Source organism: Acanthochromis polyacanthus, chromosome 1 (genome assembly GCF_021347895.1).
Source record: "Acanthochromis polyacanthus isolate Apoly-LR-REF ecotype Palm Island chromosome 1, KAUST_Apoly_ChrSc, whole genome shotgun sequence".
NCBI lineage: Eukaryota > Metazoa > Chordata > Actinopteri > Pomacentridae > Acanthochromis > Acanthochromis polyacanthus.
The window spans coordinates 67,102,294-67,174,382 of NC_067113.1; the positions used below are offsets into that span (position 1 = coordinate 67,102,294).

General features: G+C 42.0%; 1 protein-coding gene and 1 long non-coding RNA gene across 2 annotated transcripts; one reads left to right on the plus strand and one right to left on the minus strand.

Annotated features, from left to right (window-relative positions):
* Positions 1–10,183: 10,183 nt before the first annotated feature.
* Positions 10,184–13,710, plus strand: mgst1.1 (microsomal glutathione S-transferase 1.1). Its single transcript, XM_022219581.2, has 4 exons — positions 10,184–10,275; positions 10,871–11,014; positions 11,110–11,201; positions 11,613–13,710. Exons 2-4 carry the CDS (start codon positions 10,889–10,891, stop codon positions 11,857–11,859), a joined length of 465 nt encoding a protein of 154 aa, XP_022075273.1. The 5' UTR covers positions 10,184–10,275; positions 10,871–10,888; the 3' UTR covers positions 11,860–13,710.
* Positions 13,711–42,967: 29,257 nt separating this feature from the next.
* LOC127535849 (uncharacterized) lies at positions 42,968–44,097 on the minus strand. The gene is made up of 2 exons (XR_007944726.1): positions 44,003–44,097; positions 42,968–43,308 (listed from the first exon to the last, which is right to left on the minus strand). It is a non-coding gene; the product is annotated as an uncharacterized LOC127535849 (long non-coding RNA).
* Between the last annotated feature and the right edge of the window lie 27,992 nt (positions 44,098–72,089).

Here is a 72,089-nt window from a genome sequence, read left to right on the forward strand (position 1 = left end):
AATGCGTATGTGTGAAAGCACCCTTAGCTTTCATATGAGCCATTTCTAAAACTAATGGATTAATTACAAGTCAGGTTATAAGCTGTTGTTTCTACAAAATGAATAAGTGACAAGACTTTTGTCAGGGACTGTATAAGAGTTTAATTTAAGAGCTGCTATCTGGCCATTTCCATGGTTTTCTTGATAATGACCAAAATCCCTTCAGTTCTTACAATAATAGCTATGGCATTGTTCTGCCAAAAACAGTGCTTTTCGGAATTGAATGTTTTCTATTCTGTCTGATTTAGTCACATGATACACATAGGAGGTAGTACTTGATTGCATAACCATTGTTTTTAATGGCTGCAGCTATGCGTCTTGGCATGCTCTCCACCACCTTCTGGCATTGTTCTGCTGTCACAGCAGCCCATTCCTGTTGCACAAATTCCAACAAATTTACTTTGTTTTTGAGCTTGTGGTTCTCCATTTTACATTTGATGACTTTCCACAAGTTTTCAATTGGATTTAGATCCAGTGATTGACCAGGCCAAGGCATGGTTCTAATGTTTTGGTTCTCCATCCAGGCTTTAACTGACCTTCCTGTGTGACAAGGGTCATTGTCTTGTTGGAAAATCCAGTCATTGGAGGCAGGAAAGAGTTCTCCAGATGATGAAAGAAGACTGTTTTCAAGAGTAGCCCTGTACATGACCTGGTTCATTTGTCCTGCTCCACCCAGACTGAAACAACTCCAGATGGTCACTGATCCACCTCCATGTTTTACTGTAGGGACAGCCCTGACTCACCTACTTCTGTGGGGGTCGATGTCGCCTCACCTGGTGCTGTTCCCCAGGGGGTTGATGCTGCTTCCCCAGTTCACGTCTCTGAGAGGGTCGATGTCGTCATTCTATTTCCCGAGAGGGTCTGCAGTGGCCTCCCTTGCTTCAGAGGGGCTCTGCCTTCACTGTCCCAATTGCCTGAGGGGTTCACCTCCTCCATCACCTGCCTACAGCCCGACTACCCAACAGATTCCGTCGCATTGGCCAGTCTTCCTGTTTTTTTGGACTCTTTTAGTTTTTCTGCCCTGCTTCTGGGCCACCCTCCCGGACTGTGCTTTCCTGTGTTTGGACTCTTTAGTTTGATCAGTTCCCCCTCTTTGACTGCGCTTTCTGGTTCTTGGACTCTTTAGTATTGATTTGCCTCAAGGCTGCTTCCAGACTGTTCTAGACACCTTCTGTTGTTTTTTTGGTTTCAGTTTCATTCCTGTTTTAAATAAACCCTTTCAACCATCACCAGTCTCTGCCTAAAATTGCTTGGGCTGTGTGAAAAGTTAGGATTTAATTATTGGATATTTGTGGGTGGTAGCTGAGACTATTAAAGCATAGCCCTATGCCATGCAATGATAAATGAAAGGCAATGGAATGGTCAAAGTTGTGCAGATGTAGTGATTGATTCACAATGTTGAGTCTTGCTTTAAGTAACTTGCAAAAATCTACTGCAACAAAACTACTTTAAAAGTTGCCAGTAGCAGAGTGAACATAATCATTTTTGCTTCCTATATTCTTAACTAACAAGAAAAAAAAAGCAGAAAAGAATCCTTTAATCCACTCTTGCAAAATTTACATTATTTGTAGTGCATTTGGAAAGAAAAATTACAAAGCAGCGTATTAAACCTGGACAGTTTTAGTTTGTGATAGAGATGTTTCTTTTCTTGCTGTATTCGCTGTTTTTAAATTTTAGAATGCAATGAAAACAAACCTGGCTATCAAGCAACTATATATGTGGAATGGATAAATGTCCATAAAGAAGATGACTGTGTAGCATGTGTGAATACTGTAGGGGCACAGAAGAGCACTGTAACATACTCCCATACAGTTTCAGGGAGCTTAGCAGTAGTGCAGACAGTAGTAATCACAAGCCCCTTTTCTGTCAAACTGTTCATGACTCAAGTCCACCCCACACACTTAGCACAGTTTATTACTCAGGCAGAAATAAACCATTACAGCTGCGCCAAGCTCACCACAACACTCCTTTAGTGGTCGAAAAGTGTTACAGCTGACATCCTCTCCACATCTGTCTCCTCTTCAGATCATCTGTGCGGTTTATTTGTTCTTCAGAGATCTTCTGATGTAGGTAATAAAACCCAGTATTTGAGCATTCTTTCTTATCTTTAACTTTGATCATGTCCCAGCAACCTGATCCATTCTCAGTCAGACTCCATTGTTGACGATCAAATGGGCTGAGGTAGATAAAATCAGAGTGCCCTTTAATGTCAGTGTTCTTTTAATCACTTTTCACTGTGACTTCCATCTGCATTTAGCTAATTCGAATAATCAGCCATCAAATCCAACCTTAGACTGACATAAGCCATCAAAGCCATCTTAGCTCCACCCATTATCTTGGTCCTTTGGCATCAACTCCGAAAACTCAAGTCAAAATCTAAACAAAACTGTGCATCTAAAGTACCCCACTACTGCAATTTGAAGTTTGATTCTCAATCTTCTTTTTTTGGTTAATAAAGTTACTGTTGCTTAGTTGTTGCTTTATTGTGTTGCTATCCTGTTAAAAGAATGGCTTTCTGTGCACGATGTTCTGAACTTTTTTTTTATCACGCAAATAATCCGTTATAGATTACCAATAAAAGATTTGTGCCAAATTGTTTCTTGATGTTTTGGTTTAATTTTTCCAATGAACATTGGTCGCAACTGTATATCAGCTACAAATATTATGCCTATAGATGTTAACAAAGTTTCATTTGTGCTGCTGAGGTGTGGTGGTATTAATGTAGATGTGTTACAAATTTACAGCCTACTTCTCTCTGTTAGTTGGAGAATGTCAGAGTGTAGCTCCGCTGAGAGCTCCCACATATCAAATGAAGATATTCACCGAACCAGAAAGACACGGAGACTGTAACTTTTTACTTGCAAGGGTAACAGCACAGTGTAACAAGACACATTAGTGCGAGCTACAAAGACTGCTCCCATACGAAGTTTATTTTATACAAAAGCAGAAACGAAAACATAGCATAAGATAAGAAATAGCTCGAGTTACACAAGGGGGTGTGCTAAGCTGTAAGAGTGGAAATATACTGACTAGAGGAGCAAGATGTGTGTGTGTGGGTATGTAATGAAGATTATTCTATAAAGACACTATATACAATCAGTTAATGCCCTACGGCTTGATTATGATAAATATATTCTCAAATTCAACTCTAACATTCCCTCCTGTTTATCATGATCAAGAAGTGTAAAGCTCAGTTAACAACATCTTGTAAAAACATATTCTGCTGTCACGTCATTAAACTACACTTCAACATCATCATTCTCATCATTAGAGTCACATTGTGGTTCTTCCATTTCAAGTGCAGCATAAGCAATAATAGAAGTAGTTATCATTTTAGAAATTATGGATCTCAAACATGGTAAAATGCAGGTAGCAAAAATGCAAAATAGTAACAAAATACATATACTTATAATTACAGACCTTTTAATAGTCTGAAAAATACCACCAGATGTAAACCAAGAGGTAAAATCCCAGCCTGGAAAAATACCTTTGTCTTGGTTTCTTAAATGTCTATTTTAATCTCATCCAATTTCTGTCTGATTAAAGTGTAATTGCCTTTGTGATCAGGGATGTATGTACAACAATGGTCATTAACAACTTCACAAACTCCTCCTTGTGCTGCTAAAAGAAGGTCTAAAGCTATTCTGTTTTGGAGTGTCATTTGCTTGATAGCCTTAAGTTCAGGATCGTTTTCTAGCTGATCAGTTATGTCGATTAGTGCGTTAGTGAGATTATTGAGAGAAAACCAAAGTTTATTTACACTTGCGGATAATCTTGATGTACCATATGAAGGAACTAAAGACATAAGAAAACGTTTTGGTTTACTGAAAGCAGGTTGTTGTTCTTCTTTAGTTTCACGGCTTTGGATTCGGTGTGTGTGTATATATGTCCTGTTCTCTAATTGTTGGGATCCAGCCATTTTTCCTCATGAATAATACAATTTGGAAACCAGTATGACATGTTACCAGTGAAATGCTTTAGCATTCTGAGTGTGCTTTCACCGAATATACACATTGTTTCTGATTTATTAAGTCCTACAGGAGTGAAAATGGTCTGATGTGTAGCATGATGAGGTAATTGTGAGCACACGTAGCAATTGGTGACATTATTCTGTTGTGCTGTAAAATTCATAGCTTTATACCAGAAGTTCTGTTCCCAAGTCGCTGCCATGGAGTGTTCATGGGTCCTTTTAGTCCTGTGAGTTCCTGTAGAGGAGAGAGAGAGGAAGAGGAACCACAGGAGTGACAAAGTCACCCCTGCGACTAGCAGAAGTCGCCAGAGAGCCATTCTAAAGTCGGGCGCGGATTAGTTGGGTTCTTCACCGGATTGAGACGTCAGCACCCTATTGTGCTACTGACCCCTTTGTATCGGACTTCCACCGCTACCCCGTCGGTTGATCTGGCTCGGCTTCCAGTTGTATCAGCTTACAGTGCGATTGGTGGATCCACGAAGGCCGTTCAGCAATTTTTATTGCCGTGGGTGTCGTCAGCAGTATTTGATACGGCCCTTCCCACCGAGGCGACTTCCAATTCTTTCTCCTCAGGACTCTGATCAGGACCCAGTCTCCAGGCTGGAGCTTCTGTGTAGACAAAGGAGAAGAACACTCTGGCAGATTATTGGAACTCTGAACTTCTCTCGTTTTTCATCCAATCTGCTAAAGTTACTTCTCTCTCACTATGATTCAGTGGATTATTGTTTTGTGGAAGTAGAAAAGGTCTCCCATCCACTATCTCAAAAGGTGTTATTGTTGTGTCTCCTGTAGGCGTAATTCTCATCCACAATTTAACCAAGGATAAACAATCTGGCCAAGGCCTCTTGGTTTCTTCCATAGTTTTGGCTAGCCTGTTCTTTATTGTCTGATTCGTATGTTCTACAAGGCCGGCGGATTGTGGATGATATGCGCAGTGATTTTTTAGTGAAAAACCCAATGCCTGTGAGCAATGTGTCACAATTGCATTTACAAATGTGTACCATTGTCTGATCTAATTATGGCGGGAATACCATAAGTTGGAAAGTAATGGTTGCAGAGAGCTTTTGCTACAGTTATGGCTGTTATCTTTGGTTGGGTATATTTCAACCCATTTTGAAAACACATCTACAACCACTAAACAATACTTTAGTCCTTTTGATGCTGTTAGCTCAATAAAGCCCATATGAATTGTGTGGAAGGGGTGTTGTGCTGGAGGAAATTGCCCTCTCTTTGGTCTCATATTTCCTTGCGGATTGTTCGTACAACAAATTAAACAATTCCTACAGTATTCCTTGGCAAAGACAGAAAAGTTTACAGAGAAAAACTGTCTCTGTACCATGCATACCATCCCTCCTGTTGAGACATGGGTGAGACCATGGCTCACGAGGGCGGCTGTGGGGAACAGAGAACGCGGAAGAACGGGCGTATTATGAATATGATAAAGGCCATTTTGCAAAACAGCTCCACGTCTGAGCCAAGAAGCTTGTTCAGCCGTGGGAGCAGTGTTTTGTGCGACCGCCAAGATGTTTAGGTTTACTGAGAGGAAAAGGTCATTCTCAGAACATTGTGTGCCAAATGAAGCTTGTTTCGCAGCAACATCTGCAAGGTTATTACCCCGTGTTATGGCGGAGTCGTCCTTTAGGTGAGACTTACATTTACACAGCGCCAATTTAGCAGGAAACTGAATCGCTAAGAGAAGATTTTCCGACAGAGAGGCATGTGCAAGAGGTTTCCCACCAGAGGTTTTCATGCCCCTGTTATTCTAAATTCGAGCGAAATGGTGGACAGAAGAATACACATATTGACTGTCTGTGTAAATGTTAAGTGATTTCCCTTCAAACATCTTACAAGCGTTAATGACTGCTAGAAGTTCAGCCGTCTGTGCAGAATACGTGTGTGGCAGGCGTTCTGCTTTTAGGACCGTAGTTACTGGTGTTATTGCATAACCTACACAATTATTATTATTATTATTATTATTACAGGGCTAAGTTCAGATTTTTAAAAGCTTCCTCAGCCTGTACAGTCCAAATAATCTCATCTGTTAACGACATTTCCTTGCCATATATCAAATCCTGCAGTGGTTGTGATAACACTGCCTAATCTGGAACCCAGGATCTGCAAAAATTACAAAGTCCTAAAAATGACATCATTTGTTGTTTTGTTCGCGGCTTTGGAGCATTTTGGATTGCAGTTTTTCTGTCAGTGAGGAAAGACTTCCCATGTTTTGAAAGATTATGGCCCAAATACACCACCTGCGGAGCCCACAACTGAAGTTTGTTTAATGAAACCTTATGACCTGTTTCATGTAAGTGTCGTAACACTGCCATCGTTGTCTGTTTACAGTGTTCCTGCGTGTCTGCAGCCACAAGAATATCAACATACAACAGAATTTGGCTGTGTTCTGGAATTTGAAATGTTGACATGGAGCACCTGAGAGCCTGAGTGTATATGTGGGGGCTTTCCGTAAAACCTTGTGGTAATCGTGTATAGGTGTACTGTGTACTTTCAAATGTAAACCCGAACCAGTGTTGCGAGTTTGAATGTAGTGGTACAGAGAAAAAAGCATTACTTAAATCTATAACTGAAAACCACTTTTTATCTGAAGTTACTTCATTTGATAATGTATTTGGGTTTGGAACATCAGGTGTAGTTTTCTGTACAGCATCAGTCACCGCTCTCAAGTCTTGAACCATCCTCCATTTTCCTGTATGTGCTTTTTGAACAGGGAAAATGGGTGTATTACAAACGCACTTTTCCGTATTCACAATAATTCCTGATTTTTCCATATCTGCAATAACAGGTCCTATACCTTCTATCGCTGATTGCTTCAGAGGATATTGAGAAATTTGTGGTCGACATGGAGTGGCTGCTTGTACTTTAACAGGTGGAAAATGTTTTATCAGTCCTACATCTGTAGGGCTGTTGGACCAGAGATCACTGGGCAGGTTTTTTTTTTTCAAATTCTGGGTAATCCTCTATGGACAAACAAATTAATGATCAGGTTTCTTTTCCATTCAAATGTGTGGAGGGTGTGGTGTTTACACACCACCCAAGAGGCTGTTTCATGAACCGCAAAAGTTGTAGTAATTTGGGTGTTCAGCTCTATTACTCTGGTTTTCAGGTCTGCACTCTCATGGGATAGAGTTTTTTCCTTTTTCCGTCCGTTAAGAAATATGCAACCACATCTATATATTAATATCTTTATATATGCACCATAATACATTTATACTTTATTACATCTATGCTTTATCAACATGAAATTTTATTTTAGCTTGATCTGTTGAACCGTGTGATAATTGTTCCTGTGGTCTTAATACTGCAAACAGACTGAAGTGTTTGAAATGTATCAGGCTGAGCTGCATTCCAGAGATAAAAAGAACCTTGAAGCAAAAGCAGCTGAAAAGAAACCATTTTTAGCACTGAGTTTTCATTGTGGTACGAATTAACAGCAAGAATACAGTCTTGGTCTTACAGGAACAATTATCTCACACACCTCATAACAGCTCGTTAGTGAAAAATCCCAAATCTCGAAACATATGAACAACTGAAAATTAGATTCCTATTTCACTGACCCTATCGCAGGTGTCTATAATCAATGTTACAAAGCAAATCTGACCATAAAGAAAGAGGTCATTTATCTGGTGCTTCAGCTGACGCGGCGCCTTCGGCCTCTGATGCACCAGGCCATCGTTGTTGTCTTTGTGTTTTTGTACACTATCTTATCACCTTCTGCTCTGGCTGCACAGGCCTCAGTTTTTTTATTTGTTGCTGTATTTCTTTTTTTCCTCTTTGTGCTTCTTCCAGCCATATTTCTGCGTAATGAAGCTGTTTTTCAGTTTCCTTTTGATTTCTTTTATCAGTTTGTTGTTTTGCAGTTAATTCTGTAAATAGCTCTGTGCAGCCTCCTACTATTAATTTGCTATTAAATTCATATTTCTTTTCCCAATCTGACAAGAATTGTATCGAATCTGGATGCTTCTGTTCTGTTCTGCTTATTTTGCATCGCCTTATAGTGAATTTTTTTTCCTGATTATTTCCCATTTTTGTTTTGTTTTGTTCAAAATTATTTTTATTTAAAATTTGTGAAAAACAATGTGTCATATGCCAAAATTCAGCCCTTGGAAAACAAGCTCCTCGGCCAGCTCTATTAGCTAGTCCGGTTTTCCACTGGGGGTCCAATATCAGGACTAAAGGTCGTTTTAGAGTTTTCACAAAGTCCTCCTAAATCTTAATGACTGTTCACACTCAGTGATTTACTTCAACTGACAACAGCCGTACGTTCACACCGATAGGTTTCAGGCTGTCCGCTGCTTCAATCACTGACCAGTCCTTTCACACTCACAGTTTTACACATGCACACATTTTGTAAGTTCTGGCTTCTCTTAGCTCAGGACTTCACTTTCCTAAAGCGCTTTGTTCGGATGCCGTCAACCTGGAACCCCGCAGAACCCGGACAGGGTTTTAACCGGCCGACGTGGAATTCAACCACGGAGGGCTTTCGTCCCCAAACCTAGTTTCAGGGGGCTGTGCACAGACTTCGGTCTCCCTCGAACAGCTCCTTAGGTTCCCAGGTGTATTGGCATCCTTTCTGCGCTTTTTTTTTCACTCTTTATCTGAAGGATTTCAGTTTTTATTTTAATATGGAGTTCTAAGATGTCTCTCTCATCTAATTTGCCTGAGAAAGTATGTTTCTTTCTCCGTCTTTTTTGACTTATTTTTCCTGATTCTTCCACATGTCCTTCCATAAATTTCTCATCGCCTTCTAATACGCTTTGTTTTTGTCCCATAGCTGCTTGTTGTTGAGTTCTCTGGCATGAGACAACGGGAGGACACTAACACATCCTTCTACTGCAGATAAGCTGCAGCGGTGTTAGTTTTTATGAGTCTAGCTCGCCCTTAATCCCCTTGTCACCAGTACGTCGTCAACAACAAGGAAAATAATAAATCAGAAATTCAGCAAGGTATTCTAGACCTTATAATGTGCTTGAAGTTCTCAATCACTCTTCACATTCACACCGTGTACACCTTGCCGACGGAATCTCTTTCGTCATGTCGGCGGAATCTATTTTATCATGCCTTACGGCGGAATCTTCACACTCACACCTGTGTACACCTTGCCGGCGGAATCTTCTATTTTATCATGCTAGCGGAATCTCTTTCTCACCCGTGGTTCTGATCGGTGTCACTTCCTGGATCGGATCCTTGGATTCACACCCAGCGCCGAGGGACCGCTTTTCCTTTCACCGACCTGGCCACGAATTCACGTCCCAGGATTTTCAGATCTCGCTGCTTGGCGACGATCGCTGTCGACAGACTTCGGTGTCGGCTCTCCTCGACGTCGGGAAGGAATCCTCGGATCCGGCTCGAAGGACCAAGTTATATGTCAGAGTGTAGCTCCGCTGAGAGCTCCCACATATCAAATGAAGATATTCACCGAACCAGAAAGACACGGAGACTGTAACTTTTTACTTGCAAGGGTAACAGCACAGTGTAACAAGACACATTAGTGCGAGCTACAAAGACTGCTCCCATACGAAGTTTATTTTATACAAAAGCAGAAACGAAAACATAGCATAAGATAAGAAATAGCTCGAGTTACACAAGGGGGTGTGCTAAGCTGTAAGAGTGGAAATATACTGACTAGAGGAGCAAGATGTGTGTGTGTGGGTATGTAATGAAGATTATTCTATAAAGACACTATATACAATCAGTTAATGCCCTACGGCTTGATTATGATAAATATATTCTCAAATTCAACTCTAACAGAGAACCTTTAGATAAGACACAGTGACTCTAATATCTTTACATTTAGTCTTTGTATTATCTGTAACCTCCTAAAACCTGAGCTTTGGTTGGGCTTGCATTTCAGATTTCTTCTAATTATTTAGGATAATGAGAAATCAATAAATATAAAAATCAGATAGTATCTAATATGTGATTATTATTATTATTATTATTATGAGAAATACACTCTTAAAAAAAGGCCACATAAGTGGACGCCAGGTCTTAAGAGGTTAAAATCCATGTCACATAATATTGAGACATGAACTTTGCTTCAAATCTAGTTCACATATGAGTTATGTCCATTTCTACTTTAAAATAGTTGGAATGTGGAAGTAAATGTGCAGCAACAGTGACAGTGATGCCAGGACTCCTCCTCCAGTGCTCCTCCTCCAGGGCTCCTCCTGCTGATTACATAATCACTCTTTGACAACACTGCACTTTGGACTGGCTTTTCTTGTTCACGGTGACTTTGCAGAAAGAAGGTGAGAGCAACTTACTGCATGCATTACTACACTACACAAACTGAGCAGAACGCTTTATATTATTTTGTCAGACATTTAACTTTATCTTTATCAGTCTATTTTATGATGACAATTCAGGTACATTTTTGCATGTTTACATGACTAACTTTATGCTGAGTCATAATGTGGAAGGAAATTGTGGGTGCTCTATGCCAAGGGAGTTATTACTCTTCATTGTAGTTTTATTTTCTTTGTTGAGATGTTCCCTATAAACATATGGATGTGGAGGGTGTTCAGTTGGGCCTCCATTGACTCCACTTTAGCTCAACTCCTCTAATGTAGCAGCAGTAATTACTGAGGAAATGCTTTAGCTTATACTATATGTAAATTGTATATTTAATAGTGGTGGAGTGATGACATATTAAACACTTAGCGTGGTGTTAAATATGAATGATCAAAAGTTTGTAGGCAGATTGCAGTTAATCTTTCTTTAAATTCCTGATTGTAATAAGTATGTTGTAGCTAGTTTGTAAGATACAATGCAACACAAATATATCACCATGTTCTTTTATCAAAAGTTTTACTGCATTACATTTGTACACTTGTTTTTCTCCAGTGATTTCTGACAGTCAGAATGTCATCCCTGGGCAGCATGAAGGACAACCAAGTCCTTTTGGCATTTTCTACATATGCCATCATTGCCATTTTGAAGATGATGCTCATGTCATTTTTGACCAGTTACTTTCGCATGACAAGAAAGGTACATTTATCACTAAACAGCTATCTTACACTGAAGGACTTGATTATATCTATGTGACAGTTTTCAATCTGACCCACTCTCTGATGTCTCTTTAGGCGTTTGCAAACCTGGAAGACACCAAGTTGGTTGTCCCAACAGAAGACAAGAAATTTGTCGTTGCAAATCCTGATGTGGAACGAGTCCGCAGGTACAAATAACACCTGATGTCTACGATCAAACAGGAATTAATAACAACTACAGACAAACAATTAAAAAAAAAATCACTCTAAGTATATGTTTAAGCTCTGATCTTTGAGAGGGCTATCAAAGAATAAAGTTTAAGGACTCTTTGACAGCTTTATGAACATTAAATCTACATACAAATGAAATCGCATATACATAAACAACAAAAATATCACACAGAAAGGGCTTAGGGTGGCTGTGGCTAAAAATGGCATAAATGTAATGAGCAGAGTATCAATAAGTGACAGGTTTTAGTGTCTGCGTTGTACACCCTGTGTATGACTGATGTTACAAGCTACACAGCTGTGAATTCATACAGCTGATGCCACACTAAGCATGACTTAAGTGCTCTGCCTTGTGGATTTTTGTCCTCTAGGTGTCACCAAAATGACCTGGAGAATGTTATTCCCTTTGTCTTGGTTGGCCTGCTCTACACTCTAACTGGACCTGACCTTTCAACTGCTTTGCTTCACTTCCGCGTCTTTGTCGGCTCTCGGATCTTCCATACTATTGCCTACATTGGCTGTCTGCCTCAGCCCAGCAGGGCTCTGTGTTTTACGGTGGGCGTGCTGGTGACCTTCTCAATGGCTTGGACGGTGCTCAGCACAGCTCTCTTTTCTTAGAGAACATTACAACAACAACACTAGACCATGACTACACATTAATCAATTCTTAGATTAATTTGCATGAATTCTGCTTTTACATTTTTTTCTGAAAAACAATGACTTTATTCACTATAACATTCTTTATATTCATAGACAAGGTTAACTCCAAGATCAATCATCATTCCTTTTTTATGTGAAACATTAACAAATTCAAAAAAAAAATTTTCATTTTATTTGGTCCAGTGACCATTTCTGGATGAGGAGGAGGATCTGAATAAGAACACTATGCATGTAGCCTAGCCACGCCAGACAACCCATAGCAACGAATTTAATTCTCTGCCAGGGTCGGTCTAGTTATCCTCGGTAAGCCTCGAGGTTGGATGCTCCTAAAACTGGCCGACGAATCACCATGAAGTGTAGAGTCGGAAGGCGGGCGTAACTAAGTGACGACAGAGGCGCGACGATTCTGACAGAAACAACCGGAAACAACCATAGAAACAAGGATAGACAAGAAGATGGCTGCGCACAATAAACAGTTATCTTTCGACTCGGCTTTGGCCACAGCCCTTAAAGATTTGAATAATCTTTCTGTTAACATGTCTGTAATATACTTGAGCTTCACCAATTGACTGCATAAATAAGGCTTCACTGAACTCCTGCATCCTCTGATTTCCGGAGCTCGAGGAACTACATCAGCCTATTCGTTGCACTGATTGGTTGTATACCTACCTAATTGCTGCAGAGTGACTTGAAAGACAACCTTTTAGCCCGCCTCCCTCCCTGTCGAGAGTTCCTAGACCCTTGCGTCTTCAGACCTGGGTCTAGCGCGGCTAGGCAACTATGCATGCACATTCATTAACAAATTGTCAATGAGGTAGCCACACCCTGCTTTATTGTCTGCTTTACTGTAAATGGGACCATGATTTAAAAAATCTGCAAAATGCTGTATTGAAGAAAACATGAAACTAGTCACTGAGATCATAAACGGTTGAAGAAAATGTTTACTGATGTAAAATAAATAAATAACTAGAAAAGCACTCAGAGTGCAGACCTCCGCCAAGGATAGAGAGGAAAACAGGAAACTCATGCAGCAAAGGATCATGAGCTGGAATCAAACCTGCGTCTCTGACACAGTTCTGTTTACAAATCACCGTCTTAACCAGTTGAGCTATCTGGACACCTTGCTCCAATTTGGTGGTAACGTATGATGTTTTTTTGTCATATTTTGGACCACATTCTAAAACATACTAAAAAATTCAAAGTGATCCAGAATCCAGGATCCTTTCCGGATTGCCACCAAAATTAAATCAGCTCTTCCTCTTACCATAGTCTACATCCCCTCAAAATTTCATCTTAATCTGCCCAGGCGTTTTTGAGTTATCTTGCTAACAGACAGACAGACAGACACACAAACGCCTGGTGTCACATAACCTCCTTGGCGGAGGTAATAAAAAATAGGTTAATTGTCTGAGACTTCTGTACAGTCCCACTTTTTGTAACCAGAGGTGTCACCCCCTGGTGGCCTTGCTGGTCATAGCAAAAAGGCAAGGTTAATGCACTTTCACATTAACAACAAGCTTTGGTTATTCTCTCTTGGGAACAAGTTTATTATTAATGTCATGAACTGCACCTGTGGTTGCTTTGTTAAGAATATCTGTGCAGATCTGGAACTGTTTAGTTAAAATCCACAGCAAAAATGACAGAGAGAAATCAAGTGAGCTCAGACTTTTCATTTCTTTCTTTTTTTCTTTTTTTTTTACGATTGTGGAATATTTTATTTGATAAGTGTATTTCAACCGCCTTTCTTTAAACAAATGTAATGTGCTTTGATGTTTTGCTATCTAAATAAATGAAATTCTTGAATTTTAACTGAGGCTTTAGTGTCCAAATTTTTTACTGATAGGCTGCTACAAAGTGCGATTTTAACAATTTTATAAGTTCACAGCTTACTACACCATATGGCATGAATCTAATGATCTTTAGCCACAACATGAAGTTTGCTGTGTGCAGATTAACAATGAAAACGCAGCTGAATCTCAGCCACGATGCACGTGAGTCAACGTGAATGCGCAATAAACATGCGCTGTCCATCTATGAAAAACAAAGAACCAAAGCATAAATGGAGTACCTACAATCACAGGGAAACTAGCAGGGGCGGCTGGTCAATAGAGGGCGCTAGGGTGCCGCCCCCCCAGTGTCTCACATCATGTAGAGTCACAGCCCTTCCTTTAATAAAACATTTTTAAAATTACATTTACATATATATCCTACGTTTTTAACAAGCAAAATGGATAATAGAGCCTGTAGAGAGTTACTAAAATGTATAATTTGTAATAAAAAGTCAGATTAGAAACGTCCGAGGTTGTCTACAATTACTAGTAGTGGAGATTAATCCGTCTGGGGTGCACTCATCTTTCCCCATTGACTCTCGTTATAACTTTGACATGCGCAGTTCGTTCCTCTTTAATATAAGAGACAGGAGACAGTGGGGTGCAGGCTGACCGCGCTCATCTTCAGCAACACAGAGTTCAGGAGTTGCAATGGTGCTGTGGCTCTGTACCAGCTCTTCATGAGCAACAATCTTCAGGGGCCTGTTTCACGAAGCAGGTTCAAGAAACTCTGAGTTTCTTCCGCAACTCTGAGTTGATCTACTCTGAGATAGAAACTCTGAGTTTTCGGTTTCACAACGGCTGATTTGAGTTGGGTTAATTAACTCGGAGTAGTTTGACCCAGAGTTAAGCGCATGCACCGCAACTCTGAAAAGACAGCATCAATAGAACCCCGATTCGACGAGTCACCATGGAAACGGGGAAGCGAAAGGCTGTGTTTTTGAACTGGAAGTTTTTAACGCGCTCATATGGCGAGTTTGAAGACGTTTTTAGAAAGAACTGCAACACCGCTGCAGCTGCAAAAGAGAGGGAGACGGCGTGGAGAACACTGCTGCCCGGATCAGTGCGTCAGTTTAAATGTAGTCCTTTGTAATCGTAATAATATTACAGGGAATAACTGTCTGAATGGTAGCCTAGTAAGTTATTTCATTTAGGTGAAATGTCGCGGGGGAGAAGCGCACGGGGCAGCAGCTTAAGATGAAATATAAAAACATTGTTCAAACAGGTCAGACCTCGGCATTATCTCATGGAGGTACTTCATGTTGATCATGTTTTACATTGTAAAGTAGCCTAAATATTAAGTGGCTGTTTGACTGTGCAGTTGTTTTATTCACACATAGCCTAAATGTCTGCATCCATATCATGTTCTGTTCAGTAATTGAACCTATTTAAACTAACATAGACTTCTGCTCAGCCAACAGAAAGAAAGCAGATGTCTGTAAAACGGTGGTATAAAAGGTCATGGATGCATACATATATATATATATATATTTGATTATTATATATATATATATATATATGATTATTTAGTTCTCTTTTGTGTCTTTTTTTGTCTTTTGGCCCCTTCACACCACAAAAGACCTTGTAACTGTAAGTAGGCAATACTCCAAAGATTTATCCAAATGGTAGTTTAAGTTTTATACAGAGGTATGTCACTGATAGTTCTCTTCCCATTCAGATTTTGGGTGGAATATAGAGTGTGACATTTAGCCTACACTGAAGTGTTGCACATTCTCATCTTTTTTTAACAGAGCATGGCTGGACAGCAGCAGGATGGTTCCTCTACTTCCACTGCAGTGAGATGGATGTTCAGGAAACACCAGAGCTTCATTCTGTGGAATTCATGTGCAACTGTATAATTTAATGTCCTCTATGTATTCCCAGTTATCAGTAAAACAGATTTACAAACTGCATTTGCTGAGAAAAATCCAAAAAACAGATTAGGAAGGCAGATCTGGAAATTGAAATACTGGAGCACAAGTTAGAGGTGGTGATGGTCACAGGTGAATTATGTTAACTATTGGAACATGAAATGAACTATATTTTATTTGTAGGAAATAAAGAAGACCAAATGAAATGTGCATCATGTCTTTATTTGCTGTGGTGGTGATGATGGAGACTTAAACTCTAAAGTGATTATTGCATACGGTGTCTCTGACTGCTCTGCTGTCCTGGATAGCTGCAGGTGGATGGGCTCATCATCTGGGTCTTCAGTTTGTAGGGCAGGGTGTTGCTCTCCTCTAATAGTGGTAATATTATGAAGAACAACACATGCCACAGTAATATCACAGGCCCTCTCAGGGGTCACCCTGAGGAGATGTAGGCTCTGGAAACGGGCTTTCAGCAGGCCTATGGTCATCTCCACCCGGGCTCTGGTCCTGCAGTGAGTCCGGTTGAAGTTCTGCTGGGGGCCTGGTTCAGGGTCAGGGTATGAGGTCATCAGCCTGGGTTGGCATGGTAACTCCTGTCACCCAGCAGAAGGCCATCAAACTCTCCTGTAATGTATAGTGGATACATTAGAGTATATTAAAGGAGGGCGACAAGAGAATTCTATTGTGAAAATCTTTAGGCTGCTGACCACGCTGCAGTCTGTTGCTCAGGTTAGACTCTCCATAAATCCTGGAGTCATGAACAGACCCAGGTCACGTGGCCTCCACATTAGAAATGATGTATGCAGCATCACATATGATCTGGACAGTGCAGAGAATGACAGATGTTGAACTATGATGCAGTCTTTAACATTTAGAAACAGTAGTCAGTCTACCTGTAGCCTACCTGCACATTTATGCTGTGAATGGACTTCCTGTTCATGATGTGATGGAGCTGTGATGGGGATGTGTGTGCATCTATGCAGCTAATCACAGTGGGAAATCCTAAAAGAAATTCAATGACTAATCTCAGTCTGAGGCTGCAGCACAATGTCATTAACAGAATATGATTTAAAATGAATTTAACAGATCTCTACATCATTCACCTGCAATCCTGTGGAATCCCCCTTGATGCTGTGACAGGTTTGTGTCCACAATGATGAGTTAAAGCCGTTTCAGGGCCAGGAAAACTTTTCTGACTGTCCTGCATACAGTTGTCTTACTGTAGTGCTCTGCATCTCCGACATTATATAAAAACTTCCATTTGCAAAGAACCGCAGCGCAACACACAATATCTGCTGGATGTGAGAGCATGACTACGGCTGGTAATGTAAATGTAAGGACGGATTAGGTTGTTTATGTAGATTATGGACTTGAAACGATTACGAAACGGTACCGCTCAAACCGATAACTGTCCGGAAATGCGAGAACATTTATGCTCGGTCTGATAACAATCTACCGACAAATATTTAATTATCTGTGCAGTAATGCTGCTCCTTTATCCACTGGATCGTTAATAAAAGCTGTTCTACGCCAAAACTTGCTCGCTTACTGACTGAATGAATGAGGAAATGAAACAGCGTGTGTGGCTGAAAGAGGGCGGAGACGGAGAGAAACTCGAGGTTTTCTCAGATAAACCTGCTGCCGACCAGGTTCAACTCATAGAGTCTGTTACTGCGGTAACTGACCGAGAGTTTAAGTTACCCCTCTTTGTGAAACAGGCTAGAGTTACCCCTCTGTCTCAGGGTTAAGTTACCTCACTTCGTGAAACGGAAAACTCTGTTTCCCTCATTTCAGGGTTAAGAAACTCAGAGTTTTCAGTGAACCTGCTTCATGAAACAGGCCCCAGGACACCTTCTCAGAGACTGTGTCTCTCCTGTGTGTCTCTCCTGAAGATCCTCATCACGACTCCAATGACAACAGCTGAATCTGAGAGGTGCTTCTCAACACTAAAAAGAATCAAGACCTTCCTCAGGAACATGATGTCGCAGGATCGTCTTAATGCACTGGCCATGCTCTCTATGGAAAAGAAAGTTGTCAGGGAGACCCCAGATTTTAACCACAGAGTCATTGAGAAATTTGCATGTCTCAAAGACAGAAGAGCAAAACTTACATACAAAAAATAACAAAGATGTAGAGGTGCTGGCTTTAATCTCTAAAATGTGAGGATTTACTTTTTTAATAATGTAAATAGAAATGTTAGTTGACACAAGTGGCACTTTAGACTGAAAGCCTGTTGATTTTCATATGTTCTGAAATCTGAGGAATTACTGTTTTTCTTTATTTTCATTGTAAATATTTAATGTTAGTTGACAGAAGCACTTTGGGCTCAAAGCCTAAGATAAGATAAGATAGGTTTTATTTGTCACATGCACAGTTATACATAGTATAATGCCTAATGTTTCAGTATTTTTTTTTCAGACAAAGTGACAAATTTTTATTGCTTTGATCTTAAATATGCAGATTTGCTGTTTTCTCATTGTCATGTAAGGTTGTTAATGTAAAAGTTAGCTCACAGAAGCACTGTCTGCTTTTAGCCTTATAGTTAGGTTTTTGTTTTTAACAAAATGTCCAATGTTTGTTGGTTTCACAGGTATGGATTTGTTTTTGTTTATTTGAGTATGTAAATATAAATATGTTGTTCCAAAGATTTTGCTGGACAGAAGAAGTACTTGGCACTCTTTGAAGCTGGAAAAATGAATTGTTTCTTTTTTTTTACTTTTGAAGTAAAAAATAGATTTACATATTTATACATTCTTCATTTAATTATAGAAAAGGAGATTTTAAGGGTTTGTGTGTACCAATTACACCTTATCTGGAGCAAATCATATCAAACACTGGGGAGATCAATTCAAATTCACTAGCTGGAAACATTTACGTGCAATTAATTGTCTGTTTGACTCAGCAGTAGTGCTCAGGTGTACCCTCGTAGTGGTGCATAGTAATAGCACATCAAATGGCTGTGAACATAATTTACATCAATTCTTGTATTCTGGTGTTGCCAACTCTGCTATTTGGTTTGGTAAATTAAGTGCGCCTCCCCAAGAGAAAAATTCACCAGCCGCCACTGGAAACTAGTCAAACATGATTTAATTTTTATTGATTTAATAACATACACACGTGGACAAAATTGTTGGTACCCCTCAGTTAAAGAAGGAAAAACCCACAATTCTCACTGAAATCACTTGAAACTCACAAAAGTAACAATAAATAAAAATTTATTGAAAATTAAATAATCAAAATCAGCCATCACTTTTGAATTGTTGATTAACATAATTATTTAAAAAAACAAACTAATGAAATAGGGCTGGACAAAAATGATGGTACCCATAACTTAATATTTTGTTGCACAACCTTTTGAGGCAATCACTGCAATTAAACGATTTCTGTATTTGTCAATGAGCGTTCTGCAGCTGTCAACAGGTATTTTGGCCCACTCCTCATGAGCAAACAGCTCCAGTTGTCTCAGGTTTGATGGGTGTCTTCTCCAAATGGCATGTTTCAGCTCCTTCCACATATGTTCAATGGGATTCAGATCTGGGCTCATAGAAGGCCACTTTAGAATAGTCCAACGCTTTTCTCTCAGCCATTCTTGGGTGTTTTTGGCTGTGTGTTTTGGATCGTTGTCCTGTTGGAAGACCCATGACCTGCGACTGAGACCAAGCTTTCTGACACTAGGCAGCACATTTCTCTCCAGAATGCCTTGATAGTCTTCAGATTTCATCGTACCTTGCACACTTTCAAGACACCCTGTGCCAGATGCAGCAAAGCAGCCCCAAAACATTACTGAGCCTCCTCCATGTTTCACCGCAGGGACAGTGTTCTTTTCTTCGTATGCTTGGTTTTTGAGTCTATGAACATAGAGTTGATGTGCCTTACCAAAAAGCTCCAGTTTGGTCTCATCTGTCCAAAGGACATTCTCCCAGAAGCTTTGTGGCTTGTCAACATGCATTTTTGCAAATTCCAGTCTCGCTTTTTTATGAGTTTTTTTCAGCAGTGGTGTCCTCCTTGGTCGTCTCCCATGAAGTCCACTTTGGCTCAAACAACGACAAATGGTGCGATCTGACACTGATGTACCTTGGCCTTGGAGTTCACCTTTAATTTCTTTGGAGGTTGCTCTGGGCTCTTTGGATACAATTCCAACGATCCGTCTCTTCAATTTGTCATCAATTTTCCTCTTGCGCCCACGTCCAGGGAGGTTGGCTACTGTCCCGTGGGTCTTGAACTTCTGAATAATATGAGCCACTGTTGTCACAGGAACTTCAAGCTGTTTAGAGATGGTCTTATAGCCTTTACCTTTAAGATGTTTGTCTATAATTTTTTTTCGGATGTCCTGGGACAATTCTCTCCTTCGCTTTCTGTTGTCCATGTTCAGTGTGGTACACACCTTTTCACCAAACAGCAGGGTGACTACTTGTCTCCCTTTAAATAGGCAGACTGACTGATTATGAGTTTGGAAACACCTGTGATGTCAATTAAATGACACACCTGAGTTAATCATGTCACTCTGGTCAAATAGTTTTCAATCTTTTATAGAGGTACCATCATTTTTGTCCAGGCCTGTTTCATTAGTTTGTTTTTTTTAATAATTATGTTAATCAACAATTCAAAAGTAATGGCTGTTTTTGATTATTTAATTTTCAATAAATTTTTATTTATTGTTACTTTTGTGAGTTTCAAGTGATTTCAGTGAGAATTGTGGGTTTTTCCTTCTTTAACTGAGGGGTACCAACAATTTTGTCCACGTGTGTAAACTAAGTGCCGTGGCCACTATTCACAGTGGTGTTTATGTGTGTTTTTGCTAGTCGCTAACGTTAGGTTACTAACCTGGGAGCTTCAATTCCACCGCTATATCCTTCCATGCTTCGTCCGTTTTGGCCCGGTTGTATTACGACCTGGAAGATAAGACCTCCAGCCTCAAAAAGGCTTCTGCTGCCACAACTCTGCTAGGCTGTCTTTTTAGTTTGAATCCCACATACTTGTTTTGATATTTTTTGTCATTGTCACTGCAAATCATCTATTTGGATTTAGCGCCAGTGTCATGCTGATCAGTACGTCATTTCATCCTGCATTTCTATTGGTTAGTTGGTTGATGTAGGTTGCAGCAGCAGTCACACTGTGAGATGATCACCTCAAATTTCTGACACTGTCAGAATTTTATGGCAGCTTGTCTTTGGTCACTATGACAATGGCCGTCCTTGAACTGTCTCACGGTTCAACATAGGACACCAATTTAAAGCCAAGACCAAAGATATCGCAACGATTCTCTCACCTTTGTTATCTTTGATCTGGGTCGGCCGGAAATCGCACAACCATCAGGCCATCAGGAAGTCAAGTCCCGCTCAGATTTGTTGTGTCATATGAGTGTTCACTGCAGTCTCAATCTAGATTTAAGAGAGGGCTGCATAGATTAAATTGTTAAATATAGCTGGATGTAATAAAGAAAGCTAATCAAAATGATTTATCAGTCCAGTGTGCGACAATTACGTCGGACCATCCGTCGGTCAAATCCGATTTGTGTACCAAAAGTCCGGTAAAACTTACTACATTACTGGTCTCATGTCCGGTGTAATTTTTTTCCTGTAACCACGAAATTCCACATAATGCGATCGCGCCGCGCCGCGCAACGGAACGAAGAGCCACTGTCTTGCTGCGCAGCAAGCGCCGTCCGGATGGGGAGGGCTGCTCCTCAGAGAGGCTCTCGTGTGAACAGCGATATCACGCGATAAAAAGGCATGATATAAACAGAAAATAAATAAACCACACCTCATTTCGCTTCTACAAGGTCGCTCTGCTTGACCCAGCCACATTGCTCTGTGATTTATAGTACTTCTAGCATGGTTGAGTACATGATTTATGTTTTGATCTCAAATGAGTGCTTTTCTTTATCCAATAGTTAATTTTGTATGGTTTATTCTATATAAAAATGGTAATTTCTCTTCGCTCATGGTTTCATACACACCTGCAAACATAATTAATAAAGTAGAAATTTGTATAACAATTATTAAAATTAAATTATACATCAACTTTTGGTACATTTGTGCATAAAATATTTGGTCCAGTAAAAACTGTTTCGGTCCAGTAAAAAATTACTGTTTACTGGTCCACGGTCCAGTAATAAATTGTGCCCATTCGCGCAGACTGCAGTCATTCAGATTTATATTGATGGAACACCAGGAACAGATGATAGAGGTGAACCTCATTGCAATCTGGTCTCTGAGTTTATACTCATGTAGCACACCTCACAAACCACCATTCCATCGATCCAGATTTTGGCTGGGCAAACTGTCTGGCCAATGGCATCACTGTCATCATTAGTTAGGGACCAGCGATGCCTTGAGAGTTTCTTTTGGGTGACTTACCTGCTCATATGGGATTTGCAGAAAAGGTTGCATGGAGTAGTGGTTAGCACTTTCGCCTTGCAGCAAGAAGATCCCCGGTTCAAATCCCGGCCTGGGCCAGGAATCTTTCTGCATGGAGTTTGCATGTTCTCCCTGTGCATGTGTGGGTTTTCTCTGGGTACTCCGGCTTCCTCCCACAGTCCAAAAATATGCTGAGGTTATTTGATTACTCTAAATTGCCCGTAGGTGTGAATGTGAGTGTGATTGTTTGTCTGTATATGCGACTGACAGACTGGCGACCTGTCCAGGGTGTCCCCTGCCTTTGCCTGAGTCAGCTGGATAGGCTGCAGCACCCCCTGCGACCCTAGTGAGGATAAAGCGGTGTATAGAGGATGGATGGATGGATGGGTTGCATAAGCACAGTTCTAGCACAAGTGCCTGACCAGTTGACAGGTATTGTGGGACACCACATTGCAACATCTCCACAAACTCACCATATTTCTGCTCCTACTTATGATTGAGTTACGTTTGGACGTCTCGAGGATTGGTGGTGGTGGTGGTGGGGATTTGTCCTGTCATGTTGATCATGTTTATCATGACCTTACATTTGTGTGACGCTTCCCATGTAAACAGTACGTGTCCCATTCTGTCAGAAAGAAGCATTCATATTGTTTATGGAGGTCAAGTTAAAATGGGGGAATTGTAGTCTTGTTAGTGATGTAGCTTCAATGATTACAACTGCACATTTTAGAAAATAAAATTATAGCATGGGCTAGACATGTGACTAAGGCATTCAGCTAGACATAGAGGTTCTTCAAACCCAGGACTGCTCAAATTTAAGCACTGTTCATGAATGAATGGTGTGGGGACAGCATATAGAGATGGCTGCGGCTGCTACACCTGTCGCTACACCTATCTCCGCAGCAAGAACCAAAGAAGGCTCAGAACTCGCCCAGGCTTATAAAACAATAGCTCGCCTCAAGGAAGACATCCGTAATTTATCCGCCGAACTCAAAGCCAAATCTTCACTACTTACCTCCTTTATGGACGCTGCCTCCAATCAGAGCCGGCAGATCAGCTCCTTCCAAGAGACGCTACTTTGGGACCCGGCCAGCTCTCGCCCTGCGTTCTGCTCCACACTACACACCGATCCATCCTGGTCTGAGGTTGTGATGCAGGGCAGGGTGAAAAACCTCGGCCGCCATGCCACCCCGGTCCGCATCGCTCTCTCCAACCGCTTCGAGGCCCTGCAGCAGCCCACCGAACATCTGGCTGCTAGCCCAGACAAGATCCCCATCGACACCGAAGCAACGGATATCCTGACCCCGACGCTGACTGTTGATGGGGCGGCCTCCTCTTCCATCTCCTGGTCATCACTGGATGCGGATGCGAAGACATCTCCCCCGCCGGCGTGTGGCAGCCCCCAGGGGCGGCCGTGCGGCGATGGGTCCATCCCGCAGCCGCGGCAGCTTCGCGGAGCCCGGAGACTCTCTGATGAGCAAGACCACCGGCTGGCCTCCACCGCTCCTCCTCCACGGCTCAGACTCCTGAGAGAGGCAGTCCGCCGTCGTCGATCTTTGGGGTTTACCGGCGACTCTGGCAGTGGACGGCGAGAATTGAAGACCATCTCAGCGCCGTGTCTAGCCTCGAACACTTCGCCACAAGTTGGAACCGGACCGGAACAACACGCAGCGACCCGCCTCACTCCCACCAGCTCAGCTCCAGCTACAAACCCCTCTCTTTACCCTCACAGCCCACCGTCGCGTCCATCTCCCCCTCCGCTGTTTCCCCCGACCACCGCCATTATTGGAGATTCCATTATCAATGGCATCCGCTTTTTTAATGCCACAACTTATTGTTTTCCCGGCGCCACAGTGTCTGACATTGCCAAGAAAATCCCGTCCCTTCTGTCTTCACTTCCGCCTTCTATCTACCGTATCATTCAATGACACAGTGCGCCATCAGTCGGAGCAGACCAAAAAGAACTTTCAAAACCTTCTGTTAGCCGTTAAACACACTGGGACGACCGTTTTTATTAGTGGACCCCTGCCGACTGTCCTTCCCCATGACGAGCGGTTCAGCCGCCTCCTGAGTTTAAACACCTGGGCTAAATCATTCTGCGGTGGCAGCAACATTCATTTTATTGACAATTTTAACATATTCTGGAAAAGACCTGAGTAATTTAACAGTGATGGTGTCCATCTGAACAGGTCTGGCAAATCTCTCCTCACATCCCATTTCCAGTACTGTGTTCACACCTCCAGCTGACTATTGTTTACATCCTCCTGGTCTTCTTCACGCCCCCCCATATCACCTGTCAGCCATAGTGCCCCCGTCCGTCCGACCTCGGTTCTATGCCCCACCTTCACTCATTGCAGAGCTACCCACCACTCCCTGTCCAATGAAACTATAACTAACTTTCCTATCTCTACCATCATCTGTAACAGACCCCCTTGTCCTCCCATTCTCAGAAAGTGTAACCCCACCAACCTCAGCCTCGTTCCCCGGGTATCTACACCACCTTCCAAACACCACCCTCTCAAAGTGGCCTCATTTAACACCCGCTCGCTTAACAACAAAAGCCTCCTCCTCTCAGAATTCATCACTGATAATAGACTGGACCTCATTGGCCTGACTGAGACCTGGCATCGACCCTCGGATTTCTTCTCCCTCAACCAAGCCACCCCATCTGGATATAAGTATCTGGACCAACCCCGTACGGAAGGACAGGGGGGTGGCATTGCTCTCATCTTCAAAAAGCACATCCAGACCCCCCCCCTTTGAATACATCGCCATGAAAATCCCAGGTCCACCTACACTCATCATCTTAGTCCTTTATCGCCCTCCCAAACCCAATCCCTCATTCCTCCAGGATTTTACAGATCTACTTCTGCAATTTAACATCAACTCAACCTCCATTCTCCTACTTGGTGACCTCAACCTCCACCTTCATGACCCCACCTCCCGTACTGCTCAAGAGTTTCTGGACATACTGCACCACTTTAACTTCACCCAGCACATTAACTTCCCTACACATAAGCACGACCACACTCTCGACCCTGTCTGCTCTACAAATATAAACATCACCAACATCTCCAGCTTATGTACAACTTACATATCTCTGATCACCTCGCTATTTCCATGGACATCCACATTCCCCACCCCACTCCAAAATGGACAAGGTCAATTTCCTTCCGCAAACTCAACACCATCTCTCCTGCACTTTTTGCATGCTACCTGGTGGATTCCCTTACCATCTCCCCCCCCTCCATTTCTGCCAACACTGCAGACCTTGTCGATTACTACAACACCACCCTCTCCACCTGCCTCGATACAATTGCACCCGTCCATAACAGAACTGTTTCCTTTAAACGCCCCTCCCCCTGGTATACCCCTGATCTCCGTGCCATGAAGAGGAAAAAACGCCAGCTCGAACATCTTCATAAAAAAACCGGCCTCACCGTCCATCTCCACGCCCTCATCGACCATACACACCTCTACAGAGATGCCCTGAACACCGCCCGGACTTCCTATTACTCCCGCATCATCCACAACTGCTCTGGAAATCCAAGATCACTTTTCTCAACCGTAAACCGCCTGCTCAAACCCCCCGACTACACCTCCTCGTCTTTTACCACAAACAAATGTAACTCCTTCCTCGCCCACTTCCAAAATAAGATCAGTTCTATCTATAGTTCTCTCCCACCATCCTCTGCCCCCATCTCACCTTCCCTCACCGTCCCCAACTCACTAACCCCGGCCCTCCGTTGTTTCTCCCCCGTCTCTCCTGGTGACATCCATAACCTCCTTAAAACAATGAAGTCTCCATCCAGTATCCTGGATCCCGTTCCATCTAACCTTATCAAATATTGTCTCCCCTCCATCTCCCCCCTCATCTCAACTATCATCAACTCCTCCTTCAATTCTGGTTCCGTCCCAACCTCCCTCAAACTAGCTGCTATCACACCCATTTTGAAGAAATCTGGCATGGATCCCAATACTCCCAACAACTTCCACCCTATCTCTAACCTGCCATTCCTCTCCAAAATCCTTGAACGTGCCGTCGCCTCCCAACTCACAGCTTTTCTCCAAACCAACAACCTGTTCGAACTGTTTCAGTCCGGCTTCTGCAAAAAACACAGCACTGAGACCGCCCTATTAAAAATCACAAATGACCTTCTGCTCTCCTCTGACTCTGGCCAACTCACAATCCTCATCCTCCTCGACCTGTCAGCAGCTTTCGACACCATAAATCACTCCATCCTCCTCACCCGCTTGTCCTCAGATCTCAATATCACTGGAATGGCACTATCCTGGATCAAATCCTACCTTTCAGAACGTCATCAATTCATCCACATCAGTCATTGCTCCTCCTCTACCGCTCCACTCCTCTATGGTGTTCCCCAGGGTTCGGTGCTTGGCCCCCTCCTCTTCTCCCTCTACCTTCTCCCCTTGGGTAACATCATCAGACATAATGGACTTCAATATCACTGCTACGCCGATGACATCCAGATATACATCTCCACCTTCTCCATAACCCCCTCCACTCTGGCCACTGTCACCTCCTGCCTCCATGAAATAAAATCCTGGTTTGACCAAAATTTTCTAAAACTCAACAGTGCCAAATCTGATCTCATTATTATTGGCCCAAAATCCCTCACCAGCTCCACCACCAGCATCTCTATCCCCATCGACCACTCCCACATCTCCCCCTCATCCCTCGTCTGTAACCTTGGTGTCCATCTTGACCCAAACCTCACCTACGACCACCATATCTCACAGCTTGTCCATTCCACCTTCCTCCAGCTCAAAAACATTGCACGGCTCCGTCCCTTCCTCACCACCTCTGCTGCTGAAACCCTGATTCATGCTTTTATTACCACCAGACTCGACTACTGCAATAGCCTTCTTCACGGACTTCCTTCAACCACCCTCAGCAAACTTCAACGCATTCAGAACTCTGCTGCCCGTCTCCTCACCCGCACCCGCCCTTTTGATCACATCACCCCTGTTCTCCGTCAACTCCACTGGCTCCCTGTCACCTACCGCATCCAGTACAAGATCCTCCTCCTCACCTTCAAGTCCCTTCATAATCTGGCCCCATCCTATCTCTCTGATCTCCTCGTCCCCTACATCCCCAGTTGTCCCCTCCGCTCAGCTGAAGCCCACCTCCTCTCATGCCCCTCCACAACCAAGCATTGAACCCGGGGGGACCGGGCCTTCTCTGTTGCTGCCCCCACCCTTTGGAACTCACTCCCCATCTCTGTCCGTGCTTGCCCCAACATCACCAGCTTCAAGTCCACCCTCAAAACCCATCTGTTCAGACTTGCTTTTACCTCAACTTTTTAATCTTAGTACGATCACAACTTTATATTGTTTTATATCTTATTTCCATATTGTTTTATATCGTATTTCCCTACTGTTTGTTTTATCCTGTATTCTGTGTCTCTGATTATGTTTAACTATCTCTGTAAAGTGTCTTTGAGTTTTTAAAAAGCGCTATATTAATAAAATGCATTATTATTATTATTATTATTTCTTTCCGAGCCTGTATACACCAGGTATGTCCTGTTAGTGTCCAATTTGGCAGCATTATTGACCCACTTGCACCACTTGTTATCTGCTATGTGTATGTACTTTGTTTCATTTACCAGATGAGGATGTTCCTTTACATAGGAGAGGCTCACTAAATGACAAGAATGAGGATGAAACATGTTCCAAACTCACAGCCCCCCACACCAATAAAACATCACCATCTCATGTGTTTGGTTTCTTCTTAAAAGCTACAGCTATTACTCTGGTCAGTCTAAGTCTCTGTGTCAGGTTGGATGCTTCAATGAGTTTGAAACATGAGTCTCTGTTAGAGAAGCTGAGAAAAGAGAACTACAGTATTGTAGGATCTGCCACTAGTCAGAAGAGGGCCGCTATTCCTTTTTACAGTGAGACAGATGTATCCAGGAGCGTCTTTTGGCAATCTTTAGAGCAGTCGGTGTGGTGAGAAGAACTCAGTATGGTCCATACCAGTTACCCGAATGCCAATGTTTCCCTCTGATGACCTTGATCAACACCCAAGCTCCTGGCTGGATCTCTGAATGGCTGATTACCTGTGTAGATAGAGGGACAACACTGGTGGCATTACATTTGTTTTTGTTTTTAACATTCTCATCATGTAGTCTATAACTTGATATTCTGCCCTAAGTACTGGAATTACATGTCGTCTATCATACAGCATCTCAAACGGTGAAAGCCCCCTAGAGCTAAGTGTAATGCGCACGTACTTAGTGTTATGTTCCTATGCGAGGTGAAAGAAAAACATAGAGCTATCCTCCCATAACAGGGCAAAGACAAAATAGAGGCTATAGGCTATGTGGTATAAATACTGACAGTCCTTTTTGCTCTGGGAGCTCCTCTCCCATAACCTGTTGTGTATAAGATTCTGTGCACTGCCCAACAAAGTGATGCTGACTTCAAGATCCTCGATTTGAGAATGTGATTCTTTTTCTTCACCAACATAAATTGATCCTTTGAGCCAGATCCCTGGCGCCATCTTTTCCTCCTCCAAGCTTAGAAGTTAAAGACAGCGCACGACAAACTTAAAATTCTTATCTTTGAATTCAGAATAAGGCACTCCACGGCAGGAGCACATGGTAAACGGGATCAAATTGAGGTGAGAAGTCCACTTCTTTATCAGCGATAAAAAGGTTCAACAGAGTTATCTCTTCTCTGGAATAAAAAGAGGGTATAAAAAAAACGATATAAAGGAGTGACTAATCAAGGCCTATATTGTGTTGGGTAAGCCCGACTGCAAATACTGCAAAACAGGCATTGTTTTTCAAGTATTCTGAGTTTATCTTAGTTAAAATACCTAAAGTGAGACAAGAAGTTGTGGAGAAATAGCCACTGGAATCAATCAGAGTAAAAACAATACCAGAGATCTGAAATACATTTTTGTGTTCAATTCTTCAAACATACAACGTCTTGGAAAATGGAGGAATAAATATGGTTTTGAAGATGCATTGCAAGTTGATGAAAGTAAAAAATTAGTTGAAAGCATCGTGAAGGTGTGTAAGGGAGATGAAAAGAGAGAAAAGAAAGATGGATTAGAGTGTGCACGGATGTGACTTGGCCAAACACAAAAAAGGCAGGAAAGCAGACAAAGAAAAGAAAAGGAAAGGGCAGAGAGAGAGAAAAAGAAAAGCAAATGCTCAGCATGGAAAAAGTGAAAGATCATGATAATGATGGAACTGGTGTTGTGTCGAGCGCTCTTGTGTTTCATAATCCTGTACAGGTCATCACTGCTCTGATCCAAACCCCCGAACCTCTCCCACCGTCCTACTCTGAACTGGACCAGACAACAACAACAGGAAGTATACAATTCCCAGCACACACACACAAAAACACACACACACATGCACGCACACACTATGGCGTCAGAATCATGTCAAAACAATCAAAGCAACTCGCAGCAACGTGTCTGTACACGCATGATTATTTTCTTACGCGTGCGTGCGTTGTCGTGTGCAGATTGTATTTCACACGTAACAAGAAGCTGCATGCGTATGAAGCAGCGCGTACACGCCTGTCTGTCACTGTTTGACAAATACTATTACGCGTTCACACACGCGTGCGGTCGCCATACACAATAGAACGTTTCTGCACGACGCTGAAGTTAGCTTCCGATTCGGCAGCTTCCGATTCGGCACTTAAGGGAAAAGTTAAGGGGAAATGAAATGAACATGCGGTGCGACAGTTTATCCACTGATTATCTGTTTGTTTCGACACTTCTTGATGTGTAAACATTTTAGACATTTGGATAAGACATTAACTATGCCTGACAAGAGCTATTGTATTTGTAAAATTTGTATTTTATTTGTGAAAACGTTTAAGGGGATATTTCACCGTTTTTGCTTTATAACCAGTCCTTATTAGACCAGGTCCAGATTGAAAACCACTGTACCTACACTCCTCAAATCTGTACTGAATTATTCTACAGAGCCTGTAGATTCATAAAAACATCGTCTCTGATTTGTGAAAACTTTATTCTATTTGTGAAAATGCAATAAAGGCACATTTTACTGTTTTTTCAGCATATAGACCACATTAGACCAGGTCCAGGTCGAGAACCGCTACACTTAGACTCTTCAAATCTGGACTGAGTTATTCTACAGAGCCTGTAGATTCATAAAAACACAGTCTCTGATTTGTGAAAACTTTATTCTATTTGTGAAAATGCAATAAAGGCACATTTTACTGTTGTTACAGAGAAGGCAGTAAGGCAGACAGTAAGAATGGAAAACCTTGAATGTTGCAGGAAGGCAGAATCTGGAAAAAAAAAAAAGGGGGGGTAGCAGCCTTACACATTATAATAAATAATTTTATCCTGGTATGCTATTGATGTACATATAGCACACCTTTATAAATAATAGTAAACCTATTGAACCTGAATTAATTTCCTTTTTGTGAAGTATGTCTATGTTAAACATGATTTGCAGGTTTACATAAACTTTGTATTGTGGGCTAGGATTAGGATCATGTCTGCAGGTAAGTAGAAGGTCAGGTGCAAAGGAAGGAACACAGTTAGGACAGCTGCTGGCCAGGAAAACATGAGCAGGGTATGAAATAATAGCAGATGTTAGAAAAATACTACCAAATTAATTATCAAATATTCCTAAGTGTTTTGGGTACTGATAGAAAAGGTTTACCGTGTATGTGTTCATATTGTTCAGATGAAAAATAAGCACACTAACAGCTAAAGTGGTTCTAACACAGGCAACAGTACAGGCTCTTCAAGAGGTGAGAAAAATGACAGTGACAGAAGCTGTGGGAGCAGTGGAACATGGGAACACGATGGAGGAAAGGTAACAGCAAATCAGAGATTTTGGGTGTATATTTTCCACTTGACCAATCTGCGTATATTATGTGTTTAATGTTTCATAAGAAGTAAACATAACTTTTCTACTTTTGTTTTAAAGTGAGAAAGAAGAATTCTTCATGTTTCTCACAAATGAGATGGAGAGACGTACCAAAATGACAAATGACAAAGAATTGAATTAAAAAAATAAAGATTTCACAAATCAGAAACTGTCACGCCCCCTCCTCACTCCTGTGCTCTGGCTCTCCTAATTACCAACGGCTGTGAAGGAGCCCAGCTGCTGGTGATCAATAATCAGCACAGCTTAAAAGCCTGGCTCTTCCCACAGCTCAATGCTGGGCCATTGCATGTGGAACTCAGTCGTGCACACATTGCTGTTTGGATTCAATCACCCTGTGGGTGATCTTGCTGGCTCCCTCTTCCCTCCTCACCTCGGAACTCGTCACTACTCCCCCCGCTCTGCACCCCTCCTTCGTCTGCTACTGGTCTGCCTGCTCCTCGGTTCTCACCATATCCTTGTCACCGGCTCTCTCAGCTTTGTCCCCCACCTCGTCTCCCGACATTGTGTGAGTCATCTTTCCACCACGTCGCCCTCAGTTATGTTATAGTTTAGCCCTGTTTGTTTAGTTTCCGTGCCTCTCTTGTGGAGAGTGTTTGTGTTCTGTTTTATTATTAAAAAAAACCTGCCTGTCTGTCCGCCTGCTGCTTGGGTTCACACTCCGTCCGTTTCATAACAGAAACGGCGTTTCCATGAATGTTTAAGCTCTATAGATTAATCGAGTCCAAATTTGAGGAGTGTAAGTGTAGCGGTTCTCGACCTGGACCTGGTCTAATGTGGTCTGGATGAGAAAAAAACAGTAAAATGTGCCTTTATTGCATTTTCACAAATAAAGTAAAGTTTTCACAAATCAGAGACTGTGTTTTTATGAATCTACAGGCTCTGTAGAATAACTCAGTCCAGATTTGAAGAGTCTAAGTGTAGCGGTTCTCGACCTGGACCTGGTCTAATGTGGTCTGGATGAGAAAAAAACAGTAAAATGTGCCTTTATTGCATTTTCACAAATAGAGTAAAGTTTTCACAAATCAGAGACTGGGTTTTTATGAATCTACAGGCTCTGTAGAATAACTCAGTCCAGATTTGAAGAGTCTCGGTGTAGCGGTTCTTGACCTGGACCTGGTCTAATGTGGTCTATATGCTGAAAAAACAGTGAAATGTGCCTTTATTGCATTTTCACAAATAGAATAAAGTTTTCACAAATCAGAGACTGTATTTTTATGAATCTACAGGCTCTGTAGAATAACTCAGTCCAGATTTGAAGAGTCTAAGTGTAGCGGTTCTCGACCTGGACCTGGTCTAATGTGGTCTGGATGAGAAAAAAACAGTAAAATGTGCCTTTATTGCATTTTCACAAATAAAGTAAAGTTTTCACAAATCAGAGACGATGTTTTTATGAATCTACAGGCTCTGTAGAATAATTCAGTACAGATTTGAGGAGTGTAGGTACAGTGGTTTTCAATCTGGACCTGGTCTAATAAGGACTGGTTATAAAGCAAAAACGGTGAAATATCCCCTTAAACGTTTTCACAAATAAAATACAAATTTTACAAATACAATAGCTCTTGTCAGGTATAGTTAATGTCTTATCCAAATGTCTAAAGTGTTTACACATCAAGAAGTGTCGAAAAAAACAGATAATCAGTGGATAAACTGTCGCACCGCATGTTCATTTCATTTCCCCTTAACTTTTCCCTTAAGTGCCGAATCGGAAGCTGCCGAATCGGAAGCTAACTTCAGCGTCGTCGTTTCAGCACCGTGCGTACCAGTCCGCCTCACACGAGCGTGTCGTGCAGTTGGCCTTTTCATTTTACTCAGCCAGGGGAGGCAGCAGTGAGCCATACTGGCGGAAAAGAAGTAGACGAAGAAGAGCCTCTCCTTTTCGACCGAGGCAGTTCCGGTTCGAGGTTGGAGTCGGTGGCCGATTCGGCTCCGGTTTTTTGTTTTTCGACAGGCGGTGGGCCGCCTCCGGGCTCCAAAAACTGGGACTCGCACCGGCCCCAACTCGTTGCTGGGCCAGAGGTGGCCCGAGGTGAGAGCCCAGTACGTCAGGGGCTGGGGTTACAGTCCGACCGTCAACAGCGGAAACACAGAAGCGCCGTTTTTAAACAGCCGAGTGAGCAGCAGTAATGTTCAGTGTTTGTGTTTTAAAAACCGGTAAATATAAAAGCATAATCCAAACAGCAACGGTCTGAGGAGGAGACCCAAAGCTTCCTGGAACTGTGGTCTTCATATTAAATTCAGTGGAAGTTAGAGGGAGCCTCTTGGACCACACCAGTGTTCGAAACAATCCAGTGGGAGACGGCTACAGCTGTACGAACGGAGCCTGACTAACTCCTCAACAACTAAAAAGTTCAGAAATGACGACAAGAACATGATGCAGCAGTTTTTGGCCAAAAAGAACCCCAATTTTTTCCGGCTGCATTCCGTGATTCCATCCAGGTCCCTGAACGCAACAGCTGAGCATCCCGTGATTCCAACAGGGTCCCTGAACGCAACAGCTGAGCAGGAGTTGATGCAGGCCGCAGTACCGATCCTGATAGGTAAGTTTTATTTCTTAAACACCCTGCTGTTAGCCGACTATGAATACGCCAGCTACAACAGATCCACATCAATATTATGAACGTTACGCCAGCGAACGTGGTCCGGACACAGGATCAGAGGTCGACTATTTGCTAACCAGTTAGCCACTGCAAAGCTAGCAAGCTATGAAAACCGTTTCATAAAACCTGAGAAAAGCAGCAGCAATATTTCATTACCAGACCTGTATTCAGAACCTCCCATGTTGTTACACAATGGGCCATTAATCATATTGCTGAACTATATGATAATCATTGAAATTTCCCTTGAAGAACCAATAAACTGTTTAACCCGTTAAAGTACGCCGGTGTTCAAGATTAACTGGTGATCCGATCAACTGGTGATATTCAGTGAGCAAGACAGTTGTTACAACGGCAATACATAGCATAGGTGACTGTCTTGATGCCTGTTCAAAACACACAAATGTCAATAAACTGTTCCAAAATGTTCTTGTTGCAGCTTTAACATTGTTGTTATTGCTCTGTTTGGACTCACGGGTGTTCAGTCTACCAGTAAAATACTCGGTTTAATGAGGACTTCCACCTAACGGAGAGGAAATATCACTTCGCTGCGGTAGAGCGTGACAATCTCCACCAGATTAACTGGTGACAGTCTGTGGCCTCAGTCCGACGGTCAGACAGAAACAGCAAGAGAAGTTCTAATACCGTTTTCAAAGCTTACTACGATAAACCAGTCGGACCTGAGTTGTTCTACTTTTAAACAGATTTTAAGTAAAACAATGACATCATATAAACCATCTGACCGCATTCTAACCAGAGGTTTCACATTCCAACCTTCAGAACGTCGATATGCTTCATCTATTTTCCCCCGTTATTCAGGATTTATTTATTTTACTGGGGCATTGCAAGTTATAATCAACATTGTATTCTATAGAATCAATGCATTGTGACTTTATGGAACACAAAATTAAAGGTATTTTTACTTCTAAAGACCTAGAACAATAATATAGACGAGGATATTTATTCTACAAAACCTTAACGAGCCCACCCTTGAACTATATAGCTAGCTGCTGTTTCAAACAAGATCTCACAACTCAAGACGTGAAACAATAAAATAAGAATGAATAAAAACAGACCAAATAAGATCATCTTGCTGAATTGTTCTACCATAAGTTCCATCTGCAGATTCCCTCTCAGACTATAAACTGCCTCTTCACTGAACACCTTTACACTTATATATACTTATGACTACCAATAGCTGTGAATACCCCCCTTTTATTAGCCACTGCATCGGGTTTATAGATCTCCTGTTGAGTCAGCTGAGCTAACGTCCCAGTGTATGTGATATACTGAAAGGAATCGGTGTCTTTTCTCAATAACATGTCAGTTTAGAGTAGTATGACACAACAAAGTTCTGCTGCTGGTTTGAACATGAATGTCCTGTGAATTTTGCTAAACTCCTGCATTTCAAATCCAATACGTTAAATACTGCTGGGCTGTTTAAGTAAAATTTTGACGTTTGTGTTATTTAAATAAGACAGTGCTACGGTGTAGCTACAATGTGATCTAAACCTGCCAATACTGTATCAATATATTAATGTTATACTGCAACACTTCGGCATTCTGTTATCACACAGCTTGGTGAACTTCTTGTTAAATAACGTGTACATCGTGTCTTGGTCTCCTGTCTGCTGCTTTAACAGGTTTTGACAGTGATCACAGCTCCACTAGTTCCAACCGCGGTTACGTAGTTTTCTTTCTTGTTGCCTGACAGCGCATGACTCTTACGATGAGAATGCGACTTATTTCCAGATATTTTTGTCAGGACCAAAATGAATAAAACAGCAGAAATCTCATTTTTAGGAGCGAAGTTGTTCCATTGTTTATTTCCTGGTTAGTCGGTAAGGGGTCCTGAAAAGCCACGCCTACGAAACATCTGTCTCAGAAACGCTGAAATCACCAGTTGATCGGATCACCAGTTAATCTTGAACACCGGCCCGCGGGCGGGCCGTTTTGATATCGGTATACGCTTTTTTTAAATAGAAGGACACTGCAAACACGATTATACAAACACTATACACACATAGAAAGCTGACATTCTCATGAATCCGCCGGTATAAACCACTTTCAGATGTGATTACCACAGCGGGTAATATAAACACATTTGTCCAACAAACAAGTCACGTAAACGTGCACAGCTCACCTGTCGACGCAGTTTGGACGCTCGTTTCTGGTCATAAAAGAAGATAATCCACAAAAACCGGCCAGAACCCAAGCTTAGCCATCCAGAGAAAACAATCCAGTATAATACTTTGGCCAAAACGTGTCTCGAAATAAGTAAAAAATCCAGAAAACGATCGGCTCCGTGCGCGTGTACGCGGCGCGTGGTGGCGCTGTGCGTTTCATATTCAGTGCCTTTTTGTATTACAAGTTTATCAAACATGCTCGTATTTCCTTTGTTCGGGATTCAAAATGGATACTGGAGGCTTCTCTTCAGCTTCAAACCGAACTTCAACCAATCAAGTGACTCGTTTCCGCCTACTACGGCGAAACATCCAACCGTGGCCGAGTCTGACAGATATGGATTACATCACTTGATTGACTTATTTCTCAGCAAATCACGTCGGAGGAAACGTTAGATTGACAGGCCTGGGAGCCAATGAGCTTGCTGAATGGCTTGAATATAAATCCCGCCTCTGCCAGCGGGTTTATATGATATTTCATTCGTGAGCTCTGGGCTCCACCTGCTGTTTCTCTGTATTCCTCTCAATCTGTGTGTGTGATCGACACTGAAGCCTATCTGAAGTGATTTTTTGAGTTCTTTATGAGTTTTTGGAGTGAAAATAATGTGAAAATGGAAGTAATACCATTGTATAGAGGGTGTGCAGAGGGTATACAAAGGCTGTCCAACATTGACAGGGGCGGGGCATATCAGTACAAATACATGTGTGAAACACTCATTTCTTGTAGTATTGCTCTGAAATTTTGACCTGAACTATGTAAGACCCCAGGCTTTTGCAATATTGTGTTTTCAAGCTCTTACAGTGCTGCCACACTGATTTTCAGGTGTTTTATTAGGGAAAAAATGTAGGCGAGAAAAAAATTCATCCTAATTCAGTGTGTGCCAACATGAAATACTCTGTGCCAGTAGCACCTAGAGTAATTCTGACTGCACTGGGTGAAAATTCAGGTTGTCAGCTTTCAAATGAGACCCCAACCATGCATGTACTCCAAACAGTTCAAGAACAGCATTCAATTTACTTTCTGTACATCTCAGTAGAAATTTCGGGCGGAAATTGCCTGAACTTTAAAGGGTTTAATACGAGTCTAAAACTTATTCAAAAGATCAAATTAACACAATGAAGTGAGGAATACTGGTGATGTGCAGCTATTTTTATAATTTCAAGGTAAAATGCTGATTGTTCTGTGATTTTCCAGCTTTGCAGATGTGGAAATTCAATGCATTCATTACTTATACACAGATTTCTTTGATGGTTTTTAGTTGTTGCTCAAATATATCAAGGCATTTAGCACTGCTGGAAATTATTACAGGCATTTTTTGTAACATTTTCTAACATCGTACGGACAAATTAATAATTAATGGAGAAAATGGTTTTAAATTACAGATGCTATCAACAACATTTCAAATTTAGAAAACTATCAACTCATTATCTGAGGTGATTTTAACTTTATTCAGGATGTTATCATGGATCGATCTTCATCTAGACCTTTTTCTCTGAGTAAATCTGCTAAAACCTTTGAGTTTTTCAAAAATCAATTGGGCATCGTAGACCCATGGCGACATGGGAATCCAAATGGCAGGGCATTCTCCTTTTTTTCTCACCCTCATCGTACATATACACACATAGATTTCTTTCTTGTTGACACTAGGTTGCTTTCAAGAATAAAAACTTGTGATTACCATGCCATAGCCATATCTGATCATGCCCCAATTTCTTTAAATTTAGTATTGAAAGCCCAATCTCGCCCAACTAAACTTTGGAGATTTAACTCTAATCTTCTAACTAAAGATGAATATAATACATTTCTGAGAACCCAATTAACATTCTTTTTTGAAATCAACATCTCTCCTGAGATATCTTGGAGCACACTGTGGGAGTCTTCAAAAGCCTATATGAGAGGTCAACTGATAAGTTTTATCTCAAATTTAAAAAAAGAAGAGTCATCCTATACTACCAATTTATTAAATAACATAAAGGACTTGGATAACAAGTATGCCTCAAATCCTGACCCAAATCTTTACACAGAGCGAGTGAAACTTCAGTCTAGTCTTAACCTGACTACTGCTGAAGCTGCTATGATTCAATTAGTCAAGACGAAGCAACATTTCTTCGAGTCTGGTGATAAAGCTGGTAAACTTCTTGCTCACCAAGCCCGCGCTGATGCAACTTCAAAACTTATTCCCAGTGTGAAATCTGCGACTGGGGAGATAGTATCTAATCCCGAGGAAATAAATAAAGCTTTTGTAGAATTTTACTCAGACTTATATTCTTCTACGTCGCCACCAATTACATCTGAGATTCTTCATGGTATACAACTCCCACAGATTGATGCCAATTCAGCAAAGCAATTGGGTGGACCTATTACAATAATTGAGGTACAAGAAGCCATTAAGTCTCTGAGTGCTGGTAAGTCACCGGGCCCGGACGGCTTTTCAGCAGAATATTATAAGGCTAATCCTGATATTATTGCTCCAGTACTGAAAGAAATGTATAATGAGGCTCTTTTGAACCACCAACTCCCTAAGACTTTGTCTGAAGCCACCATCTCGTTAATTCTGAAAAAAGATAAAGATCCCCTAGCATGTAGTAGTTATCGACCGATATCACTCCTGAATGTAGATTTTAAAATTCTTTCTAAGGTCCTGGCACTTCGATTGCAGCGAGTGCTTCCTCAAATAATCTCTATGGATCAGACTGGCTTCATGATAGGACGCCATTCCTACCATAACTCTCGACGTCTTTTGAATATAATCCACACAAAGAGCAGTTCAGCTCCAGAGGTAGTCGTATCCCTTGACGCGGAGAAAGCTTTCGACCGCGTCGAGTGGAGCTTTCTTTATGAGGTAATGGCTAGATTTGGTTTGGGTGATGAATTTGTACAATGGGTTCAGCTTTTGTACTCTTCCCCATCAGCTTCAGTTCGCACTAATAATACGTTATCTGCACCTTTTCCGCTTGGGAGGGGCACTAGGCAAGGGTGCCCTCTTTCGCCCCTGTTATTCGCCATTGCTATAGAGCCTCTTGCTATATGGTTGCGCTCGGAAGAGAGATTTAAAGGCATCACAAGGCTGGGGGTAACCCATAAAGTGTCCCTTTATGCGGACGATTTGCTCTTGTATATCTCTGATCCAGTGAGATCACTTTCTGCGATTTTGGATATATTGGATAAGTATGGCACATATTCTGGATATAAGCTCAACTACCAAAAAAGCGAAATGTTTCCACTTAACTCTTTGGCCAAAAAGCTCCCACGTTCAATTACACCTTTTAAGTGGTCGGACTGTGGATTCCGATACCTTGGAGTTTTTATTTCCTCTTCCCTACCTGATATGGTGAAACAAAACTTTATGTCTTTATTAGAATGTGTTAGAAAGGATTTTGAGCGTTGGTCCTTGTTGCCTTTGTCTCTAGTTGGTAGGGTCAATTTGATCAAGATGGCTATTCTCCCTAAATTTTTATACCTCTTTCAACATGTACCTATTCTCCTTAAGAAATCATTTTTCGATAAACTAGATAAAATTATTTCACATTTCTTATGGAATGGAAGTGCAGCTTGACTCCGCAAGTCTATTTTGCAGTCTGCAAAATGTGATGGGGGCCTTGCTTTACCCAACTTCAGACAATATTACTGGGCTACTAATGTGCAGAAACTTTTATATTGGATGACAATGCCCTGCCTGCCTGGGTTCAAATAGAAAAATCATCAAGCCGATATTCCTTATCAATAATTAGTTCCCCACTTCCTCTCTCTACTACTCTGGTGAGTGATAATCTTATACCGAAGGAAACAATTTGCATATGGAGGCAGTTAAGAAAACATTATGGACTACTTGGACCATCTTTAGCAACACCTTTACAAAAAAACTGCAATTTTGCACCCTCAGTGACAGATATAGCCTTTAGAAATTGGTATAGTAAAGGACTTCGAAAGATTAAGGACTTATATCTTGATGATGTTTTTTCATCATTTGCTGACCTCTCATCCAAATTTGATCTACCTAATTCACATTTCTTCTGATATCTTCAGGTTAGAGATTTTGTCAAGAAAATATTTCCTAATTTCCCTAACCGACCTCCTGAAACATGCCTAGACACTCTCTTGGAAACGGACCCCAAACAAAGAAAATGTATTTCAATCCTTTATAATATGTTTGACAAAGCCAATTTAAAGTCTATTACTTCAATTAAAGTGAAATGGGAAGAAGAACTCCAGACATCTTTGTCCGAACAACAGTGGGAATTAGCTGTGAAACTGATCAATACATCCTCAATTTGTGCCCGCCATGCTTTGATCCAATGTAAAGTTTTTTATAAAATACATTATACTAATGCCAAATTGTCTAAAATCTACCCAGCTGTCAATGATGCTTGCAATAGATGCGGGCAATCACCTGCCAACCACGTTCATATGTTTTGGGCTTGCCCTAAACTGAAGGCCTTCTGGAAGGACATTTTTCATACACTTAGCCAAGCTTATGGTCAGACCATTGATCCTAATGCTCTCTCTGCGATCTTTGGCATTCCCCCTGATTTCAGCATTTCTGGTCCCCTCAGACAGGCTTTAGCCTTTACAACGTTGTTGGCTCGTCAACTTATCTTACTGAAGTGGAAGCTTCCCCACCCCCCACTCCACGATCATTGGGTGAGGGACGTGCTGTTTAATTTGAAGTTGGAAAAACTTAGATTTTTGTTGAAGGGTTCTGTTGATAAATTCAAAAAAATATGGCAACCATTTCTATTGCTGATTGATAGTATTGTTCTCATTCCTGACACGGAGGTGAATTAGTTTCTTCCTTTATTAGTTTTTCTTTTTTTCATGTAATTTTAATTTATTGTCATCTATTTGATTTTTCCCCTTTTTTTTCTTTTTTTTTATTGCGTTATTGATGTATTAGTATGAGTGCGTGATTGAGAGTATTACTTTTTCGTGTGTAGAGACTGGCTCTCTGCAATTGTGCCCCAAATCTGAACCGGAATATGGGTTAGTTCAAGGGTGGGGGGGAGTTGATGTTATAAAGGCATGTAATTCTCTTTGAATATAATTTCACAACTGTCAAGATGTATATCATGCTGAAAATTAATAAAAGAAAGTTGGATTGAATAATAAAAACTGGGTAAGTTTATCCCCGTGTTTTGGAACAATAGCGCCACCAGCTGGAACCGAACAACTACACGACGCGCTCATGTTACGCGTTATGCTGCGCACGGTGCAGATCAACAACTATTGTGTACAATCAGAAATTGCGACCGCACGCGTGTGTGAGCGCGTAAAAGTATTTGTCAAACAGTGACAGACAGGCGTGTACACGCTGCTTCATACACACGCAGCTTCTTGTTACGCTATGGCGTCAGAATTGTGTCAAAAAGCGTGCGCAGCTATCAACTGAACGTGTCACACGCGCGTACTTTGACGCCTGTGTGCCTGACGCGTAATGCAGTTTCCCCATTGACTTATAATGGCCTCCCGTTCACGCGTGCGTTCACGTGTGATCATTGCTGCGCACCGGCAATCACACTACGCGGAGCGGTCACGCGTAAAATTCATGCGTTTATTTACAAACGCACGCCTTAACGCTCACATGAAGATAATAGAACATTTCGGTCACGCGCTCACATGTACGCGGAAATGACGTGCGCGAACTCTGTCACGCGTAACAAGAAGCTGCGTGCGTATGAAGCAGCGTGTACACGCCTGTCTGTCACTGTTTGACAAATACTTTCATGCGCTCACACACGCGTGCGGTCGCAATTTCTGATGGTACACAATAGTTGTTGATCTGCACCGTGCGCAGCATAACGAGTAACATGAGCGCGTCGTGTAGTTGTTCGGTTCCAGCTGATGGCGCTATTGTTCCAAGACACGGGGATAAACTTACCCAGTTTTTATTATTATTATTATTTAAATTAGGTTCTCAGGCTTCACAGCCCCGAGCCACTAGGCTGCAGTTCTTCTGACGTTTATTATTATTATTCCATAATTCATTTAGCTTAGCTACTTAGCCTCAAATATGTTTGCATCCATTAAATAGCGGTTAAACTTCTTCTTTTCCTTTCGGCTTTTCCCTTCAGGGGTCGCCACAGCGAATCAATTGCCTCCATCTAACCCTGTCTGCTGCATCTTCTTCTCTCACACCAACTACCTTCATGTCCTCTTTAACCACATCCATAAACCTCCTCTTTGGTCTTCCTCTAGGCCTCCTGCCTGGCGGTGGGAAACTCAGCATCCTTCTACCAATATATTCACTCTCTCTCCTCTGGACATGTCCGAACCATCTCAGTCTGGCCTCTCTGACTTTATCTCCAAAGCCTCTAACATGTGCTGTCTCTCTGATGTACTCATTCCTGATCCTATCCATCCTGGTCACTCCCAAAGAGAACCTCAGCATCTTGAGTTCTGCTACCTCCAGCTCTGCCTCCTGTCTTTTCCTCAGGGACACTGTCTCCAGACCAAACAACATGGCTGGTCTCACCACAGTTTTGTAAACCTTTCCTTTTAGCTGAAACTCTTCTATCATACCTGAGACTTTTCTCCAGCCGTTCCAGCCTGCATGTACATGCTTCTTCACCTCTTTTCCACACTCTCCATTGCTCTGGACTGTTGACCCTAAGTACTTAAAATCCTCCACCTTCTTGATCTCTTCTCCCTGTAACCTCACTCTTCCACTTGGGTCCCTCTCATTCACACACAGATACTCCGTCTTGCTGCGGCTAACCTACATAGCGGTTAAACAAACGCAATAAATTGATGATGTATCTATATTTACCTTTACAGATGATCTTAATTACGAGACAGAGGTCAGCTGTTGCCTGGGAACATCCGTGATCACTCTACTGGTGGGACACAACTGTACCGGATTTCAGCTGAAGGCTGCTGTTCTGTGCAAACTGTCATGAGACATTTTTATTGTGATATACCCTTCACTGCTGTTAGCTTTTGTTTTAATAAATTGTTTGAGATGAGGAAATCACTATTGCATGTTTCTACTTAAATGCCCTATTTTCATGATTTAATATCACCATAGCATTAATTTTTACAATTTCTATAAATGTCACCTGAAAGTTGAGTAACTTTTTGTGAGTAGTGTATGTAGACATGTAATGTAAGCACACTTCAATAATATATCTGCTGCAGTAATGCAGTTTATCTAGCTTGGTGTGACATATGTTGTAAGAAACAACATACTGGTATGTTGCCGATATGTTTCAGAATGAAATCTGCTTGAAAAGCACAACTGATTATCTGTCAAAATGTGTGTACGTAGAAGTGTGCACTTAACACTGAATAAAATCTCTGTAGATTATAGACAAAACACACATCTTTCATCACAAATATATTTGTATTCACCCAAAGTGCAAGAGTAAAATACCAGTGTACTTAAATAGCTAAGAAGGAAAAGAATTTATAAAAAATATGATTACTTTTTCTAAAAAAGGCAGGAATAGTGGACAATGCAGTTTATTTCTGTGACAGTCGCTCCAGCACCGACACCATGCGTCCCATCAGTCCAGCCAAGGTGTTTGAATTTTCATCCGTCCTCTGGATGTTCTGGAGCAGGGCAGTGGTCAGGTCTCGGTGTCTTCAGATCTGTTCCAAGAACCGTTCCTCTGACGTCTCCAGATACTGCAGCAGATCCACAGTAGCATCCTGGTTCCTTTATCCTGCATAAAAGCACCCAAGCAGCATTAGTTGTCAGTAATTATTTTCTATATTCATGAACACAGTTAACTTATTACCTCCGTCAGGAGGTTATGTAATCATCGGAGTTTGTTTGTCTGTTTGTCTGTTAACAACATAACTCAGAAAGTTATGGACGGATTTTGGCGGCCATCTCTCAATTGTACAGAGTCCTTCAAAAAAATCCTGGATCCAGGTCACCTCCAAAATCTAATCGATTGTTACTTTTGCTCTTCCGGACATTCTGTAAAAAATTGGTGAAAATCTGTCCATAACTTTTTGAGTTATGCTATTAACAGACAGACGGCCTGGCGGAGGTCTGCACTCTCTGCATGCTTTTGTAGTTATTGCTGTTGTAGAAGTGTGTGCGCGTGGCTGTGTGACTGTCTGTGTGTGTGTTGATAGGGAGTATTATCGGAGTTGAGTTGGGAGGGATGTGGGGCATTGTCTTTTTATTGTTTGTTTTTAATTTGTTAAGCACTTAGTGCTACTTTATGTAAGAAAAGTGATATAGAAATAAACTTTGATTGATTAAAATAAATGTTGTACGTTGTGATTTTAGGATGGGCCAAAAGATAACATATTGATCATGTTGATGTCTGCATAGTCTAAACAAATCTTACTTGATTTTTTTTTATTGTAAATGTATGGTGTTTATTAATTAAATCAAAATCTTACTTGATTTGGTCTGTAGCGAGGAGGACAGCATGAAGGAGCTGCAGGATGGAACCAGTAAGCTGCAGAGTAGTCATCCTGGTAACTGGACCTCATCATCCTAGGCCGACAACTAAATAAAATTAACAAGAAATGTTGTTGATAGCATATGTAATTTAAAACCATTTTCTCCATTAATTATTAATTTGTCCGTACGATGTTAGAAAATGTTACAAAAAATGCCTGTAATAATTTCCAACAGTGCTAAATGCCTTGATATATTTGAGCAACAACTAAAAACCATCAAAGAAATCTGTGTATAAGTAATGAATGCATTGAATTTCCACATCTGCAAAGCTGGAAAATCACAGAACAATCAGCATTTTACCTTGAAATTATAAAAAAAAAGCTGCACATCACCAGTATTCCTCACTTCATTGTGTTAATTTTATCTTTTGAATAAGTTTTAGACTCGTATTAATAATGTTAAACAGTTTATTGGTTCTTCAAGGGAAATTTCAATGGTTATCATATAGTTCAGCAATATGATTAATGGGCCATTGTGTAACAACGTGGGAGGTTCTGAATACAGGTCTGGTAATGAAATATTGCTGCTGTTTCTCAGGTTTTATAAGACTGTTTTCATAGCTTGCGAGCTTAGCAGTGGCTAACTGGTTAGCAAATAGTCGACCTCTGATCCTGTGTCCGGACCACGTTCGCTGGCGTAACGTTCATAATATTGATGTGGATCTGTTGTAGCTGGCGTATTCATAGTCGGCTAACAGCAGGGTGTTTAAGAAATAAAACTTACCTATCAGGATCGGTACTGCGGCCTGCATCAACTCCTGCTCAGCTGTTGCGTTCAGGGACCCGGTTGGAATCACGGAATGCTCAGCTGTTGCGTTCAGGGACCCGGTTGGAATCACGGAATGCTCAGCTGTTGCGTTCAGGGACCCGGTTGGAATCACGGAATGCTCAGCTGTTGCGTTCAGGGACCCGGTTGGAATCACGGAATGCAGCCGGAAAAAAAAATTGGGGCTCTTTTTGGCCAAAAACTGCTGCATCCCGGCTGTCTTTTCTGGTTGTTGTCGTCATTTCTGAACTTTTTAGTTGTTGAGGAGTTAGTCAGGCTCCGTTCGTACAGCTGTAGCCGTCTCCCACTGGATTGTTTCGAACACTGGTGTGGTCCAAGAGGCTCCCTCTAACTTCCACTGAATTTAATATGAAGACCACAGTTCCAGGAAGCTTTGGGTCTCCTCCTCAGACCGTTGCTGTTTGGATTATGCTTTTATATTTACCGGTTTTTAAAACACAAACACTGAACATTACTGCTGCTCGCTCGGCTGTTTAAAAACGGCGCTTCTGTGTTTCCCCTGTTGACGGTCGGACTGTAACCCCAGCCCCTGACGTACTGGGCTCTCACCTCGGGCCACCTCTGGCCCAGCAACGAGTTGGGGCCGGTGCGAGTCCCAGTTTTTGGAGCCCGGAGGCGGCCCACCGCCTGTCGAAAAACAAAAAACCGGAGCCGAATCGGCCACCGACTCCAACCTCGAACCGGAACTGCCTCTGTCAAAAAGGGGAGACTCTTCTTCGTCTTCTTTTCCGCCAGTATGGCTCACTGCTGCCTCCCCTGGCTGACTAAAATGAAAAGGCCAACTGCACGACACGCTCATGTGAGGCGGACTGGTACGCACGGTGCAGAAACGTTCTATTGTGTATGGCGACCGCACGCGTGTGTGAACGCGTAATAGTATTTGTCAAACAGTGACAGACAGGCGTGTACACGCTGCTTCATACGCACGCAGCTTCTTGTTACGCGTGAAATACAATCTGCACACGACAACGCACGCACGCACGCACGCGTAAGAAAATAATCATGCGTGTACAGACACGTTGCTGCGAGTTGCTTTGATTGTTTTGACACGATTCTGACGCCATAGTGTGTGCGTGCATGTGTGTGTGTGCTGGGAATTGTATACTTCCTGTTGCTGTTGTCTGGTCCAGTTCAAAGTAGGACGGTGGGAGAGGTTCGAGGGTTTGGATCAGAGCAGTGATGACCTGTACAGGATTATGAAACACAAGAGCGCTCGACACAACACTGGTTCCATCATTATCATGATCTTTCCCTTTTTCCATGCTGAGCATTTGCTTTTCTTTTTCTCTCTCTCTGCCCTTTTCTGTCAAAATATGCGTCCCAGCCATCAATCTCCGACACTCACCGGCCTGCGGGTATTCATTCGGAGTCCTGTTGATCTTCGGATCCCAGTGTTTGCTCTACATTCATTCAGCAGCGGCGGGCCACCATTCCTAAATCCTAGCCGTTGCCGTCTTACCCATGATTGCGGTTTTGATTAATGAACCAGGCTGGGAGGTTTTAAAGGCCTCAGGAATCTTTTGCAGGTGTTTAGAGTTAACTCGTTGATTCAGATGATTAGGTTGATAGCTCGTTTAGAGTACCGTTTCATAATATGCTAATTTTTTCAGATAGGTATTTTTGGTTTTTCTTTACTTTTTGGCCAATATCATCAATATTAAAACAATAAAAGGCTTGAACTACTTCAGTTGTGTGTAATGAATCTAACATATATGAAAGTCTAATGTTTATCAGTACATTACAGAAAATACTGAACTTTATCACAATATGCTAATTTTTTGAGAAGGACCTGTAGATAAATAGATTTTACAAGTTAAATAGACATTGGCAAATTATTGATTTCCAGCTAACATTCCGTAACATATAAGGTCCAGGAGCAAAAATGACATTAACCAAGTAAGATAAATATTAGTGGTAGGATACAATTTAAAAGAGGAATCTATCTCATTAGAGGCTTTGTAATTAATCAATCACGACTGATGGCATCAAAAAGCAATATCTGACATCATCAGCAAAGTTTTTCAATTGAAATCATTTTTGGTGGATGACTGAATTGGTGAACAGACATATACGTTAACTTAAACAACAAGTATATTTCATTTATATTTATCTGCATTTTTCATCTGTCTGCTACATTTACAGATTACGGCAAACTCAAAGTTCATTTATAGCGATTATATTCAATATTTTAAAGCTTTTTGTAAACTCAAGCACCTTTAGCATCTGGAAAAGTGGTCTATTATGGGATGGACACACCGGCTTGAAGTGCTGCGCTGATCAGAAAACTATTTGTTGCACAATTTGCAAATAACCACACTTTTATCCAAGCTGCCATCAGGAAGATTTTTAAAAGAGACTTTTTGCCCAACACACTCAGAGTGTTCTCGTCTTCAATCACTGTTCACCAAACTTTGCTGTGCGCTGACAGTGCATCCAGTTATGTGGCAAAATGAGAGTTCTGTCCCTTGTTTTCATGTGAGACTGAGAACTTTTTGAAATACCTCGTAGGTCGTCGTCCCCAGTGTTTTGATCTGTGTATGTCAAATCTGACGCCGTACGTTTTGGGGTTGTCTTTCTGCACATCCGTCCCATTCCCATGAACACAAAATCACAGGACTCTAAAACATTTCAGAGTATTTCAGCACGTGACAAAAATGGTCACTTGAGTTCAAGTGTGGACCGATTAGAATTTGGAGGAGACGTCCAGAGACACCGGGACGAGAAAAAAGAATTCCAGCAAGAAAAGAGGTGAAGTATGAGAATGTGCAGAAGGAGAACCAAGAACTGAAGTCCAAATGTGCTGATAAAGTCTTTAAACTTCCTAAAACCACCATGCAAACCCTAAATCTGGGTCACTGTACTATCAAATGTAAGAAAAAACGTCAAATTCTTACATTTTATAATCTCTGATTGCCATAAATTCTGCAACTAATCTTGAAAAACTGTCTCAGGAATCAAGTAATAGGTAAAGATGAACAATTATTTGCTTCATTTAGTCAAGGAAATGTCCAAATTTGATGGAGGTGTCCTTCAACTTTGTGAAACCACCATCTAAAACCTGAAATTGGTTCACCTTCCCATCAAATATGACAAAAAAGTCAGCAAATTCTTGCGTTTTACAACCTGGGACTATTAAACATTCTGTATTGTGCTTCAAAAATTCTGTAAAGAATCAGTTAAGTGTTAAAAATGAACAAATCTTTGATTCATTTAGCCATAAAATGTCCAAATGTGCTGATAATGCCTTTAAACTTTGTTGAATGACCATCTAAAACCTATATCACTGTACGGTAAAAGATGACAAAAACTGTCAAATTCTTACATTCTACAATCTTCTATTCTCATAGATTCTGCACTTAAGCTACAAAAATTGTCACAAGACTCTATTAATAGCTAAAAATGAACAGTTATTTGCTTCATTTTGGAAAGAAAATGTCAAAATTTGATGGCAATCTCTTTAAATTTTGTTAAACCACCATGTAAAACCTGAAACTGGTTCACTTTTTTTTTGTCTCAAATGGCAGAAAAGAGAATAACTTCTCACATTAATGGCTGCATTGATGGAATCACTGGTCTTTATTGAGAAATAAACAGAAATACACAAAAATCTGACTGTCTCCAGACATTAGGTGGGATTTTCCAGAGCATTTTTCTTGTTGAGCCACAGGTGTTTCCAAGGGAGCAATGACGGTTGCGTTGCCTCCGAACCGGCCGCCAGATTCAAATCCTCACGATATACTTTTAACCAAAGCACTTTACAGCAACGTGAGTTTATAGATTTTTTTCCTTCAGTGGTAAAACGACCCCTGCCTGGACCACAACACACACTGGGAACCACTTTGATGGGTTTATCTGTGCAGAGCAACACTAGACTGTGTGAGGGCCGAGTTTGGAACACGCTTCTTCAATCTTTCTTCAAATACTTTTACCAGGTAAAGCACTTGAAACTGTGTAGAAACAAGAAAATCCTACACGACCAATATGTGGCAGCACTTCAATATGAGTTCACTTAAATAAATATACATAAATTATCAAGCGTGCACGATTTTGCATAGAAAGTTTGGAAGAAACAATAATTCTGTATTAATTCTCCATAATTTCATTCATTATTGAATAAAACATTTTTTTTTAATTGCTTAGGGTTCAGCTTTATTAAAGTTTAATGTGTATTTTTTATATATATTTTGATTCCAGTTCTGGAATGGGATCTTTATCTTTTATTTTGAAAAGCCAGCATATTTCAGAGTCCCTTGTAACATTACAGAACTTTTATTTTGATACTGTACCTCAGTGCATTCTGTTAATGGTTTTCAGCTGACCAACTGAAACAATCATTTAAAAAAAAAACAAGCTATAGAAAGACATAGGTTGGTTTTTTTTAAGATGACTGTTTCTGGTTCCGGAAAGTGACATCACGTGTGACATCATGAGCAGAGATTACTAGTGTAGGGTGAATTGTTACAACCACTCACTTCTGTCTAGAGCCAAAGACAGTGAGCAGCGAAGAAACCAGAGCGAGGAATTAACCGAACTCACAAACCTTCGAGCGTCTTCCTGAACTTCAGGGTTCTTGAAGAATCTACAACTTCTGCAACCACCTACAACTACTGCAGTTGTAACGTTTTATTTTTTTCAACCACCACTGTTGAACTTTTCTGCTACCATGTCCATCAGGACCAATCCAAGGTGCAGAGGAGGGCCGAATTACCGTGGGGCAAACCAACACCACGTCAACCCCGCCGGGCCCCACAGCTCTCGTGGCGCCTCTCGGGAAGAAATGAAGTACCTGAGAGAGCACAACCATAATATGAGCCTTCGAATCCAGGAGCTCATCGCTGAGAACCAGCAGTACTCCCAAAAGATGGTTCGCTCTAGGGCCAGGATTGAGCACCTAGAAGAGATTCTGCTGGACAAAGAGAAGGAACTGGAGTATGAACGCCGGCAGAACGAGGAAAGAATGTGGGCCCTGGAAGAGGCCGAAGAACAGGCTGAGAACACCATCAAGTCTGATGAACAACAGGACTTTGAGGTTTCCTTTAACAACATGGAAACGTTGTCTGTGAGTTGGGGAGACTACATGGACGACTTGGATGAAAGTCGAGAGCAGCTGAAACTGAAAGACAGAGAGATCCTGAATCTCAAAAATGAGATCCAGAGTCTGTCTGCTGCTCTGAAAGCCTCCCAGAACCTGCAGAGAGATGGAGACAAATCTCTGGAGGTCAGTAATGACCTGCAGGAGCAGAAAAAGGCCCTCCATGAAGAACAACAAGAGGTTGAGAAAGCAAAGAAAGTCTTGGTGCAAGAAAAACAATCAAAAACTGTCAACCAGGACCTGCAGGAGGAAGTCCGACTGCTGCAAGCTACCAATAAGGAGCTGCAGGAGCAAGAAAAACAGTCGAACACCATCAAAAACAACCTGCAGAAGGAAGTCCGACTGCTGCAAGCTAACTATAATGAGCTGCAGGAGCAAGAAAAACAGTCGAACGCAATCAACAACGACCTAAGGGGGATGATCATGCTGCTGAAAGCAAATATTCAGGATTGGAGGAGCACTCTGCAAGCTAACATGAAGGAGCTGCAGGAGCAAAAAAACCAGTCCAACGCCGTCATCAAAGACCTAAAGGAGGAAGTCCGACTGCTGCAAGCTAACATTCAGGATTTGCAGGAGCAACAAAAACAGACGGACGCCGTCAACAATCACCTGCAGGAGACGATCAAACTGGTGAAAGCCAACAATCAGGCGCTGGTGTCGTATTGTCTCAAAAGGACAAACAAAGGGAGTGTCTTTGAGCGCTTGAGAAATATGGAAATAACTAATGAAGAGATGATGGACGAAGTAAAAATACGACTTGCGAGGAATAGAAAAGGAAAGAAGACAAAGAGCTTCTGGAGGTGGTTCAGGAGGAGCGACAGGAACGTGGAGGAGGCTAATGATAGCTCAGTGTAGCTCCTTCGGCATCCTCCATCTTCCACCTCCTCACCATTTCTGCTCTTCGTTCCTCCGTAAACTTCGTACCCTCGCTGTCGCCCCACACCTCCCGTTACTATTGTACACCAGTGTCAAGCAACCCATCCTTTTCTACGGCTCTACCCCCCCCCCCCCCAAAAAAAAAAAAATAAAAAAAAAAAATCCTTTCGGTCCAAGAGAAAAAGAGAGGCTTCAAGTTTTTCAGAGGTCCCAAAGGTAGAAAAATCAACAAAAAAACAAGTGAAGAGGTGATCGAGGAGACAAATGAACAACAGGAGCAGAAGAAGAAAGCCAAGAATAAGAAAAAGAGCTTCTGGAGTTTGCTCAAGTGCTGTTGCCCTTGAGCCTCCCCTTTCCTCCATCTCCTCACCCCTTCTGCCGCCTTTCTCCTCACCTCTTCAACCTCTGTCACCCTCATCCTCTCTATTTCTTCCCTTTCCTTCCATCTTTTCTTTTCTTTTCTTTTCTTTTCTTTTCCTGTCCTGTCCTGTCATGTGTGTCCTGTCCTGCGTCCTGTCCTGCGTCCTGTCTTGCGTCCTATGTGTTCTATGTTCCCCTCTAAAGAATCGCCACCTTATCGCGGTGGAGGGGTTTGAGTGTCCCTGTGATCCTGGGAGCTATGTTGTCCGGGGCAATAGCCCCTGGTAGGGTCTGCCAAGGCAAATTGGTTCTAGGTGAGGGACCAGACAAAGAGCGATTGTGACAACCCTGATGACAAAGACGAAAGCCGCTACCTCGTCCAGACTAGGGAAACCGGGGCCTCTCCCTGGAGCCTGGTCTGGAGGGGAGCTGGTCACACAGCACCTGGTGGCCGAGTCTCTGGGCCCCGTGGGGCTTGGTCGGGCACAGCCCGAAAAAGTAACACGGGGTCGCCGCCCGGTTGGCCCACCATCCACCGGGCAGGAAATCGGGGTCGGGTGCTATGCCAACCGGGCAGTAGGCAGGAGCCGGCGTCTAGGCCAGGGGTCGGCAACCCGCGGCTCCGGAGCCGCATGCGGCTCTTTCATCCCTCTGTTGCGGCTCCCTGTAGCTTTGGAAAATAAATAATAAGCAGACTATTTCATTCAAATTTCTTTTATTTTAGTTTGTTAGGTTTTAAAATTTAATTCTAAATTTGAAGATTATGGTGATCTTGTAACATCAAAATAAAACGTCTTCATTTTTTTCTGTCAAAATATGCGTCCCAGCCGTCAATCTCCGACACTCACCGGCCTGCGGGTATTCATTCGGAGTCCTGTTGATCTTCGGATCCCAGTGTTTGCTCTACATTCATTCAGCAGCGGCGGGCCACCATTCCTAAATCCTAGCCGTTGCCGTCTTACCCATGATTGCGGTTTTGATTAATGAACCAGGCTGGGAGGTTTTAAAGGCCTCAGGAATCTTTTGCAGGTGTTTAGAGTTAACTCGTTGATTCAGATGATTAGGTTGATAGCTCGTTTAGAGTACCGTTTCATAATATGCTAATTTTTTCAGATAGGGATTTTTGGTTTTTCTTTACTTTTTGGCCAATATCATCAATATTAAAACAATAAAAGGCTTGAACTACTTCAGTTGTGTGTAATGAATCTAACATATATGAAAGTCTAATGTTTATCAGTACATTACAGAAAATACTGAACTTTATCACAATATGCTAATTTTTTGAGAAGGACCTGTAGATAAATAGATTTCACAAGTTAACCCTTTAAGCTTCAGTCAATTCCAGCCGTTTTCAGTACAAAAAAATCGCTAATATTCTATTTTTAAATTAAAAAAAATTACGAAAAATACGGGGAATATTGGACGGGCATCACGAGGTGCATTTCCTTGAAAACGACCGATTCGGGGATTTTATACTGACTTCAGGACATGTTTTGGACAAAATAGTTTACTGGCTTGTGTCATCTGGATGTAAAAGGTTGGATTATGGCCGTTTTTTGTGGAATCTTTATTTCTGTGTGTAATAATGAACCCGGAAATGTGAGTCACGCTGTGTGCGTTGAAGCCGTGTATAGAGAACGGATGGATGAATATTCGTTTTTGTCGGACAAATGTGTTTTTCTCACCCGCTGTGATAATCGCATCTGAAAGTGGTTTATACCGGCGGATTCATGAGAATCTAAGCTTTCCATCGGCGTATAGTGTTTGTATAATCGTGTTTGCAGCCGTCGGACATTCTTGAAATTCCTATGCAAATTAGTAGGTGTACCGCCGGCGGTACACTGAAGCTTAAGGGGTTAAATAGACATTGGCAAATTATTGATTTCCAGCTAACATTCCGTAACATATAAGGTCCAGGAGCAAAAATGACATTAACCAAGTAAGATAAATATTAGTGGTAGGATACAATTTAAAAGAGGAATCTATCTCATTAGAGGCTTTGTAATTAATCAATCACGACTGATGGCATCAAAAAGCAATATCTGACATCATCAGCAAAGTTTTTCAATTGAAATCATTTTTGGTGGATGAATTGGTGAACAGACATATACGTTAACTTAAACAACAAGTATATTTCATTTATATTTATCTGCACTTTTCATCTGTCTGCTACATTTACAGATTACGCGTAACATGAGCACGTCGTGTAGTTGTTCGGTTCCAGCTGATGGCGCTATTGTTCCAAAACACGGGGATAAACTTACCCAGTTTTTATTATTATTTAAATTAGGTTCTCAGACTTCACAGCCCCGAGCCACTAGGCTGCAGTTCTTCTGACGTTCTTTATTATTCCATAATTCATTTAGCTTAGCTACTTAGCCTCAAATACGTTTGCATCCATTACATAGCGGTTAAACTTCTTTTCCTTTCGGCTTTTCCCTTCAGGGATCGCCACAGCGAATCAATTGCCTCCATCTAACCCTGTCTGCTGCATCCTCTTCTCTCACACCAACTACCTTCATGTCCTCTTTAACCACATCCATAAACCTCCTCTTTGGTCTTCCTCTAGGCCTCCTGCCTGGCAGTGGGAAACTCAGCATCCTTCTACCAATATATTCACTCTCTCTCCTCTGGACATGTCCGAACCATCTCAGTCTGGCCTCTCTGACTTTATCTCCAAAGCCTCTAACATGTGCTGTCCCTCTGATGTACTCATTCCTGATCCTATCCATCCTGGTCACTCCCAAAGAGAACCTCAGCATCTTCAGTTCTGCTACCTCCAGCTCTGCCTCCTGTCTTTTCCTCAGGGACACTGTCTCCAGACCAAACAACATGGCTGGTCTCACCAGTTTTGTAGACCTTTCCTTCCATTTTAGCTGAAACTCTTCTATCACACCTGAGACTTTTCTCCAGCCGTTCCAGCCTGCATGTACACGCTTCTTCACCTCTTTTCCACACTCTCCATTGCTCTGGACTGTTGACCCGAAGTACTTAAAATCCTCCACCTTCTTGATCTCTTCTCCCTGTAACCTCACTCTTCCACTTGGGTCCCTCTCATTCACACACAGATACTCCATCTTGCTGCGGCTAACCTACATAGCGGTTAAACAAATGCAATAAATTGATGATAGTATGTATATTTACCTTTATAGATGATTTTAATTACGAGACAGAGGTCAGCTGTTGCCTGGGAACATCCGTGATCACTCTACTGGTGGGACACAACTGTACCGGATTTCAGCTGAAGGCTGCTGTTCTGTGCAAACTGTCATGAGACATTTTTATTGTGATATACCCTTCACTGCTGTTAGCTTTTGTTTTAATAAATTGTTTGAGATGAGGAAATCACTATTGCATGTTTCTACTTAAATGCCCTATTTTCATGATTTAATATCACCATAGCATTAATTTTTACAATTTCTATAAATGTCTCCTGAAAGTTGAGTAACTTTTTGTGAGTAGTGTATGTAGACATGTAATGTAAGCACACTTCAATAATACATCTGTTGCAGTAGTGCAGTTTATCTAGCTTGGTGTGACATATGTTGTAAGAAACAACATACTGGTATGTTGCCGATATGTTTCAGAATGAAATCTGCTTGAAAAGCACAACTGATTATCTGTCAAAATGTGCGTACGTAGAAGTGTGCACTTAACACTGAATAAAATCTCTGTAGATTATAGACAAAACACACATCTTTCATCACAAATATATTTGTATTCACCCAAAGTGCAAGAGTAAAATACCAGTGTACTTAAATAGCTAAGAAGGAAAAGAATTTATAAAAAATATGATTACTTTTTCTAAAAAAGGCAGGAATAGTGGACAATGCAGTTTATTTCTGTGACAGTCGCTCCAGCACCGACACCATGCGTCCCATCAGTCCAGCCAAGGTGTTTGAATTTTCATCCGTCCTCTGGATGTTCTGGAGCAGGGCAGTGGTCAGGTCTCGGTGTCTTCAGATCTGTTCCAAGAACCGTTCCTCTGATGTCTCCAGATACTGCAGCAGATCCACAGTAGCATCCTGGTTCCTTTATCCTGCATAAAAGCACCCAAGCAGCATTAGTTGTCAGTAATTATTTTCTATATTCATGAACACAGTTAACTTATTACCTCCGCCAGGAGGTTATGTAATCATCGGAGTTTGTTTGTCTGTTTGTCTGTTAACAACATAACTCAGAAAGTTATGGACGGATTTTGGCGGCCATCTCTCAATTGTACAGAGTCCTTCAAAAAAATCCTGGATCCAGACGGTGATCCAGGTCACCTCCAAAATCTAATCGATTGTTACTTTTGCTCTTCCGGACATTCTGTAAAAATTTGGTGAAAATCTGTCCATAACTTTTTGAGTTATGCTGTTAACAAACAGACAGACAGGCAGACAGACAGATGGCCTGGCGGAAGTCTGCGCTCTCTGCATGCTTTTGTAGTTATTTCTGTTGTAGAAGTGTGTATGTGTGTGTGCGTGGCTGTGTGACTGTCTGCGTGTGTATGTGTGTGTGTTGATAGGGAGTATGATGGGAGTTGAGTTGGGAGGGATGTGGGGCATTGTCTTTTTATTGTTTGTTTTTAACTTGTTAAGCACTTAGTGCTACTTTATGTAAGAAAAGTGATATAGAAATAAACTTTGATTGATTGATTGATTAAAATAAATGTTGTACGTTGTGATTTTAGGATGGGCCAAAAGATAACATATTGATCATGTTGATGTCTGCATAGTCTAAACAAATCTTACTTGATTTTTTTTATTGTAAATGTATGGTGTTTATTAATTAAATCAAAATCTTACTTGATTTGGTCTGTCGCGAGGAGGACAGCATGAAGGAGCTGCAGGACGGAACCAGTAAGCTGCAGAGTAGTGATCCTGGTAACTGGACCTCATCATCCTAGGCCGACAACTAAATAAAATTAACAAGAAATGTTGTTGATAGCATCTGTAATTTAAAACCATTTTCTCCATTAATTATTAATTTGTCCGTACGATGTTAGAAAATGTTACAAAAAATGCCTGTAATAATTTCCAGCAGTGCTAAATGCCTTGATATATTTGAGCAACAACTAAAAACCAAAGAAATCTGTGTATAAGTAATGAATGCATTGAATTTCCACATCTGCAAAGCTGGAAAATCACAGAACAATCAGCATTTTACCTTGAAATTATAAAAATAGCTGCACATTACCAGTATTCCTCACTTCATTGTGTTAATTTTATCTTTTGAATAAGTTTTAGACTCGTATTAATAATGTTAAACAGTTTTTTTTATTGGTTCTTCAAGGGAAATTTCAGTGATTATCATATAGTTCAGCAATATGATTAATGGGCCATTATGTAACAATGTGGGAGGTTCTGAATACAGGTCTGGTAATGAAATATTGCTGCTGTTTCTCAGGTTTTATGAAACGGTTTTCATAGCTTGCTAGCTTAGCAGTGGCTAACTGGTTAGCAAATAGTCGACCTCTGATCCTGTGTCCGGACCACGTTAGCTGGCGTAACGTTCATAATATTGATGTGGATCTGTTGTAGCTGGCGTATTCATAGTCGGCTAACAGCAGGGTGTTTAAGAAATAAAACTTACCTATCAGGATCGGTACTGCGGCCTGCATCAACTCCTGCTCAGCTGTTGCGTTCAGGGACCCGGTTGGAATCACGGAATGCAGCCGGAAAAAATTGGGGCTCTTTTTGGCCAAAAACTGCTGCATCCCGGCTGCCTTTTCTGGTTCTTGTAGTCATTTCTAAACTTTTTAGTTGTTGAGGAGTTAGTCAGGCTCTGTTCGTACAGCTGTAGCCATCTCCCACTGGATTGTTTCGAACACTGGTGTGGTCCAAGAGGCTCCCTCTAACTTCCATTGAATTTAATATGAAGACCACAGTTCCAGGAAGCTTTGGGTCTCCTCAGACCGTTGCTGCTTGGATTTTGCTTCTATATTTACCAGTTTTTAAAACACAAACACTGAACATTACTGCTGCTCACTCGGCTGTTTAAAAACGGCGCTTCTGTGTTTCCGCTGTTGACGGTCGGACTGTAACCCCAGCCTCTGACGTACTGGGCTCTCACCTCGGGCCACCTCTGGCCCAGCAACGAGTTGGGGCCGGTGCGAGTCCCAGTTTTTGGAGCCCGGAGGCGGCCCACCGCCTGTCGAAAAACAAAAAACCGGAGCCGAATCGGCCACCGACTCGGCCACCGACTCCAACCTCGAACCGGAACTGCCTCGGTCGAAAAGGGGAGACTCTTCTTCGTCTTCTTCTTTTCCGCCAGTATGGCTCACTGCTGCCTCCCCTCGCTGACTAAAATGAAAAGGCCAACTACACGACACGCTCATGTGAGGCGGACTGGTACGCACGGTGCAGAAACGTTCTATTGTGTATGGCGACCGCACGCGTGTGTGAACGCGTAATAGTATTTGTCAAACAGTGACAGACAGGCGTGTACGCGCTGCTTCATATGCACGCAGCTTCTTGTTACGCGTGAAATACAATCTGCACACGACAACGCACGCACGCACGCACGCACGCGTAAGAAAATAATCATGCGTGTACAGACACGTTGCTGCGAGTTGCTTTGATTGTTTTGACACGATTCTGACGCCATACGCACGCACGCACGCACACACCTGTAACGGATACGGAGAAGCCTGGTGGAGGTCAATCCAGGTAACAAACCCTTTTTGTTTAGGTTCTGGACCTAAACCCGTCATTAATCTGCCATCTTGGGCACTACACAGAACAGAGAACTCTCAAAGACAATATGTTGCTGATTTTTGCAACATTATACACATGCAATAAAGCTATCCTTCAAACTTGTTTTATATTTATGTTGAATGACATATCCTGATCAAAAATAATGCCAAGGTAGAACAGAACAGAACAGCAGAACTGGAGGTTAAGGCAATGCCATCCAGAGTAAAGCGGACATCAGTGTTTAGGGCCAAATACAATAACCTCAGTTTTGTCCAAATTTAAATGAAGAAAATTGTAGGTAATCCAGGTCTTTTTCGACATGGCTGAAGTTTGTCGAACTGATTAGTTTCATTTGGCTTCACAGACACAGACAATGGAAAAGTAAGCAGTGTTTCCCAATAATATTGCCTGAATAGAGCATGTACAAAACAAATAACATTGGTCCAAACACAGAACCCTGAGGAACTCTATAACTAACTCTGGTGTGAGCACAAGAATCATTATTAGCATGAATAAATTAGAATATGTCTGATAAATACGATTTAAACCTTTTAGTGTGGTTCCTTTATGGAGGCAAGTAATTCCACAAACTGATTTTTGATGAAGCACACCTGCTAATTCAAACTATTTCAAGTTACTATACCTCATGAAGTTGACTGAGTGGATGCTAGGAGTGTACAAAACCGTCATCAAACCAAAACCATTGTAGCACTGGAGCGGCAACTTCAGGCGGAAATGACGAGAGAGCTTTTGAATTCAACACACCCGTGCTTTATCATCAGCACAAAAAACACTCAGAACTTACACACCCTGTACCGGCTCGCAGGCCGAGGTCATTCCCCTAACAACCCCCCCGAGTCATGGTACAACACGAAAACAATGAAACACACAAAAAGAACTCAGAATGTAGAATTGGAACAACTAAAAGCAACTAGTAATAAAAGAACATCTCGAACACACATATAACCTCATAAAACAACCCCAACAACCCACGGCCGCTACAGGATGCTACTTTAAAGAATCTAAAGGATAATACATATTCTAGTTTGTTTAACGCTTTTTTGTTTACTACGTAATTGCATATGCTTTCTTTCATAGTTTTGATGTCTTCAGTATTAATGTACAATGTAGAAAATAACTGAAATAAACAAAAACCATTGAATGAGAGGGTGTGTCCAGACTTTCATAAATCCTTAGGGGGAAATTGCATTAGAAACAGTTACAAGAAATAGTCAAACAATAAAGTTAAATAAGATTAAACTCAACAGGTTGGATGTGCGGTGATGCATCCACAATAGGAATGTTTTTTTCACCTCCTACAGGCAATGCCTCCACTCCTCCCACACAGAAAAATGCAAAGGGATGCAATTTATTGTCCTGAGAGGAATGCTACCCCACATCCAAGGCTTCCACCTTGACCACGAATCGCAGCTGAAGGTCAGGTAGGATGTGAATGGGTGCTGTGGTGAAGGCTCCCTAACGCAACTAGTAATCAATTCAACCACGCAAAAAACTGAGAAGAAAACAGACATCAAAATCCAAGACACACAATACATAGAGAATGGTGAGAAGCCTAGCAGTCAGGAGCAGGAGGAGAAAACAATTTGGATTTTGATTCTACTAAAACATGATTCTAAACCAGGGGTCGGCAATTAAGTTTGGCCTTGGGCCAGATTTTGTCCAAGCCATTACATGGCGGGCCACAACCAAAACAATGGTTAATTTATTGAATTAATAGGGGAGGATGAAAATGATAGGCTCTCATGAAATGACACAATAGACGTACTGAGACATTCAAGCTGGCTGATGTAGGTTAAATTTGCTGACTGGCCATTGGGGGTGCTATTAATTATCTGCACATTTGTTAAAAAGCACCTACAAAGCCCTGGATCGCTTCTGTGCGCTACTGAATGAGATCAAAGCATTCCTTGGAATGAGCAAGAGCAAGGCAGCAGCTGACCACCTTATCCTGCTGGAGGATGAAAAGTTCATGTCCAATGTAGCGTTTTTATCTGACATCTTTGGCCACCTAAACCTGCTTAACCTTCAGCTACAGGGGAGACACAAAACCATCGTGTACATGATTGAAAAACTGGAGTGATTCATGAGGAAGTTTGAGATGCTTGAAGCAGACGTATCTAACGGCAGGCTCCTTCATTTCAGCACACTGAAGAAGACAGCGGGAGAAGTGACAGAGCTGATGGCTGACTTCATCAAGGGGCTTCGAGCCAACTTCACTTCTCGGTTTGATGACTACTCCATCCCAAAAGACATCATTGGCTTTATACGTGACCCTGCAGTAAAACCAGCTGACAACTTCTCCTCCCTGGCAAAAGAAATGATCCCTCTTTAGATCAGGCTGCGCTGGAGATGGAAATGGTTGACCTCAGTTGTGCGAGATGCGCTCAGAAGTGCAGAGACTGTGAGTGCCTTTTGGGTGGACTTACTAGGCTCAGAGGACTACAGCAACCTCAAGGAACTCGCACTTTTCATTCTGACCATGTTCCCTTCCACCTACGTGTGCGAGTCATCCTTCTCAGCAATGAATGCAATAAAGACGCACGAGAGCAATAGACTGACTAACCAAAACCTCGAGAACTGCCTGAGGATTAAAGTGACGTCTATTTCACCAGATATCCAGAAAATAGTGACCAGCGGGAAATGCCACTTTTCACACTAGATGAGTAGTTACTGTGTCTGAAATCTGAACTGTATTTTTAATGAATGTGGCTGGACATAATTCAGGGCTACTGTAAGCATGTCTGCTCTGTCGTTTCCGGGCCGAGCCCGGCAGCCCACGGTCGAATGGATTCAGCCTTTTTGCTCTGATTTGCTTCCGACAGTGCAATGCATTTTTATCGGTTTATATTTGTTGTGCCATCACAGTCATATAAAGGCCTAAATAACACGCACGTTATTTTTGAAACTCGTGCTACTCACATTGCTGTTCCTACACCTATGTTTGATGTCTGGCCTGTTTGAAAGAAGTGTTTTAATTTTCACAATAATGAAATGTTTTTGCATGTTGAGCGTCCACGCTGCACCTCGCTCATGCACTTATTCACCCTCGTATCACAAATAATAATTGAGATCGATTGAAATGTTTCTGTTCTGAAAAATGAAGTTTCCAAATAAAGAGCTTTTTGAGACTGTCAGTCCGATTTTTAAAAAGTATAATTTATTTTGTTATTTTCATTCTCTAGTTCAAACAATCTCACGGGCCAGATGTTTTTGCTTGTGGGCCAGATGTGCCCCGCGGGCCGCTAATTGCCAACTTAGGCTCTAAACTGTGAAATGATTCTTGGCAGAGGTACACAGCTGCAAGGTAATAATTTCAGTTCTTCATAAAATACAGATTTTTTTCAGTTGATTTGTCAAGCAATATGAAATGAAACTGCGACATGACCACTCTCTTGCAAATTCCAAATCTCACAGAAAAAGCTGGCAAACGTAATGTTTTTTCATCTTAAATATGAAGTCTTAAACTTCACAGAGAATGTGATCCCACAAACACCTGGGCTGGGAAATATTTGTTTCCTGTCTTTATCAGAGTAGATAGTGGGATCTGTTCATCAATTAAGTCAAGTCAACTTTATTTATATGGTCAAGTATCACAAATTTGTACCAGGTGCCTTTAAAATCTGTACAGCATACAACCCACATATCAACATATCCCCTCAGGTGGATATGATACCATGAATAAAATAAATAATTTATTTTTTACATGTGCAGGTGAGCTTTAGAAGTGGATCATGGAGCAATGCAAGAAGCTGGCCTGGTTTGATGAATTATAATTTCTTTTACATGTAGAAAAATATGTTCAAATGGATTTATAAATGTTTGTGCAGAATTATTGTACAATCTATCTTTGCGAGTGCCCATATAAAGCTCTTCCTGATGTGTCAAAGGAGCATCAAAAATGACTGGAAAAATGATTTAGGGGCAAATTCTTTACAAAAAAACTAGGTTGGAATTCATACAACTTAGGAACTAAGATGTGAATAAAGAAGCAACAAACTGCAAACTATGACACAATAATAATGCAGACTAAGACAAAATTAAACAACACAAAATAAAGAAAGCTGAATGAGAATAATAGAATGGAGAAAACACAATGTTGCATGTAAGACAATGTTTTGAGATTAATGGATGGATAGATCATTCATGAAAGCAGTCACTAAATTTGTAGTGAAATGTTTCTAATTTTGTAAAAACAAAGAATTTGAAAATAGCACCTGGTTGTCAGTTAACTAAAAATTACCTGCATGCATACTGCAGCAATGCATCGGATCACTGATGGGTCCGTTGACAGTCAGGTTGGCCTGTTTAAACAGCTTGGAATAGCAACGGACACAGTCATTAAAACAGAAAAGATTCCGATAATGTGTGTCCTTTGTTTGTTTCCCTCCTTTTCTAAATTGCCCTCATCAGTTTCATCTGTTTCTCATTAGTCACCTGTGTCTTGTCTCCTCAATTAGTTTTCAGTGTGTAAACAGTCTTGTCTTTCTCTTGTATTATTCCAGTTCATCCTGTTGTTAGCCCTATCTGCAGGCCTGTTTTGTCTCCTGTTGTGATCCTGTTTGCTTCCCTCATGTTCACTGTTACCTGTTTGATTTGTTCCTTGTTCTTCATGCGCTTTTTTTTTTTTAAAAAAAATGTTTTTGTACCATTCTGGATTTTGGATTTTTGTAATTTTTGTTTTAACTATTTTTCTTCGGTATCCAGTTGGTTTAAGTTTGTGTTGTCCTCTATTAGCAGCTACCTCTTGTGATTCCCCCGCCAGCCTGTGTTACACCTTTCTGTTAGAATATTAAAGTTTTCTTTGTTATGTTTGACCGCCTGCCTTGTTAGTCTGTATTTGGGTCATCCCTTGATTTTCTTATGCCAAAAAAGCTGACCTAGCAGACATATTTGAGGATGATTTTTTGATCTGTTGGTACACTTTATGAGTGGAAATGTGCCCCTCTGGGATGATGTAAAGAATGAACTTTGTTGATGTCACACAGAGAAGCTGAAAAAAAGCCTTGGCAAAGGGACTTTCTTGACACTGCTGCTTCCCAGCCTACTTGCCCCATGTAAGCTCCAGCTTCTGAGCTGCCTGCAAATTCTCTGCCAGCTCCAGAATCAGCCAGTTACCGACCTGCTAATCACCAGTGAGGTTAGCCTCTGCATGTTAGGTTTTAGTCAGTTGTCCAGTGGATTTTCACTGAACCTCCCAGCTCCCAAGCTTCACTTCTCCCCAATACCTCAGCCTCACAACTCCCGAGCGCTTCAACGTCACTGCTCCATAGCACCTTTGTCTCACCATTTTCTAGAGCCTTGTAGGTCCCAGTCCCAAAGCCAAGTGTTGTGGAGTTCCCAGCCCCAGCAGCAAAATGTTGTGGATATCTCTCCCCCACATCTGGGCATTATGGAGGTCCCAATCAACCAGTCTGTCATTGCCGAGGTTCCGGTCAAAAAAACAAAAAGCCTTCATCCTGGCTAATGTCTCACCTGTTCCTACGTCAAACAATGCCAAGTCTGTTCTGGCACTGGCTGATGTTTCCCCCATGCCCTGCTGCCCCTGTTGTTCCTGATCCTGCATTGAGAGTGCCCACATCTGATTTGTTCCTGCTTCTGAGAGGGCAGTTGTCTTGTCTGTTGCTACATTTGAGAGGGTCCACATCTCCTCTGTTTTGTTGCTGCATCTGAGAGGGTCCATGTCCAGCTCAGAGTGCCCACATCTCAGCTGATATGGCATCAGAGTGGACCCATGCCGTGATCTGTTGTGGAATTTTCTGTTTAACAAGGCTCAAGGTAAGAAACAAAAGCTTCAATCAGACTGGATCTCTCTTTGAGTCATTTATTTTCTTGTGTAGCAGGATGAGTTCTGCTTAAGGACATTTTGTGTCCTTTCAGGTAGTGCTGGGCTGTGGGCCAATTGGAACACGCCCACCCACTATAAAAGCTGAGAGGGGCCCCTGTACTCTTTCTCTCTTTCTCTTCTGCTGAGGCTGAAGACACGCCCCTTCCGGCTGCTCGCCCTGCTGCTCTCACCGGCGTTCAAAACATTCGGCGCGTTACTCTGCTTGGTGTTGTGTAGCCACATTTGGGTTGCTAAAGGTAGGGTCTTTACCTCTTGTCTGGTTTATTACGGTCAGGAGCCTGCCTGTATGGTAAATGTTTTTACCATTGTAGGAAGCCATAGCGGCTGGACCGGCTTCTGACGTGTGTGTGTGTGTGTGTGTGTGTGTGTGTGTGTGTGTGTGTGTGTGTGTGTGTGTGTGTGTGTGTGTGTGTGTGTGTGTGTGTGTGTGTGTGTGTGTGTGTGTGTGTGTGTGTGTGTGTGTGTGTGTGTGTGTGTGTGTGTGTGTGTGTGTGTGTGTGTGTGTGTGTGTGTGTGTGTGTGTGTGTGTGTGTGTGTGTGTGTGTGTGTGTGTGTGTGTGTGTGTGTGTGTGTGTGTGCCACGCTGCTGTAACAGAGGTAGGTTCAGTTTCTTTTGTGTTGAGCAGAACTAATTGTCCTGTTTGTAACACCGCCCTTCTGTTTTCCTATGCTGTTTAGTGGCAGCACCAAGGACCCGCTGCTGCTTTGCTTGGCTGCTGCTTTGCTCGCTGTTTTGTGTACTGCATGTGTACCGCTGTGCTTCGCTTCGCTCGGCCGTGTCTCTGTGGCCTGCTACACGGCTAACTGGGGCTAGCTGCTGTTATCTCTCTGCCTCACTCGCTTGGCCTACCTCTATCCGGTGTCAGCCGGGTTTGGACCAAGCAAGTTATGAACTGGGTTATTTTTAACTGTGTTTAGCTCTGTGATTTTAATTGTTGCCTTGTCTGTTTATCTGTGCCCACAGTGGGGGACACAGTGTTATTCGTTGGACATTAGTTGGGTTTTGTTGTTTTTCTGTTTTTCCTTATGCCCCTTATTGGTTTAATGTCCAGCTAGTATTGATTAGTTTTTTTCTGTTCTTATTCTGAGCTTTATTTGTTTTTTTTTGGGATATTTGTTTTCTAGGTTAAAATATTCATTCTGAATTGGTTATTAGTTTAGTTTTTTTTGTTTGTGTTCTCCACTGATTCCCTTCTATGTTTCAGAGGCTGTGTACCTGTGGTCGGGACGTGGTGTTGTCGGTGGTGGTCCCCCTCCCCGTATGATGTGTGAACCCTGGTTTTTTTGGTTTAGTTTTGCACGTGTGTGTGATTTCTTTATTTATTTTTCTTTATTCACTTGGTGACCTCTCCCTGGGCCCTGTTCCTCCCCTCCGTCGACACACCGCCACATGGTAAGCAGACCTCTGACCCTTTGTACCCCTTTTATCCTTATTTTATCATGTGTTAATTGATTTTAATTAGTTGTGTAAATAAAATTGGATTATTGTACGGGAACAACACGTCTCTCGCTTCATGATATATGGACCTGTGTGCCTCAATGTGCTTTTAAGAGGCAAAGACTTTCCTTGGGGGCTCTCTCCCCAAGGTGGCGTTGTCAAGCTCCACTTAGAAGTTAGCCCTCCTAGCTGCTACAGCGCTCGCCACACTTGCAGCAAGAGCGAGAAGGTCAAATACACAGCTTGTAGGCTGTAGTGAGTTTCTCCATCCGACACAGAGTAGAGAAGTTCTATTATACAAAAATGTGACTGACATAAAACTCCTGCATTGCTGGGCAGGATACACTTAAGACATTGTTTGTTCTGACACCTTTGTATAGTTTTTGGTACCGAGTATACAGTTCTTGGTTTCAATGTCTGAGTTTGTGATTTATGTGTCTAGTGAAGTTCCTGCTTTATGCAGTGATCTACAATGGGTACGGAAAGTATTCAGACCCCTTGAAATTTTTCACTCTCTGTGTCATTGCAGCCATTTGCCAAAATCAAAAAAGTTCATTTTATTTCTCATTAATGTACACTCAGCACCCCATCATGACAGAAAAAAACTGAATTGTCGAAATCTTTGCAAATGTATTAAAAAAGAAAAACTGAAATATCACATGGTCATAAGTATTCAGACCCTTTCCAGCGACATTCATATTTAACTCACATGCTGTCCATTTCTTCTGATCCTCCTCCAGATGGTTCTGCTTCTTTATTGGAGTCCAGCTGTGTTTAATTAAACTGATTGGACTTGATTAGGAAAGGCACACACCTGTCTATATAAGACCTTACAGCTCACAGTGCATGTCAGAGCAAATGAGAATCATGAGGTTGAAGGAACTGCCCAAGGAGCTCAGAGACAGAATTGTGGCAAGGCACAGATCTGGCCAAGGTTACAAAAGAATTTCTGTAGCACTCAAGGTTCCTAAGAGCACAGTGGCCTCCATAATCCTCAAATGGAAGAAGTTTGGGACGACCACAACTCTTCCTATAGACCTGGCCGTCCAGCCAAACTGAGCAATGGTGGGAGAAGAGCCTTGGTGAGAGAGGTAAAGAAGAACCCAAAGATCACTGTGGCTGAGCTCCAGAGATGCAGTCGGGAGATAGGAGAAAGTTCCACAAAGTCAACTATCACTGCAGGCCTCCACCAGTCGGGGCTTTATGGCAGAGTGGCCCGACGGAAGCCTCTCCTCAGTGCAAGACACATGAAAGCCTGCATAAAATTTGCCAAAAAACACATGAAGGATTCCCAGACTATGAGAAATAAGATTCTCTGGTCTGATGAGATCAAGATTGAACTTTTTGGTGTTAATTCTAAGCGGTATGTGTGGAGAAAACCAGGCACTGCTCATCACCTGCCCAATACAATCCCTACAGTGAAACATGGGGGTGGGAGCATCATGTTGTGGGGGTGTTTTTCAGCTGCAGGGACAGGACGACTGGTTGCAATTGAAGGAAGGATGAATGTGGCCAAGTACAGAGATATCCTGGAGGAAAACCTCTTCCAGAGTACTCAGGACCTCAGACTGGGCCGAAGGTTCACCTTTCAACAGGACAATGACCCTAAGCACACAGCTAAAATAACAAAGGAGTGGCTTCAGAACAACTCTGTGACTGTTCTTGACTGGCCCAGCCAGAGCCCTGACCTAAACCCAGTTGAGCATCTCTGGAGAGACCTCAAAATGGCTGTCCACCAACGTTCACCATCCAACCTGACAGAACTGGAGAGGATCTGCAAGGAAGAATGGCAGAGGATCCCCAAATCCAGGTGTGAAAAACTTGTCATTCCCAAGAACACTCATGGCTGTACTAGCTGAAAAGGGTGCTTCTACTCAATACTGAGTACAGGGTCTGAATACTTATGACCATGTGATATTTCAGTTTTGCTTTTTTAATAAATTTGCAAAAAATTCTACATTTTTCTGTCAAGTTGGGGTGCTGAGTGTACATTAATGTGAAATAAAATGAACTATTTTGATCTTCTTAGATCCTCTGCCCTGGATCTTCACTTTAAGTTGCTTCCTTTCCTGCCAAAGGAGGAGAGACTGGATGTCTATGCAGCAGTCACTTCAGAGGCAGCATCCTTGGACGTAATTAATTTCTGCTTGTAAAACGTATATAATGTAATAACTACCAATTATAATAATGTAATTTTATGTTAAACAGCTACATAGTCAGTAAAATATTGAAGACTGAGGATGTCAGAGCTCCCTTCTCATCACCTGTCTTTCCCATCTGGCATCCCAAATACCCCTTTCCCCATCTCTCTCCCTCTCATGCTCCTCTCCCCCTCTCCTGTTCCTTTGCCCTGTCTGTCTCTCTCTCCCATCCGCTACTCTGCCCTGTCTCTCCCCCTACAGCTCGGTGCCTGAGTGGAGTTCAGCTTCCCAGCTGACTCCACTCAGGCAATCAACCACCCCTACGGCTCCCGGACAGCTGACGATCATCACACTGATTACTCACCTCCACAATAAGAACCGGCTCATCCTTCCACTCCCTGCCAGATTGTTGAACAAAGACCACGCAGTTCAGTTCACTCTCTAGCCTCCTGCATATTCTGTTGAGTTCCTGCCTTTGTTTTCTTACGTTGTTCTCTCCTGCCTCCACTCAGACCCAGCTGCCCAGGATCCAGCCACCCAGAACCCTTGTCCATTTTTCCCCAGCAACTCATCACCGGTTTCCTCCTGCCTGGACCCTCCGTTCCCCTGCCTGGACTCTCCGTTCCTACCTGGACCCCCCATTCCTGCCTGGACCCCTCCTGTCCCTGCCTGGACCCCCCCGTTCCTGGCCAAAACCCCCCACTACACCAGCCACTCCTGCACTCTGGTTTCCCCATCCCGGCCATTATTCATCCCTGGCAATAAATCATTCTCAATTCCCTCTGGTCTTGGTAGTGTGGCTCTCTGTTTTGGTCCAGCCCTCCCAAGTTCGTGACAGAGGAAAAATAAGAAGAAAACCTGTTGTGATGTGAGCTGAAGCATTGGATGAGAAAGTGCTAACTGCTGCTGTTCTTTTGCTCTTATTTCTTTTTTCCAAAATAGGAGGTGGAGGACAAAAGAAGAGGATGTGGGTCAGAATCAGCCCCTGGCGGAACAGGAAGTTCAGGGACCCAGGAAGAGTTGCTGTCTGTGGATGATGATGATGAGGTGTCAGCAGGCCCCTCTGCTGCCAAGAAAAGAAGGACCAACGCATCACTGCTTGAAAGTTTGCTGGGAGATTCTTTCAGTGGCAACCGTGAACCTGCAGTACAGGTCAAGACCCTATGCAAAGACGGAGGAGGAAATGGACTTGTATTGTAAGTCTTCATCTGTGGCTCTCAAGGAGGACCCCTTGGACTGGTGGCATCGCCATGCAGGCTCATTTCCTATCCTCTCAAGGTTGGCAAAGAAATACTTGAGCATCCCAGGGACAAGTGTGCCTGCAGAGAGAGTGTTCTCCACCGCAGGAGATATTGTCACGGCAAAAAGAAGCACTCTCGACCCACAGCATGTTGATCAGCTTGTGTTCTTACACAGCAACCTTGAAATTCCAAAATGCTGAACAGTGATTAGTTATATAGGCTTAGGTCAAACTGTATATTTCCTCACTCTGAAACAGATTGATGGTGAACTCAGACTAAGACGTTTGTAAAAAAAAAAAAAGTAGTAGGCTAGGCCTACACGTTTTATTTTTGGTTTACAATTTAATTTATTTTATTTGCACAAATTGATATTTTGCTGTATGCAGCTGATGTAACTGATTTTCAGGTATATTATTGTCCTTGTCTTAGAGGTACTAAGCAGCTGCTGTTTTTCTGTTTCTTTTTTTTGAGAGAGAGCGGGAATTTACTTACACTTCTTGAAAATAAGTTTCGCAGTAATAATACACTGCAGAGAAGAATAGTATTGTTCGTCCTTACAGGAGAAAAGTTTTGGGTGGTAAATGGTAGTAGACTAGGCCTACACCTTTTATTTTTGGTATATAATTTATAATTCATTTTATTACAAATTGATGTTTTGCTGTTTGCAGCTGATTTAATTGCCTGAAGAAGTGGTAATTATACACAAATAGCAGCCAGTTTATTAATAAATTTTGTTGTTAAATATATCTGACTACTTGTATTTACTCATGACTGATAAAAAAAATGAACCATGTTGTTTGCAGTAATATAGAATTTAGATGCATCGTAGAATCGAATCGAATCGTGACCTTGCCGAATCAAATAGAATTGAATCGTGAGGGCAGGACCAATACACACCTCTAGTGTTTCCTGAGCTGATAAACTAATGCTTTAAACACTGAAAAAGCTGCACCGGTTAAATAGAAGCAACCCGTCAAATTTAAAATCTTGTTATAATATACTGATTACAAGTCCGAGTCCATATAAAAGGACGTTTGGGTCCAGATCCGGACCACGGTCTTCCAGTTAGTAACTCCTGCCGTAGAGCCCTGCAGACGGTGCTGAGGTCAGCGGAACGTAACATGATTACAGCACTCCCTGCCCTGGAGGATGACTATACAAGAAGTGTGGTCAAGGCTAACAGGATCACTAAGGACCCCCACCACCCCAGCAAGACTGTTTGAGTGGCTACGCTCTGGACAGCGCCTGTGGAACATCAAGATCAAGGCGAACACAGAGAGTCCCTGTGAGCTCTGACCTCAGGTAAAAATCCAAATCATAAGCATCATCTGTCTATTGCAGCACACTGAATGAACGTGAATATTTAAATAACATGCAGGTCAACGCACACACATACACACCCACACTCTCATACATAGCAAACATAACACACACACAAACCCTCACACACAAGCGCATGCACGCACGCATGCACACACGCACGCATGCAGGCATGCATGCAAGGAGTAGACAAGTAAGGATTGTGGGACAGTAAATTATCCAAGGCTAGCCATTACTTGAATATTTCCATTGATACCATGACAGACTACATATTGATTGGGTATTGGTGCTTTCGCCACATCCCCAAGCCCTACGATACATAGGGACAGCTTATGTATTGCATGGAGACTGATTTGAAAACAGAAAGACAGATAAGAGGCTGGAATGATGTAAGACTGAGCTGAAAAATGCCAGAGAACGGTGTAATAAAAACCTTGTGATATAAATAAAAAGAAAATCCAAAGGTGGGGGAGTAAAGTTGAATGCTTTTCCAAGGTGTTCCAATTACAGCATGTGGGAGGTTAAATCAATAACATTTAAATTGCTTATGGTAATCACCTACACTCCAATCAGTGGGATCTACATAAGCAGTCTGATCTGCTGACTCCAGTCATGTTCTACCATAGATTGAAACATATGAAGAGGCATCAGCTGGCTCGAAGAGTCAGTCTCACATTTTGTGTGTGTGTGTGCGTGTGTGTGTGCGCGTGTACATGTGGCGTGTGGTGGCCAATCAGCAGCTATAGGATAAAATTCAAGCCTGAGGCCTGATGTTCAGTGATATTGTGTGTGTGTGTGTGTGTGTGTGTGTGTGTGTGTGTGTGTGTGTGTGTGTGTGTGTGTGTGTGTATGTGAAGATATCTGATTCGTCAATACTATCTCACAGAGTAAACATTCATCAACAAGCACACCCAAACCTATTTCAGTCATTAAAGAGGAAGCCATACTGGCTATGATTTCAAGGGCATGAACCAAGATAGGTAGTACTAAACATACATCGAAATGAACTGCAGTATGAACAGTTAAAGCAGATGCAGCTCTGTCTGCAGAAACAGTTGGCACATAGAATCCTTGCAGTCCTAAATTCTGCTGCAGTTCATTGACCTCCAGTGCAGATGTTTTCCGTTTTCACAGCATTCATTGGCATGAGATAATGAAACACATCTCCCAGGACATCTTGTGTTACTTTCACAACTGTCACCCTGGCATAGCTAAAAAATAGCATAACAGTCATCAATCCCAACTTTCCCTTGACCAGGTGGGCTGTCTAACCAGTGGTGTAGTCTACGTGATAAGCAGGTATACGCCGTAAACTCACTAGAAAAGGTCCCGAATTTCCATATACCCACTTAAAAATGTGCAAAGATATGTATACCCAGGGGTGTAAACACGCAGGTATACACCTTATACTCACTAGAAAAGGTCCCGAATTTTCATATAACCATTTAAAAATGTGCAAACATATGTGTCAGTATGTTTTTGACATAACGTTCACTTCCGCGTTCATAAATTCGTCTTCTCTGTGTCAGGAAGTGGTGAAGTTGTATGGGACGTCGGACAGTGTCTGGCTGAGAACCATAGACTGTATAGGGCTCACTAAAAGGCGGACCGCGGTCCGGATTCGGACCCAGACGCCGTCTTTACAGGTGTAAATTTGACAGGTCGCTTCTATTTTACCGGTGCAGCTTTCCAGTGTTTATCATTGGTCTATCAGCTCAGAAACGCACAGACCAATTATGTATGAGTTCAGGCATCCCACGTGACGCTACTCAGTTAATGACGTCGCTACATTGCATTGTAGATCTGCCTTCAAAAACCAGTTGATAGATGAGGGACAGAGAGGAGGACAGTAGCGGTGGAAGTTCGGCTCTTTTCAGAGAGCTTTTGGCACAGCTTCCAAAGAAAAGCCGTTTCTTTTGGCTCCCAAACGGTTCCTAATTTATTATTATTTCTAGCCTCATATTTTAGCCTAACCTGGCAAATATGAATCATTTGTATTTTGACAAACTCTTTTTCATTCAGTGTTTTTATGAGAAGCCTTATAATTGACTCATTTTGTGCATTTGTTTTGTTACAAAAACAGGCATTCTTACTTTTGTTTAATATTTCAATAAAACTTTTTTGCACAAAAATAAATGAACAAAACTCTGCACACGATGAAGAGGAAACATCGCTCTACCTGATGGCAGGAGGAGGAGCTGCTGACGCTTTAATGTCTATAAG

Bases quoted from the DNA above. Each gene is read 5' to 3' on its own strand.
- mgst1.1 (XM_022219581.2), top strand. From the start codon at position 10,889: ATGTCATCCCTGGGCAGCATGAAGGACAACCAAGTCCTTTTGGCATTT. The intron at 11,015-11,109 runs GTACATTTATCA...ATGTCTCTTTAG, and splicing joins ACTTTCGCATGACAAGAAAG to GCGTTTGCAAACCTGGAAGA. The intron at 11,202-11,612 runs GTACAAATAACA...TTTGTCCTCTAG, and splicing joins GATGTGGAACGAGTCCGCAG to GTGTCACCAAAATGACCTGG.